The sequence below is a fragment of the Zophobas morio genome, unplaced genomic scaffold (genome assembly GCF_036711695.1).
Source record: "Zophobas morio isolate AGI-343-1 ecotype UQ-CSIRO unplaced genomic scaffold, CSIRO_AGI_Zmor_V1 ptg000002l, whole genome shotgun sequence".
Classification (NCBI taxonomy): Eukaryota; Metazoa; Arthropoda; class Insecta; order Coleoptera; family Tenebrionidae; genus Zophobas; species Zophobas morio.
In genome coordinates this window covers 3,091,425-3,150,933 of record NW_026972107.1, presented here as the reverse complement: position 1 = coordinate 3,150,933, position 59,509 = coordinate 3,091,425, and the positions used below count along the sequence as shown (strand labels likewise).

At 37.6% G+C, this 59,509-nt stretch overlaps 10 protein-coding genes and 1 long non-coding RNA gene across 12 annotated transcripts; 5 read left to right on the top strand and 6 right to left on the bottom strand.

Moving 5' to 3' along the window:
- Positions 1-4,690: 4,690 nt before the first annotated feature.
- LOC135124565 (uncharacterized) lies at positions 4,691-14,370 on the bottom strand. The gene is made up of 2 exons (XM_064049738.1): positions 13,389-14,370; positions 4,691-5,050 (listed from the first exon to the last, which is right to left on the bottom strand). The coding sequence occupies exon 1, from the start codon at positions 14,273-14,275 to the stop codon at positions 13,397-13,399; it is 879 nt and encodes a 292-aa protein (XP_063905808.1). The 5' UTR covers positions 14,276-14,370; the 3' UTR covers positions 4,691-5,050; positions 13,389-13,396.
- Positions 14,371-15,175: 805 nt separating this feature from the next.
- On the top strand, positions 15,176-16,012 carry LOC135124573 (uncharacterized). The gene is made up of 3 exons (XR_010279808.1): positions 15,176-15,403; positions 15,464-15,597; positions 15,658-16,012. It is a non-coding gene; the product is annotated as an uncharacterized LOC135124573 (long non-coding RNA).
- A 24,765-nt stretch (positions 16,013-40,777) lies between these two features.
- On the top strand, positions 40,778-46,543 carry LOC135124491 (uncharacterized). Its single transcript, XM_064049583.1, has 2 exons — positions 40,778-40,888; positions 45,920-46,543. The coding sequence occupies exon 2, from the start codon at positions 46,022-46,024 to the stop codon at positions 46,541-46,543; it is 522 nt and encodes a 173-aa protein (XP_063905653.1). The 5' UTR covers positions 40,778-40,888; positions 45,920-46,021.
- LOC135124460 (uncharacterized) lies at positions 42,749-43,555 on the top strand. The gene is made up of 2 exons (XM_064049532.1): positions 42,749-42,856; positions 42,909-43,555. Exons 1-2 carry the CDS (start codon positions 42,803-42,805, stop codon positions 43,524-43,526), a joined length of 672 nt encoding a protein of 223 aa, XP_063905602.1. The 5' UTR covers positions 42,749-42,802; the 3' UTR covers positions 43,527-43,555.
- LOC135124489 (uncharacterized) lies at positions 43,543-44,396 on the bottom strand. The gene is made up of 2 exons (XM_064049566.1): positions 44,313-44,396; positions 43,543-44,271 (listed from the first exon to the last, which is right to left on the bottom strand). Exons 1-2 carry the CDS (start codon positions 44,349-44,351, stop codon positions 43,711-43,713), a joined length of 600 nt encoding a protein of 199 aa, XP_063905636.1. The 5' UTR covers positions 44,352-44,396; the 3' UTR covers positions 43,543-43,710.
- Positions 44,427-44,905, bottom strand: LOC135124492 (uncharacterized). Of its 2 annotated transcripts, none has more exons than XM_064049598.1 (2): positions 44,823-44,905; positions 44,427-44,777 (listed from the first exon to the last, which is right to left on the bottom strand). In XM_064049598.1, the coding sequence occupies exons 1-2, from the start codon at positions 44,856-44,858 to the stop codon at positions 44,427-44,429; spliced, it is 387 nt and encodes a 128-aa protein (XP_063905668.1). In that variant the 5' UTR covers positions 44,859-44,905. The 2 variants fall into 2 exon arrangements, with proteins under 2 accessions (XP_063905668.1, XP_063905677.1); XM_064049607.1 differs by having other exon boundaries at positions 44,826-44,876.
- LOC135124454 (uncharacterized) lies at positions 44,922-45,752 on the bottom strand. Its single transcript, XM_064049522.1, has 2 exons — positions 45,657-45,752; positions 44,922-45,611 (listed from the first exon to the last, which is right to left on the bottom strand). Exons 1-2 carry the CDS (start codon positions 45,699-45,701, stop codon positions 44,985-44,987), a joined length of 672 nt encoding a protein of 223 aa, XP_063905592.1. The 5' UTR covers positions 45,702-45,752; the 3' UTR covers positions 44,922-44,984.
- Positions 46,544-46,593: 50 nt separating the features above from the next.
- Positions 46,594-47,413, top strand: LOC135124480 (uncharacterized). The gene is made up of 2 exons (XM_064049554.1): positions 46,594-46,719; positions 46,765-47,413. The coding sequence occupies exons 1-2, from the start codon at positions 46,675-46,677 to the stop codon at positions 47,374-47,376; spliced, it is 657 nt and encodes a 218-aa protein (XP_063905624.1). The 5' UTR covers positions 46,594-46,674; the 3' UTR covers positions 47,377-47,413.
- A 56-nt stretch (positions 47,414-47,469) lies between these two features.
- Positions 47,470-48,287, bottom strand: LOC135124472 (uncharacterized). The gene is made up of 2 exons (XM_064049544.1): positions 48,177-48,287; positions 47,470-48,130 (listed from the first exon to the last, which is right to left on the bottom strand). The coding sequence occupies exons 1-2, from the start codon at positions 48,222-48,224 to the stop codon at positions 47,510-47,512; spliced, it is 669 nt and encodes a 222-aa protein (XP_063905614.1). The 5' UTR covers positions 48,225-48,287; the 3' UTR covers positions 47,470-47,509.
- A 1,604-nt stretch (positions 48,288-49,891) lies between these two features.
- LOC135135787 (uncharacterized) lies at positions 49,892-50,701 on the bottom strand. Its single transcript, XM_064064922.1, has 2 exons — positions 50,605-50,701; positions 49,892-50,560 (listed from the first exon to the last, which is right to left on the bottom strand). The coding sequence occupies exons 1-2, from the start codon at positions 50,650-50,652 to the stop codon at positions 49,946-49,948; spliced, it is 663 nt and encodes a 220-aa protein (XP_063920992.1). The 5' UTR covers positions 50,653-50,701; the 3' UTR covers positions 49,892-49,945.
- Positions 50,702-50,951: 250 nt separating this feature from the next.
- On the top strand, positions 50,952-51,664 carry LOC135138277 (uncharacterized). The gene is made up of 2 exons (XM_064071926.1): positions 50,952-51,001; positions 51,047-51,664. The coding sequence occupies exons 1-2, from the start codon at positions 50,957-50,959 to the stop codon at positions 51,662-51,664; spliced, it is 663 nt and encodes a 220-aa protein (XP_063927996.1). The 5' UTR covers positions 50,952-50,956.
- The last annotated feature ends 7,845 nt before the right edge of the window (positions 51,665-59,509 follow it).

Genomic DNA, 59,509 nt, shown 5'->3' with positions numbered 1-59,509 from the left:
AAGTGGCCAAATTGCCTTCGTCGTCGTCAATTTTGACGACATCACAAAAATAGCGTCCGCGATGTCCACAGTGTCCACCACTTTTCAGGTAACTAGTAAGTAATTCTTGTTTAAAAAAAAAAAATAAAGAAAAACGTTGTTTGCAGGCCATCACCAAAATGTCAGTTTTGTATTTCTACAGCCACAAATTAAAAAACGTCTTGCGTCTAATCTGGCACGAATTTTGGCCCGCCGAAGTCGGGGGTGCCAAAATCGCCTCTCAGTTGCAACTGTACAACAAAATCATCATCAGCGCCGCTATCACCATGTTCATCAGTGGCGTTTTGTTTGCTTTCGGGTTTTTGAGTTCGCCTCTGCGTTCCGGTAGTAGAGTTTTGCCGTTCGAAGCGATTTACCCCTTCGAGTGGAACCGGAGCCCTTTGTACGAGATTATCTACGTGGTGGAATGGATGACGAATATTGCTTTCATCGTGGTGGGGATTTGTGGCCACGATTATTTGTTCGTGGGGATTTGTAGCAATATTGTTGGTCAATACATTTTGTTGAAGAGCGTTGTTGGAAATTTGGGGACAAAACAAGTGGCCGAAGTCAACCGGAGAATTGAGTTGACGAAAACAACGCATGTTGATGACGAAAACTCGAAATTGCTGAGGTTGTGTATCCGGCATCACGTGGTTTTAACTCACGTGTGCGAAGAAGTGGCCACTATTTTCAGTTTTAGTTGTTTTATACAGCTTTTTTCGAGTGTGATGGCGCTGTGTATGGCGGCTTTAATTATGACTTTTGTAGGACGAGTCAGCTTTATTTGTGTTATTAACTGTAAGATGCTTCGTTTTAGGCGGAGGTCGACGTCGCTCTTTTTACGGCAGTTTCTTCGTACTTGTTTGGACACTTACTACAGTTGTTTTTGTTTTGTACTTTGGGTAATGAAGTAATCGATCACGTAAATGTAACAGTTTTCGTGTTATTTTTGCCACTAGACTTAATTTTCAGGCTAATAAATTCCCGAGCGAGATTTTTGCTAGCGAATGGTACAACATAGACGACGTTAGAATTAAAAAAGACATGCTATTCGTGATGCAGAGGGCCCAAATTGACGTAAAAATTTCAGCCATGGGAGTGAGGACTTTAGACTTTCAAACTTTCATTGGGGTAACGTGATCTTCGCAATTATTCATGATTCAGTTGTAATTTTTAGGTGCTGCGACTATCATTTTCGTTTTACACCATGTTATCAAAACTTACCGATGTCTAAGAATTTATATTTCAATAATTGAACACTCCGTGGTATGGATCATTTATTATAAAACAGAAGGGTTGTAGTGGTGATTAAATTTTAAAGCAGCAATTATTTCTAACACGTCGCTGTAAAACCAGCACAACTTGGTCCATCGACCCCCAATTTAATCCATTACCGAAACAAAAAACAATTAAAACCTCCACTTTTCATTAAACTACCGAATTTCTTGGCAGATTCACGCAAAGGAAGCCGTAATAAGCGACCACGCTTGTAATTATTTTAATGACGCTGCGTTTACTCCACGTTTTTTCCCTACACGTATCCCCAACAACCCACTTTAGTAAACTCCATAAATAAACAACAAGTTAAGAACGCGTTTCCATCGTTAGAAATAGTTTTTACAAAAATTTACGTTTGGTTGACATCTGGGCTACAAGTTTGACGCAAGCGGCACAGATGTCGCCACACGTCTCGCCGGATAAGTGGCGCCCCCACAAACTCCCGATAATCGTAATTGCTCGTCGATTGTTTTTGAACAAAGCCACTAGACCCGCTCGAGTGTAAATAAATCACGTTTGAGTAATCCTTTTATATTTTTTCTGGGTTCGCTCAATCGAATTTCAATGTCTGAGTTTGTGGAAGCGTGACAAAAAACGTCTGAAGAGGACGAGAGGTTGTTTAATTAAAGTACAAACATGCCGACTTTGTTTGAGTTTTTTTCGGTGGATTTCGATGGTGTACTGTAGCGATTCGCCCCCATAATAGAAAACCGTTAGGTCGGAGGGCTTAGGGCCCCTGCGATCAAATCGCACGACCTGGGATGAGTGTCAAGGGCACAATAGCGAAATACGAACTAGGAAATCCGTATTGTGTGGGCAGTGCAGGGGTCGGAGCGATTCAGGGGGTTTACTATAAATTAATTTAGGAAAATCTCAAATGAAAATAAAAACGGTATGTCATCGTCCTCACCTGGCCTCTTTGATGCAAGTCGAGTACTAAATTAAATTTCAATGAGCTCTGTAAATAATGATAAAACGTGATTGTATCTTCCTTCGCAGAATATAAGTATGTAATTCCATTTTCAGTTTAATTTAAAATTGAAAGATGCGTTCCTTGAATTTGAGCGAACAGTTTTCCTTGTTTAATTTTCCGTGGTCTACGCCACTGGCGGGTTGTATCGGGGGATAAACCCGTCTAAAAAATTGGGTTTTTAATTGGGCCGCACCCAGATATTTTTACAGTTAAGTAATTGATTTAAGTCTTTATTTATAGCGCAGTATGTTAAGACTTTGACAGATAATCGGTCGCACCAATTAGCCGATATTAGCAAGAGTAAATTAAGAAGGAATTCCATTTTTACAACCACATCCAGAGTACTTAAAATCCCAACTTTACGACTCGACAACACGAAAACAAATTTTTCGTTTACCCCGACTCGTCTAACTCGTTCTACTTTTTTTCACCCCGCACACGTGTTTTGTGCGTAAGGGTGTTTCTCCACCGTAAAGTTTTGACGGATAGACCGGAAACACTTAATTTGCCTATTAGATCGGCGACACACTTCTGATATCATTCAAATTCCCTTTGGACCGGAACCGACCGGAAGCGGGAATTATTCCGGGAACTTATGGGAATTAGCCTGTGGAAAATTTTTCCAAAACGGGTGAAAGAAATGGAATTGACGAATTAATGGGCCGGAAGTTTTGCCATTATCGGACACGTGGCGGTGGCTGTGCAGCACTGTGGAACGTCACGTGTGTGACTTTACAGGTGGCCATTATCACGGGAAAGCTTAGTCATAAACCGTTAGGGGCGGCGGAGGTGGCGGAATTCGTCAAGTGTAACGCAATAGTCGATTTTGCACTTCAAACTATACAAGTCAAATTTTTTGGTCTTAGGGTTTTCACCCAGATTTTGGCGGGAGATCGCGCCGCTTTCAAACCTAACCTTGACATTGCCGATCGAACCTGAAGGGCCAGCTAAATCAAAAAAAGGTGGAGAGGGCAGGGGAGCCGACCAGATGTTCAGCTGTTGGGGTTCGGCGTCCTTCTCGGCGCGCTACCTGGTGTAGGGATGTGGGGCCCTTCAAGGGCGAGGGGCGAGGGGGGTGCGTGCAGACACGCTTCGTGCCACGCGACTGTTGAATTCAGATTTGCACAACAATTGACTGGATTTCTATTCTGTTCGAGTAACTGCCATGGGGACTGTGCGCGCTTGCACATAAATAATGCCGCGATTTCGTGCCCGAAAACTGCAATTTCTGCACGTGTTTTCGGACCTGGATGGCGCTCGTTGGGGGTGTAGTTGATGAAATGAATGCGAGTTTGAGTCGTTTTTGGTTTTTCGGGTTCGGGGGACGTTTAGTTTGAGGAAGTGCGTACAATGCGTAATAAATCAGGGTGCAACTGCATCCAGGGTGCAGTTACGCAACTTCATGAAGCTCGTGTCTAATTGATTCTAGTCCTGTCAATAAGCTCGGTGCTTAGACCTTTTACGATTAATGTTGTTATGGTTCGGGAGATATTTAAATGGACACCTGTTCTTTAAAAAGTTTAAATGTCCGACTACTCAGGCGTGTCGGGTTTGGTGGAGCGGCGCGACGCGTGGAGCGGAAAATGACAAGCGGGGACGGTTTTCCAGTTTTTTTTTTCAATTTGCGATGTAAACAACGGAGGAGCACAAAAACGTAAGAATTTTCTAGAACTAATTTTTCGTTATTGCGTACTGTGCCTCAACCACTCAGAATTAGGGTTTGAATTTCCCGCCACGCATGACCGCTAATTTGAATCTCCCGCCAAAAAGCGAGTCCAATTCCTTACGTAGAATGTAGCGACAACGATGTGTAAGTGAAGAAAATTTCTTATTTTTTTTTTGCAATTGTGCTTGTTATTTAATTGTTTTCTTTAGCGTCTAGCGGCCGTCATTTCTAATTAGCCCCACTTCTGGTACAAATTTGATTTTTTGGTGCGGCTCGAGGGCCACCCTGATCGATTTGCCCCACACTGTGTCCAAGCATGCGGGCATGAGGGACGATAATTACCGAATTGACAAAAACTCGGTTGGTGGTTAGTGATTTATTTTCAACTCTTTCCGATATGTCGATGCATTGAAGGGGCAGATGCGAATTTATTTATGAAGAGCACGGTTGGGGTTTTCTGAATTTAGCGCTTTAATTCGTGACGTTTTCGAAGAAATTCGGCTTTTATGTGGACGTAATTAGAGTCGTCTCGGTGCCTTTTTTCGGGGAAATTGGATGACTTTTTCATTTTTTTGAATGAGAGGGAGACATGCAGAGTCCTTCAACGATTTAATGAATTTGTACGGTACATTTAGGGTGGACCTAGGATGAAAGGGTGGAAATTGAGAGGGAACGATCTAAATTGAGTCGTCGGAAACGGTGGCACGGGCGTCCCAGGGGGGCTTTGTACGCAGATAGATAAATTTCAGAGCTTTATTTACAAAAATGTCTAGTAACAAGTCGGATGAGATCATTAAACTAAGTTCTTAACCTTAATTCTAGTTACAAAGGCCGGCAAGACCGCGGCCTCATCTCGAGACGAGTTTCTCGAAATCGAAATGTCGCCGAGGACTTGTCGATAAGGCAAGTAAGGCACCTTATTACGAATCACAATATTATCCTAACCTTTTTACAGTCTTAAACGGGTATAAAAATAAATTAACTATCGTACATAAAAATTCTCTAAAAAACAAGGTTAAAATTCGTTCATAATATAACAGTCGGAGTTCTTTTTCGAATTTCACTAAAATCACAATCGGAGTCGTTCTGGCACGGGAGGGCGGTTAGCGAATCTGGAACAAAAAAAGTTATTTTAAGTGCGCTTAACGATAAACATATGTTGGCTTATCATCAAGGGCGGCGCGCTTGTGGGCCGAGCCGCCTTGATGGTTTTAGCAGGTTTGAGCAAACACACAGAGTGCCAGGCAAAAGCAGCAACTTTAGTAAATAAACAGCAGAACCCCCAAAAACTTATCAATTATGAACTCGACTAACAAATTAAAAGTCACGCACGTCCAGATTACGTTTTTTTCAATTAGAAACTCTCTCAGGCCACGAAAATCGTCCTTCTAGCTCCTGCATGTCCCCGCATACGTAATTAAGCCCATCCTGCAACTGGCCAAACAGACGTCACTTTCCGTAACGAATTACGTTATTCTCGCCGTAACAGTACACATAACATCGATCATTGTCTTTAAGTAGGACTGGGAATCCGCGCCGCCCTCGCCCCACCGCCCCTCCGATAATTAATTACCCTGCAAGGACATAAGTTAAACGCGAAGCCACGGACAAAATGATAAGTGTTCTAAAATGCATGCGACTTTATTAATTATTCCGCACGCAACAAATCAGATCGTTATTAAATATATTCAGGACGTATCTGGATGCATTCATTATCCGCCTGATTTATGGACCGTCAGAGCTCGCGAAATGTTTAAATAGTTTACGTTTTTATCGGAGGCGGGAGACGGGCTTCTCGGAAGGTCGAAGAAACGCGTAACCTAAATTTTTCGTTTTAAAGTTCGTGCTCGTGAGAAAACACCGAAATCCTCTCCACGTACGTTACAGTCTTACGTTTTTTGCGACTTCCAATTCCGCCTAACGTCCCCATTAGCATAACGAGATTTTTTTCCAGTTTCCTGAAAACTCTGCTCGGTGGAGCGTACCTTGACGGTTTTGTCCGTTAAAAATCGTCGTTTTCGTTAGGGCGCAAACTGGCTTTGTCCTCGCGATGCCACTTTATTTATTCACCGTCCCATACGGGAATCTGTTCCCACAGAACTTGTTTTTCGTCGAACAGGTAAAATCTGAAGGGCCTCCAGTTGCACGCTCCATTTTCCCGCATAACGGCCGACCTATTCTGGTTTTATATAATCATCATCAAGAACCGGAGCCCGATGATGGATTGCGGGCTGAATTACGACTAGTTGGTACGAAAATTTCGAGATTAGTCGAGATTTGGCTATTGTGGAGTTAACCCACGCTGGAGTAGTAATATAGAGCGCGATGTACAGCTACCAACCTACAGCGCACCAAATGGAAAAACTGCCTCCGAGTGGCTCAATAAATCTCGAGTAATGAAAATTTATTTCGCAAACTTGATTTGAAGAAATGTGGCGCTATAATAAATTCACCTTTGCTTAAATCATACTTGTCGTTGGCATTCAATTTGTGATTTATAAGAGCCGATGGGAAATAAGGCTGCCGGGAGACAATGGACGGTAAGCAAATAAATCTTACTTAGACGCAGCCAGGAAGTAAATATTGGATCTGAGGGTTGACAAGCTGAACTTTATTGCTTTTTTTAAATATTTGTTTGATTAGGTTCTGCGGTAGCCGATTCGGGGCCCCTAATGGGACGCTGGATAAACACGTGCAACGTTGCTTTTCTTGGGAGCTAATCCTATTAAATTGGCCGGGAGGAGATGCCGAGCTTTGTGAGAGAATTGAAGATATTAAAAGTAGCGTCTAGCAAAACAAAGGCATGAATGGGATGAAAGTTTGAAAAAATACAGACTTTCTTTGTGGATTGGACGTGTTGGAAATTTTTCGATGTGGATCAATGACGACCATGGGAATCGCCCAGGAGCTTGGCTGAATAGATGGGTCTTTACCTGTTGATTTGAAAGACGTGCAAGGAATTCATGTGGAATAAAACACGTAGCGTATTTAGCGACGCATATGTCTGAAATTCAAAACTGATTTTTATCACTTAGAGTTTCACATAAATTGGCCTGAGATGCATAGTTTTAGCAATAATGAAAACTAAATTTTTACATGCATGAAAACGGACATCAGTCAAACTTTTTGCTCGGACTAAACCTGTTTTTATTTAGAATATATTCTGTGACAACATATTCAAATATCTGGTTTTTATTATCTCTAAAACTATGCATATTTAATGAAATAATTAATTTTTTTCATTAATGAATTGGTAAATTTTGTCTTACGTATTGGTCGTTCGACAATAAAATAAAAAAAAGTTTCGCTTTCTGTAGCGTTAATTGAATCATCAGCACGTAAAGACGCCTCGGCGCATTAGGATCCATTCAGAAAATCCTGATCTCCACCTCAACCAGATCTTTTGATTTACAATCAACTGCCGTCCGCATTCCACTCTCGGCCGCCAAATTCATAATTAAGTCCCATTGGAGCCGAAAAATAATTTTTTATTGACCATTAAACCCGCCACAATACCCTCCAGACTTAAGAACCCAGAATTAACAAAAGAAATTTCACAGATACAAGCTCCGTCCTCTCCACCCTTTCAAAGGCCCGTATTAGCATAATTTCCACATTACGTAATCTGTTCCCCGTTAAGACCCTCCGTGGGTACATGTGTCTGGTAATATTTCACTCACTACCATCTCGCCATAAATAAGGCCCATCTCCGTCGTCGACGATTCAATCCCGACAAAAAGTAAAATTTCGAGATCGACCGGCCGCGACTAATCCCATTAATCTCCCATTCATCGAATCGTAGGAGTGCCGATACATCAGGATTTAAAAATTAACCAGTCACAATATTTTGAGTCAAAGGTGGCCGCGAAGTGTCGCAGACGAACAAGTGGTAAGAGGGAAGAAGTGTGCCAGATGGTGGTTTTATGGTGGCACATGTGGCCGCCTTCCTCCGCGGAAGTACCAGCTAATGGGTACCCACCTATTTAACGCCGAGTGGCTTCCACCTCGAGCAGGCCCGGACTGCCGAAACATCGCCCCCTACGTCGAATCAAGCATCCGACGTCGATGCCCCACTTGAAGTCGTTTTATTTTTTCCTTCGCCAGAACCGCTCGAGCTCCCGTCCCTCTCTCCGTCCCGTGCGACCGTTTCCCCGCGCAAAAAATTACCTGCCGTCATTATTCTCAAAATCTCGCTCCGGTTCTGCACCCGAAGACATCGCGCCTATACAATCCGGCGACATTGAGCCCGAGTCTGCGACCTTTGAGTCGTAGCCAACGAGTCCTTTCATAACCCAGACGGACTTGAGATGTTTGAAGACGCGGGCATGAATGGTAAGCCAAGTCCGGAAGAAGAATGGGAACGTGTTTTTTCGAGACACGCGCCCTTTTCCGTTGGCCGACCGTTGCTCGACGGTTTTTTGCGCGTTTTGCATTTTTACCAGAAGGTTCGACTTCCCACACAGGACCGCGAACGTTCCCATGAGGGGGTCTTGTAGGTAATAAATCCGGCGCCCTTCGATGCGATCGCTGATTTATTGGGGGCCGGGCACGCTCGGGGGGAGGGAAGGGGGCTAGTTAGAGCGATGGGATTCGGTTTACACGAAAATCATCGCGCTGATACACGGAGCAAAAGAGGTACGAATGTTGCGCCTTGCGGGAAGGTCTCTTTCGGAGGACGTGCAGGCCGGAAGAATAGCTACTTCGTAATAGGCACTTGTGCTAGTCCGCTTTGTACTACTCAGTTTTGGTTTCCTCGGACTACAATATATACAAAAGCGGTAGCTACGTAGATCCTTGAAGGAAACATATGTTTAGACTACGTTGCGTAAAATGGTATGCGAAAGTGACGTAAGCACAATTGTCGTTGTTATATGTAGATCACAGTGCAAGAGAGGTCCCAAAGTAGGACTCTGAGGGAAACATTTATTTAGTTCAAACTAGATATTGTCCAAGTGGTGGTTATATTAGTCCCACGACGCTTTTGGAAAGTAACCAGTTTGTCTCAGATGCCATTTTGTCACAACAATGTCTTCTAAAATGATGGATCGCGTCATGAATCTGTCGCATACAATAAGGGCTCCGGAATTTGGGTTTTGAAAACATATTTATTAATCGATTATGTACTTTGGAACACTATGGTCTCTGTTCTCTTGAATAAAAAATAAACTTGTTGCGGTATTGTGTACATATATAATAGCTTCTGCATTTATTTGAAAGTTGAGGATGTATTGTATCGAGTCCATCGGGCTACTGACGACTTCAATGTTTTCTCGGTTTTTAATGACTCCTGAGTACGAAAAAATAGATCTTCTGTTTGTTTGGATCTGTCAGATAATATTCGAAACTACTGGTGCGATTGTAGTCAAATTTTGTAAAATTTCAATAAATTTACTATTTATGGTCTATGAATCCGTGTTGAATTTTTACTTTAGGCATCGGAATCAAAATTTTATAACAACTTTTTGTAATTTAACTTTGAAATTACAAAATTGAAGGGTTTAAAATCTTGTAAATATTCTAAGGTTGTCGGAAACACGGTAAATCGTTAATGAAAATGTATCCATTCATGCTCCCTCCACCGAGAATTGATGATGTCATCTTTGTCATTTAAATGTTAAATAGTAATATAGTCCTGAACTTGTGGTTTATGATTCCGTGTTGAATTTTGATCCCAGACGTCGAGATTTTCTGGAAAAAGTCAAAATTGTAGACGTATAACAATTTTTCAATTTCACAATTTTCCGAGTTTTCAACGTCTCGAGTTTCAAGATTTCAGTTCCTCGGTTTTCAAGTTTTCAATTTCTTGATTTTCAATTTTTCGATGCCTATTTCAATGTTGGGATTTTTCATTATTTCGATCCTTCAATGTTTCCATCTTCCCACTTTTCGATTTTTCGATTTCTCAATTTCTCGATTCATTGGTTTTTTGTTTTTCGACTTTTCGATTTCTAGACTTCCCAATTTCTCAGTTTTTCAATTTTTTAGTTCAATTTTTCTGAGTTTTCGGTTTTTCAGTTTTTCGATTTCTCAATTTCTCGATTAATCGGTTTTTTGATTTTTCGACTTTTCGATTTTCGACTCCTCGATTTCTTGATTTTTCGATATTTCCGTTTTTCAATTCGTCAATATTTCGATTTTTCAATCTATCGGTTTTCAGGTTTTTGATTTTTCAATTTTTCAATTTTTAAAGTTTCGATTTTTCCACATTTCGATTTTTCGATTTCTCATTTTTTCGATTAATTGGTTTTTTGTTTTTCGACTTTTCGACTTCTCGATTTTTCATATTTTCAATTTGTTAATTTTTGATTTGTCCACTTCTCCAGTTTAAGTTTTTCAACTTCTCGATTTTCAATTTTTCAGTTTGTCAATTTTCAGTTTATGGATTATTCGGTTTTTCGATATTTCAGTGTTGGAATTTTTCAATATTTCGATTCTTCAATTTTCCGATTTTTGGATTTTTCAATTTTTCGATTTCTCAATTTCTCGATTAATCGATTTTTTGGATTTTCGACTACTCAATTTCTCCATTTTCCGATATTTCCGTTTTTCAATTCGTCAACATTTCGATTTTTCAGTCTATCGGTTTTCAGGTTTTTGATTTTTCAGTTTTTCCATTATGAAAGTTTCGATTTTTCAACTTTTTCAATTTTTCAATTTTTCAATTCCTCAATTCTTTGACATTTTAAATTTTCAGTTACTACAATTTTCGATGTTTAGAGTTCTTGATTTTTCAGTTCTTTGATGTCATTTTTCTGAATTTTTATATTTTAAATTTTTCTGTTTTTCGCTTCGATTGCTGGATCTTAGTTTTTGAATTTCCCGATTTTAGATTTCGATTTCGATTTTTCGATTTTTCAATTTTTTTGGTTTTTATCTTCTCGATTTTTCGATTTCGGGCCATTTCGAGTTCTCAGTTTTTTTATTTTTCGACTTTCCGATCTTTTGATGTTCCGTTTCTTCCTGTTTTAGTTTTTCAATTTTTCGATATGTCAATTTTTCGATTTCAGTTTTGGACTTTTTCAATTTTTCGATTTTTCAGTTTTTAGATTCTTAAATTTTTCGATTTTTCAATTTTTTAAATGTTGGATTTTTGGATTGCTCGATTTTCAATTTTTGGACTTTTCGGCATTTTGTTTTTCAATATTTCGATTTTTTGATGTTTCGGTTTTTCGATTTTTCGATATTTCGATATTTTAAATTATTATTTTGTTAAATTTTAATTTTTCGGTTTTCTCAATTTTTCGATTTTTCGATTTTTCAGATCTTCGACGTTTCTATTTTTCAATTTTTCGTGTTTTCAAATTTTTAATTTTTCAGTTTATTCATTTTTCAGTTTTCCGATTTTTAGCTTTCTTAATTTTTCAGGTCTTCCAGATTTCTGTTTCATTTTTTCGAATTTTTAAATTTTATATTTTTCTGTTTTGTCAATGGATTTCTAGATCTTTCGTTTTTCGACTTCTAGCTTTTAGATTTCGATTTCGATTTTTCCATTTCTCATTGGTGTTTTAACTTCTCGATTTTTTGATCTTTCGATGTTTCGTTTCTCGCTGTTTCAGATTTTCAATTTTTCGATTTCAATTTTGGACTTTTTCAATTTCTCGATTTTTCAGTTTTTTGATTCTTAAATTTTTCAATTTTTTGATGTTTCCATTTCTGGATTTTTCAATTCTTCGATTCTTCAATGCTTCGATATTTTAAATTTTCAATTCAAATTTTTGATTTTTAGATTTCTTGATTTTTCAATTCTTCGATATTTCTGTTTTATTGTTTCGAGTTTTTAAATTTTATATTTTATATTTTTCTGTTTTGTGATTGTATTTCTCGATATTTCGTTTTCGGACTTCTCCGTCTTAGATTTCGATTTTTCAATTTTTCAATTTTTTTGGTTTTTATCTTCTCGATTTTTCGATTTCGGGCCATTTCGAGTTCTCAATTTTTTGATTTTTCGACTTTCCGATCTTTGATGTTTCGTTTCTCCCTGTTTTAGTTTTAACAATTTTTCGATCTGTCAATTTTTCGATTTCAGTTTTGGACTTTTTGCGTTTCTCGATTTTTCAGTTTTTAGATTCTTAAATTTTTTGATTTTTCAAGTTTCTAAATGTTGGATTTTTTGGATTACTCGATTTTCGATTTTTGGACTTTTCTGTTTTTTGACTTTTCAATATTTCGATTTTTTGATGTTTCGGTTTTTCGATTCTTCAATTTTTCGATATTTTAAATTCTCATTTTGTTAAATTTTAATTTTTCGGTTTTCTCAATTTGTCGATTTTTCGATTTTTCAGATCTTCGACACTTATATTCTTCAATTTTTGGTATTTTTAGATTTTTAATTTTTCAGTTTATTCATTTTTCAATTTTTCGATTTTTAGCTTTTTTGATTTTTCAGTTCTTTCTGTTTTGTGATTGGATTTCCCGATCTTTCATTTTTCGACTTCTAGCTTTTAGATTTCGATTTTTCCATTTTTCATTGGTATTTAATTTCTCAATTTTTTGATCTTTCGATGTTTCGTTTCTTGCTATTTCAGTTTTTCAATTTTTCGATTTCAATTTTGGACTTCTTCAATTTCTCGATTTTTCAGTTTTTTGATTCTTCAGGTTTTCGATATTTTAATTTCTCAAATTGTTAAATTTTAATTTTCTCGTTTTCTCAATTTCTGGATTTTTCGATTTTTCAGATTTTCGACATTTCTATTTTTCATTTTTTCGTATTTTTAAATTTTTAATATAAACTCCTAATATCTTCTTGGTTCGATTTCGGTTTTTTCATTTTTAAAACTTTTCAATTTTTTGGTTTTATGATTTCTCGATTTTTCAACATTTCAATTTTCAATTGAGTGGTTAAAAAGTAATGGGGGTGAAGGTGGATTTACGTTATAAGTAAGTGAAAACTGACTTAAGGTCGTTTACAATGATTTTAAGGTTGCATTAGTTTGATATTTTCAAAATTTTAAAGTCAGCATTTTGAAAATTTCTTTTAATTCTTTTAATTTCACTACGAGATTTGAACGAGAAAGTTTTTAATAGTTTGTAGATTTGTAATTTGACATGATTTTAGTTTATTTTAGGATAATAATAACATAAAGTTGAAAATCTTGGGATATTATAAACAGTAACATTTATAAGCAGTTGTTTACAATTACAAAAGCTGTTTATTTTACGAGTGGAAACGTTTCCGAGAACCCCTACGATCAAAATAAAACAATTGTGTTTATTACAGAGCGGTCATTTAGACGTCACATCTCCCTGATTTCATGTAATCGTTTGTACAACAATTCTTAAGCCGTCTCTGTTAGAATTAAACGCACCACCCCATACATGCCCGCATACTTAACCCAACCGTAACAGTAAACGCCTGCTCTATTACGTTATCAACTTCATAAACCTGCCATGTCATTATCCCATCAATGAACTCTCTTCACTTTTTCCTTTTTTCCCCAACCAATTTCTTACCTAATCCACTAGCTAATCGTGGTATGCGGCGACTGCTGCTGTTCCCACCACTGCATAACATCCATAACATCACTCTTGTGCTCCTGCGGCAACTCGTTCTCGTTCTTCAACGAAATCACCGGAACATCCTCACTCTTAATACTGTCACCCCCAAAAACCGCGCCGTAACCCCTCTGATCACTACCCCCAGGTGACAAACTCTGCTCACTGTACATCCCCGGGGACAACGAGTCACTAGCGTGCATACTATTCAACAGCGACAAGTCCTGCACACCCTTGAACTCCAACCCCGCGTCCATCAAACTCGGATCCGACAAAATGTGATCGTCTACATTCAGCGGCTCCAGGTTCTCGCTGTCGTCGTAGAGGTGGCCGGGGATGATCTGGTACGTGTAGTGCGGGGGCGGCGTCGGGTCGGTCGAAAGGTCGTCGTCGTGGTACGTCACCGTGGACGGCGACGGCGACGAGAACGAAGACACCGACGAGTTGGAGACGTTCCCGCCGCTCTCGCTGGTCTCGTCCAGCGCCAGGATGTCCTCCAGACTCCTGATGTACTCCACCGCCATGCGCAGCGTCTCCACTTTACTCAGCTTCTTGTTGCCGCCCCTGCTGTTCGACTCGAAGGCGGCGGCGATGAAGTTCGGTATGTGCTGTCGCAGATTCGCGAAGCCGTTGTTCACTTGCTTCACCCTGTTCCGCTCCCTCGCGTTCCTCCTCGCCACCGCGATCGGCTGCGGCGCCGTCTTGGTGTCCTTCTTCTGCTTCTTCCTGCCGGCGTCGTCCTTGGGCAGGATCGGCTTCCGCAGGATGATGATTTCGCGCCTTTCGTTCTGGTTGGTTTGCTGCAGGACGCCGATCTTGTGAGGAGAGACCACGACGCCCGCCATTTTGCTGCGACCGACTGTGTCAGAGTTCACTTCTTAAGTGGATGACGGCGCGATGGACCGGATGTGGAGTAATTGGCGTGTCGCGTGCGCGTATTTCTAAAGATCGAACGCAACTACGAAAAATTCCCAACGTTGTTTCGCACATGGCACGAGACCAGTAACATAAATCGACCCCTCCCTTCGAGGGGTGGGTTTTTAGATCACAGCTGTTGGGCATAGGGGACGACGGTAAATAAGGACAGTGCGGGGGACGGGCGATGGATTACAGGAACTGGGGCTTTCGCGCATTTTGGGAATTTCTTCGGAGCGACATATGGTGGAAGGGGCGGCGGGGGGATCAAGGGCGGATGGGAATCGTACGGCGATTTGCGGCCTTTTTAACGGAGTCGAGTGAATGTAAATAAATAACAATTTTTATGTGGTTGTTATGCACGATAATAATATTCAGTGACGTCACATGTCATGTGTTGTACAACCTATATATTATAATATGACAGTGTCGGATTGTGCCGACGGGACACCGGGAAATTTCCCGATTGGCCCCGAAACAGTCTACTTTTTTTTGATACAATTATTTACATTTTTTTCATATGCATGATGTTACAATTACAAATGCAATAAATATTCCTAAAAATATAACAGACACATAAAAAACGATATATGTAAATATTAAATAAGAGCATCTTTTTACTTTCAAAGGGTAAACTCAGTACACAGAAAAAAGTCGTGTAAATTTACAATTATTTTACTGTTGCTTTTTATGTATTTTTTTACTTAAATTTAGTAAATTTACGTAAGTTAGCAGCATTGTGCATAAAATAAGTAAACTTGTGTCACTATTTGTATTTTCACAAGTCAAATTGAAAAAACACAATACAGAATCGCAGTTGTAAATGTATATTCACTTTATAAATGAATTATACTTTATAATACCGTAAATATACTAACATTTTTTACAATTACTTCCAACTTTGTAAAATAATCCAGTCTACCGGTGAAATCACATGCATACTGTGAATTGTTGATGCGCACGCAATCATTACTATAACGCTTGCAGGTTATAACAAGTTGGAGTGCATTAGTTGTGGTAATATATTTTGTACAAAATAGTGTATTTTGTTGTTAAAGGTAAGTACTTTACTATTCTGGTTTACTATTTTCCTCCAGTTACAAACGTATACTTTCCAGGCGGATAATTACTTACTATAATTTGCCCATGTCATCTTTAATTGTTATGTTAATGCAATTTTTATCACAGGGTGATGATATGAATAATTTAAATGAAATTATCAAGGTGGCTGCGCCATGTGCAATTGAAATAGGCAAGTATTTAAAACGTCTTTGTACCTATAACATTTTAATGTATTTTTGTATTTTTCTAGAGAGCGATCCACAAACAATTTATTACGTAGTAGAACGACAAGTAGTGATTCCAAGTGTTGTCACTTTAAAAGATGCAGTATCTTGGGCGTTTGGATTATATTTTATAATGAATTTAGAATATCCAGACGAAGTATCAGCAGTTTTGGAAATGATGCAAAGATTTTTTTTGAAAATACATCCAGATCAAGGATCCAAATCAAAAAGAATAACACCAACAAAACGCAAAGTAATTGGCCTTATGAACAAATTAAATGAATGTAAAGTATATACAACATCAATGACTTTGTTTTGTGTTTATGATTTTATTACATGTTTATTATGTTTTTCACCATAAAATAAAAGGTTCACTTTGTCCGACATGGTTTCTTTGATTAAAACTAGTACTAAAAATAACAATAATTTGTGTAAATTTACATATCAATTCACGGAAATTTACATACCAATTCACGGAAATTTACATACCCATTCACGGAAATTTACATATTTTATTGTAAATTTACAATCGTCAAAATTACATTTTACTTGTAATTTTACATGTTCTTTTCTAATTTCGATTTACATTCAAAAAGTAAATATCACATTCAAACTTAAAAATACATTTCGTTGGAATATTACCCTTATTATCTCGGGTTACAAATTACCTGTGATTTTCACAGTAAATTTACAAGTAAACTTTTTTCTGTGTACTAAACAATAGGTCGCCCGTTTCCGTCTGTCTGTCTGTCTGTCTGTCGTATGTCCGAATTTTTATTAGACAGATAATCTCCGAAACTACTGAACCAGTTGTCAAATTTTATATGTGTATTACGAATATCTTGTAGATGATTAAAATTTGGTTAATCATCCCTACCAACCAATCTGTTGACGTCATCTCCAAAATTTACAGCAGTGAATATGATTTAAATGTTATAAAATAAGATACTCCTGCACAATTTTATTTATATTTACCTATTATAATGTTTGGTGGTTCCAAAAGCATTGTTTATTATTTCAAATCCAATTCTCATCTGAATGACTCGGGTTTAAGGATTGGATTATCGGACGTTTTATCTAGATGAAATTTCTAAACTAAAATCAATAGAAAGTAAAATGGTACGTTTCACCCTACATTTTTTTTCATCTATTTAAGCCCTTTATGTGTTTTTTCATCTATTTTAAAGTACTTTATCATGTTTTTAAGCAAACAGAGCAGTTTTGACGTTGGCGTTTTTTATTGCTGTTTTATAACACAAAAAAGTCAATTTTTGTCGTGAAGTTTTTTTAATATTTCACCCAATTTTTAAGATTATTTTTTAAAAAGTTGTGGATTTCTAAAGATTTTGATCATCCATGCACAAACGGTTGACTTTGAGATTTTTATGAAAAAAAAAAAACACTTCAACGTCAAAATTGGCTTGTTAAAAATGATAAAACACCTTAAAATAAATTAAAGAAACAAAATGTGGGGTGAAACGTATCATCTTACTGACTACTAGACATCCAGATTCTTGAGGAAAAAATCAAAACTGTGTAACATTTTACAATTTAACTTTAACATTGTAAACCCGATTGCTTTAAAAACTTACAGGTTTTTTTAAGATTGTCCTAAGCATGGTAAATCGTTAATCAAATTTTTTCGTTCATGGCCTCCTAAAAAATGATGACGTCATTTTTAATCTTGTAGAACAAATGTTTCTTAAATTTTGTAGAAGTACGTACTCCATGTACGTGTAATTTAGAATCCGTGTTGAGTTTTTATCCTAGACATCGAGATTTTATATTTTTGGGAAATAATTCAAAATTGTATTTTACAATTTAACTTGAAAATTGCCGAACAAATATTCTTTAAATTATATAAAATAATATATTCCTGCATGTGTGATTTGTGAATCTGTGTTGAGTTTTTACCCTTAGCATCCAGATTTTTGGAAAAAATACATATTTTACAACAATATTTTACAATGTAACTTTGAAATGAGTGTTTTTGGGAAAAAACTGAGTATCAGTCATTTCCTCTGTGTTGAGAACACAAAATCAACCAAATTTAATTTTCTTTTAATAGCTGATGTTTGTCTAGTAATCGAATTCGGTCGAAGTATAAACAATAAACATAAACAGTCGAAGTTAAGCATACACTGAGAAATTGAAATTGTCTACATTTTTTCCCGTTAGGTTATATTTCATTTTTAAAGACGTAGGGGTTGCGGGGATGTCAATTACGCCACTTTATAGAGGTTAACAGTTATCACAAAACGAAAATCGCAGAATCTAATTTTATGATTTTTTAAAGAAGCGGAATTTATCGGACTGTAATTCAAAAGCGAGGCAAACTTTGTCAAAATAACCTTCCACAATTTTTTTACTAGGTTTGTTTTTCTTTGGTAGCGGCATCAAAATTCCGAAAACAACATAATTTTTCCAAAACGCCAATGTCGCTAGCAAAATTGAAAATAATAGTAGTAATAATAATACCCAAACAACATCTGTGTAGAATACGACAGGACCCCACTTTGTAAATTTCCTGATGGAAAAATAAATTTAGGTATCTACGTAAATTAAATTCTTAAACCGAATAAGGTCACTGTACCCTATATGGCCTACCTAAACTTTGAGAATTTTTTTAATTTTTGTAAGAACTTGAAATGGAAGAGTAATGGTGGGAGTTGAAAGAGGTTACATTTTTGTACATAATTTTCAAATTTCAGACATTTTTAAGAAATCGAAAAAAAAACAAAAGTAAGCACGGAAAAAAGTTTATGGACAAACAAACTGTTAATTTTCACAATAAGGAGAAATGCAAATATCTTTATCATTTTTAGTAAAATCCACACACTCCTCGTGCACATATTTCTTACATATGGAGCATATTCTCATATCTTTTACAATATTTTCTTGTAGATTTCGAGCTATAGAACTCACTTCCGGCATCGTTTCTTTGATAACTGCAACCATTTTTCCGGAATCGACCGTTGAAATATCGAAATTTTTAAAAATTTCGAAAAATTCGAATTTCACATCGAATTTTCCGAAAATATTGCTCGGTTACCATTAGCATGCTATATTGTTGGAATCAGCACATCGGGATATACATATATATCCCTTAAAATTTTGTCAGGATTTTTATGAAACTTTTTCAAAAATGAAATTTTTCTCATGCAAATTTCTACCAATTTTTGATGATTTTCGAAATTTAAAAATACTTTTTCTTCTAAATTTCGGACCTCATTTCTTCGATAACTTCAACTTTTTTTCCAGAATTAGTTAATTAATTCAGTGCATTGAAATATCACAATTTTTAAAAATTTCAAAATATTCCGTACAACATATGCAAAAAGATCTTGCCTCATTTTTGCAAGTAGGTGCGTGTTTCCAAGTTCAGTTCGGATTGCAAAGTTTTTATTCGGAGTAAAGAAGCATCGACTTCAAATAGCCTCTGTGAATTCGGATTATAGAGATTGTACTGTATTTACAAAATGAAATGCGATTTCAAAATTTTGAAATTGGTCATAATAAAGTACCCTCTCCCTGGATCCGCGCCTGTTACTGATTACTCCTAAATGGTATAAAAACGTTTCAGAATGTATCCCAGTGGCGATCTACCACATTTTGTTTGAAACGTACGAGAAAAAGCCAATAGGCAATATTGGGTACTAGACCATATTGAGTTCAGTTACCTTAGTACAAATTTAACCAAGTTTGATACCCATTTTTATTGTCTGCAACAAATTAAAATTTCGCAGTTAATATTATTTTTATGGAACAAAAAATGGTGTCGACACAATTGACAAATACAAAATTTTGACTGATTTCCATGTTACAGTCAAGAGATTTTGAATTATACAACAAATACTTTAAATAGTTTTTTGCAATTTTGATTTTGTCTCCATTAAAACTATTAAAAATTACTCCCAACTCGGCCATTTTTCTAACAAGTTCTTCAGGAGCTTTATAAGACCACCTTTTGATAATAACTAGTCTGTCCAAGTAAATGTACCTTGATCCTGCTCCATTCTGGTCTCTTTAAGTCTCATTTTATAGCATCTAACTCACGAAACTCGAAGTCGTCAGCAACATTTTTTTCCTTGGCATCACCAAACCTAGTCAAAAAAGCAAGATATTTACCGCTTAACAAAATCTCTCCTATGTTGTTTATTAAGCCATCTGGAGTATCATCTTCTTCAACGTTGGCTTTTTCTGACATAGAACCTTCATTTCTTCCCAAAATAAAATTTTCCAACCTGTATATCTATAGCGCTAGAAGGTTCATATAATTCTCGTTTCAACCGAATTTGTCCAAAAAATTGCTCTAAAACATCTTGGTTTAATCTATATGTTAAAATGTAATCAAGTCCAAACTTTCCTTCTTTAGTCTTTAAATAATAGTTCTTACCCATAACCATATTTAATTACCATTTCAGTTAGAATGTACAAAGATATGGTTGCGTTGTTTTTGTAATAATTTGATAAAATTCCATTTGACAACACAATGTTTGCCTTATATAAAACGAAGGTACAAATCAGCAAGAATCGAGTAAGCTGTTAAAAATGTTTAACGTATCAAAAATTGTCGAAGTTTTCAAAACCCTACGTTTAAAATGTTTGCAGTTATTTTTAGGTCCCCTGGGGAGCGATTTTGTTTCTCGATCGAAAAAAACTCGATAGTGATAAAATCTCGTTCCCTGATTGGTTGAGATGCTACATTTCTGTCACATTTCTCGATTCTGTCACGAAATCAAGTCTTCATGGAGTGATATTTTGTCGATAGCACTGAGTGAAGTGATGAATTTTGGAGACATAACCTCGAAATTTATGTCAAAATAGAAGTTCAAAATCGTAATTCTGAGTTATAAGTTCTTAAAATTAAGGTAATTGTAAATTTTTGAGCATTTAATAAGCTTATATGCAAAGAATAAATGCAAAGTTTTGCATTTAAAACCTACGCAACGACATTTGTCGCAGTGATAATTTATCACTTCGATCGCGAAACAAAATCGCACCCCTGGTGTTTTATTTTCCGATAAATTTAAAGGAATCTGGTGTTTTGTTGCTGGATGTACTTGAAAAAATCTTTTGAGCTTTTAGTGTTTTTTTTTTTTTAATTCGAGAGGCTGTTGGGTATATTATTTTGGGAGCCCAGAGATTTTTTTGTAAATTATTGAAAACAATTTTGGGGAACTTTGGTGTTCTATTTTTGGAAAATTCTGTAGTAGCCCCACCCACCCGCCCTCTCTTTTCTTAGAAGGTATGTCATTTGCCAAAATCAGTTTTATCTTAGCAGGTACTAGCCCCGCCCACCCGCCCTCTTTTTTCTTAGAGGGCATCTCACTTGCCAAAATCACTCTTATCGTAGCAGCTACTAGCCCCGCCCACCCACCCCCTCTTTTTTTAGAGGATATGTCACTTGCCAAAATCAGTTTTATCGTAGCAGGTATTGATGTGATCTCAGTGTTCTCTGATATCAAAAAACCGTAATTCAGCAATTAATTCCTAATTCATTTTAATAGAAGAGATGCATCTACAATTACAAAAATTTTATGAACGTGTAAACATAAAAGAAATTCTTAAAAAATCAGTTTCTCGGGGTAAATATTTTCAATATACCCAAAAAATTTACTGTTTTATCATCCAAAACAGCAACTGCGTCATGGGTTTTAGTGCTACACAATAAATTACAATATAAAAAAAATTACTTAATAACCCTAATGCTAAAGAAGAAAATATTATAACGATCTTCTTTGGGTATATATTTTTTTTATAGAATTTGATGATTTAGAATAGTTTTTAAGTAAAATAACCTACTTAATATAACCAGATTAGCTAATTATAGTAATCGAGTCCATTGGACGAAATCTTTTTGGGGGCGCCAAATGTCTATTTTTTTAGAATATGAAACCTTTTTGGGGGTCTTAACTATCTTTTTTAAAAATATAAAACCTTCTCGGGGGTTCCAGTTGTCTTTTTTAAAAATGTAAAACCTTCTCGGAGGCCCCAAATGGATTTTTTTTTTAAGAATGTAAAACCTTCTCGGAGGTTGCAAATGTATTTTTTTAAGAATGTGAAACCTTCTCGGATGCCCCAAATGTATTTTTTTTTAAGAATGTGAAAACTTCTCGCGGGTCCCAACTGCCTTTTTTTTAAATGTAAAACCTTCTCGGAGGCCCCAAATGTATTTTTTTTTTAAGAATGTAAAACCTTCTCGGATGCCCCAAATGTATTTTTTTTAAGAATGTGAAACCTTCTCGCGGGTCCTAACTGCCTTTTTTTTAATGTAAAACCTTCTCGGATGCCCCAAATGTATTTTTTTTAAGAATGTAAAACCTTCTCGCGAGTCCCAACTGCCTTTTTTTTAATGTAAAACCTTCTCGGGGGCCCCAAATATATTTTTTTTAAGAATGTGAAAGCTTCTCGGGGGACCCAATTGTGTTTTTTAAAAATGTAAAATCTTCTTGGGGGCCCCAAATGTCTATTTTTTTAGAAAGTGAAACCGTTTTGGGGTGTCTTAACTATCTTTTTTAAAAATATAAAACCTTCTCGGGGGTTCTAGTTGTCTCTTTTAAAAATGTAAAACCTTCTCATAGGCCCCAAATGGATATTTTTTAAGAATGTGAAACCTTCTCGGGGGACCCAATTGTGTTTTTTAAAAATGTAAAATCTTTTTGGGGGCGCCAAATGTCTATTTTTTTAGAATGTGAAACCTTTTTGGGGGTCTTAACTATCTTTTTTAAAAATATAAAACCTTCTCGGGGGTTTCAGTTGTCTTTTTTAAAAATGTAAAACCTTCTCGCGGGTCCCAACTGCCTTTTTCTTAATGTAAAACCTTCTCGGAGATTGCAAATGTATTTTTTTAAGAATGTGAAACCTTCTCGCATGCCCCAAATGTATTTTTTTTTTTAAGAATGTGAAACCTTCTCGCGGGTCCCAACTGCCTTTTTTTTAAATGTAAAACCTTCCCGGATGCCCCAAATGTATTTTTTTTTAAGAATGTGAAACCTTCTCGCGGGTCCTAACTGCCTTTTTTTTTTAAATGTAAAACCTTCTCGGATACCCCAAATGTATTTTGTTTTTTACGAATGTAAAACCTTCTCGCGGGTTCCGAACTGCCTTTTTTTTTAATGTAAAACCTTCTGGAGGGCCCCAAATGTATTTTTTTTAAGAATGTGAAAGCTTCTCGGGGGACCTAATTGTGTTTTTTAAAAATGTAAAATCTTCCTGGGGGCCCCAAATGTCTATTTTTTTAGAAAGTGAAACCTTTTTGGAGTGTCTTAACTATCTTTTTTAAAAATATAAAACCTTCTTGCTGGTTCTAGTTGTCTTTTTTAAAAATGTAAAACCTTCTCGTAGGCCCCAAATGGATTATTTTAAGAATGTGAAACCTTCTCGGGGGACCCAATTGTGTTTTTTAAAAATGTAAAATCTTTTTGGGGGCGTCAAATGTCTATTTTTTTAGAATGTGAAACCTTTTTGGGGGTCTTAACTATCTTTTTTAAAAATATAAAACCTTCTCGGGGGTTTCAGTTGTCTTTTTTAAAAATGTAAAACCTTCTCGGAGGCCCCAAATGGATTTTTTTTTAAGAATGTAAAACCTTCTCGGAGGTTGCAAATGTATTTTTTTAAGAATGTGAAACCTTCTCGGATGCCCCAAATGTATTTTTTTTAAGAATGTGAAACCTTCTCGCGGGTCTTAACTGCCTTTTTTTTTAATGTAAAACCTTCTCGGATGCCCCAAATGTATTTTGTTTTTTAAGAATGTGAAACCTTCTCGGGGGTCCCAACTGCCTTTTTTTTAATGTAAAACCTTCTCGAGGGCCCCAAATGTATTTTTTTAAGAATGTGAAAGCTTCTCGGGGGACCCAATTGTGCTTTTTAAAAATCTAAAATCTTCTTGGGGGCGCCAAATGTCTATTTTTTAGAAAGTGAAACCTTTTTGGGGTGTCGTAACTATCTTTTTTAAAAATATAAAATCTTCTCGGGCATTCCAGTTGCCTTTTTTAAAAATGTAAAACCTTCTCGTAGGCCCCAAATGGATTTTTTTTTAAGAATGTAATACCTTCTTGCGGGTATTCTGCCTTTTTTTTAATGTAAAACTTTTTCGGAGGCCCTAAACGTATTTTTTTTAAGAATGTGAAACCTTCCCGGGGGTTCTAGTTGTCCTTTTTAAAAATGTAAAAACTTTTTGGGGGCGCCAAATGTCTATTTTTTTAGAATGTGAAACCTTCTCGGGGTCCCAACTATCTTTTTTAAAAATGTAAAACCTTCTCGGGGGCGCCAAGTACCTTTTTTTAAGAATGTGAAACGTTATTTTTTTCTATTACACTGTGACTAATGTTTTCTATATTGTTTTTACTCTATAGAGATTACCACGAAAAAGTAAATTTGTTGGTCTGTACTTCAGAAGCTTTCGACACATGTTTTGTCTTATCTTATTAGGTTTGATTGTTTTTCTTTTAGGAAGAAATTGCGAGGTAGGCAGGAAATTAATTTCTTTCTTTTTTAGGAAGATATTTCAAAAGTTCATGTCGCAAATTTGCTATGCTGTGAACACACCCTTGTATTTTTTACTTTAAAAGAGTCCGAACGACAACAAGAAATAACTGTCTTCGAACACTGTCACTTGGAAACGAAAAAAATTTGTTTTTTCAAAAATATTTTAATTTATTATCACTACTACACCCAAAACATTGTAGCTTTATTAAGACTATTAAAAAAAAGTGCACTTAATAACCTTCTAAAAATATGTGAAAGATAGGGAATTCGCCCGTAATGCTTGTGTGACTCTCCCCCTTCGTACGTACGCAATATCATACCTGGTATTTATTGTATCATTCTTGATGTGTTGAGGGGTATTCCCGACCGAGCAACTTCCCTCCCATAGGTTGAGTAAGTTGATTGAACCAGTACGTTTTTTGTGTATTACGAGGTGTATGTTATAATTTTATGATGGGACAAAATTTTTCTTGTACGTCTTTATGGCTACTTTCACACCTTTCTGCACCTGAGGCAATCACTAATACTACGTTCTTCGGTACAGTTTCGCCGCGATGTGCATTATTATAAGTCTCGTTATTAAAAAGTCCATCTAGGCTCTAATTCCGGCGCGTATCTGGCGCCTAGCGAGCCTCGATCCCTCGATTAATGGAAATAAGTATGCACCGAGCGGAGGTCATTGCTTGATCCGACAATTAGTCGAATGGCCAGCTCGTACTAGTTTCATTACATAATGGCCGATTATATTTTCCATTAAACGACTCATTAATTTTTTTCGTGGCGGCTCTGCTGGATACGGCACAGATGAATAAATCACGGCTACCAGTCGGTCATCTAAAATTTAGCTTTGCTTAATTATTATTCAAATCAGTTGATTGTGGAAACTGATTAAATATTCGTTATTAACGCGAAATACGGGCGTCTAACAGGTGGTCCCGAGAGCCACAAATTATTTTTTCTAATTATTTGAGATGATCGCCCGGACCGTCCAGCAGCGACCATTACACCGGTCATTAGCGTGATTTACGTGGGAAACCGTTAGCGAGCACTTTCCACGAAAGGGGAAATTTCGCCCGATTCTGCGGCTTAATCCAATTTGGGAGGCAGCCGGGCTGCGCTCCGAATTCGGTCGCCGTCTTGCGACAGCCCGTCTGGCCGACCCATCAGGGACCATATGGGTCGGTGGTTTCGCCGAGGAAATGCAACGCCAACTTCGTTGATTGAAGCCGCTCTCATGGCTGCCAAATGTTAGATCAAAAGCAATGTCTCGCCGTAAAAATAGATATTCGAGTGAGTGCCACATGTGCCGTAATTGCACGTTCGATTCAGGCACCAACATGTGGTGCTCTACGTGAAAAGTGCAGTTAACATCGGCGTAAAGCTGACGTCAGGATGAGTCTCGATTTCGAACCGGGCGTGAGATGGGGCGGGCTGGGTCCGGCGCTATTCTGAGAAAAACCAACGGTATACTTGTATTGTTGCTGAAGCTCGACGAAAACTGTGACCAGGATTTCGCACTATCTTTTCTTTAGCACTCTATGCTCCAGCGTTGTTGTCGTTTTTTCCGAAAATCGCCGTGCCGTTAGCACACTCAAACCGCCCATAAAGCTGTCACTACACTCGTTCTAATAGCTCCATTACCGTTTGGTAATTCGCTGAAACAAAGCCACCGTCTATAAAACCACACGTCTCTGCCTTTTTAAAAACTCTTAACCGAAAATTTACAGCCCCGACATTACCATTCCGGAGAATTTTATTTTGCACACTTTAAAAACCCATTCCGACTTCCAACCGCAATAATTATGTTTATTCTTAACGGTTACGGCTCCGCTCCATTATCTCCCACAATTAGCTTTGACAATTACTTTTACATTCGTGACATAAGTTTGAAGGAATGCCTTGATGCACGACAATTCCGAATGATGGATTAATTAATTTTGTTTGTTTGTGGCGTTTTTAGTGATGACCTCTTGGCTAAGGAGACGAGCGATGAGCGCAGACGGTGGGACAGTTTCGGGGTAAAAAGGGCAACAAAGAGTTCTCGTGCTTTTCGAACTCATTGCACGCTTTGTTAATGAGAATGGCACGCCGGAGAAAATTAACGAAAGAGAATTCTCGCTAAAAATTTGCCAGTTTTAATAAGTTGATTATGAACTCTCTCTTGTGTAATGGCCAAGTTTCTTTGTTTATTTTCATTATTACCCTAACCGGTATTTCCTGGTTTCTTAATTGTTCTGGTGGTAGCTACATCGAAAACACAGAAAAACGATGTCGAAACACAAAAACTCTAAAATAACTTCCAATAATAAATCTCTTTTCCTCCCCTTATCGAAGACATCTCCAACCCCGTCGTTCCTCTTTTTATTACTCCACCGGACGATTATTTTAGGGTTAGGTGTCGGTGTCATCACCGAATTTGATCCAGCGACCTGTTGAATCCGCAGCGGTCCATTCCGCTTTTGGAGCTTTTCGTCGACTCGTGAATGTTCGATTTGTCTGGTCGAACGGCGTTATCGGTATCATTGAACGGATTGTAGTTCGAGGGTGTATCAGCCACTCTGGTAGCACCGTACGAAGTATTTATGGGTTGTTAAACATCCGGAAAGACGTGGAGTGGTTGTTGGATGGTGCAGATTCTGTTTTATCGACCTTGATATATGTTTCCTGTCGATCATCTAGTTTTTAATGGGATGGCTGCTGAGCTTGCGAGAGTTTAGTGGGCAAAAAATCCGGCGTAAGGTAAAAAAGCGAGACGAGATTTAAAGGCTTGTTAGAGTGATTGATTTTTTCGACGATGGAACGGTGGGAAAAAGTCGTTGAATCTTTATTAATATGGATTCTGGAAGATATTTCATGTTTTTACTTCGACGTGCTAAATTTAAGTTTTATCCCTTTGTATAAACTGGTGACGTAACGCATCGAAGTTAATTAATTGCGTCGTTGCCACAGAATTAAGTCAGTGGATAGATATGATCGAGGGGGATAATTAATAATAACGACAGAATTAATTTTACACCCACGCAGTACAGGCTAAGTGTTACTAAATTTCACCAATTACTCAGCAGTAGCCGTAGCTGCGCTTAATTAAAACTAATTACGCCTATCTGCCCGCACTTATCTTTCCTTAGCTCGAATTAATTAAGATATAAATCGATTAAAGTCGACCATAAATAATTTCTTCTAATTAGCAAACCGCGTCGTAATTCGGAAGAAACGTTGATCCCTAGGGTCCTGCAGCCAGACCCAGCGACCTTGATAATTAATTTCACTTTACTCGAATTAGAAAATCGCTTAATTAAAAAACCCAAAGGTCACACCAGTGCGTTCTATTTATATTTATTTCTTGTTTGTTTATAAACCGAATTGATCAACGTGCATATTTGCTCTTCAACGTGGAACACCTGCCTCCTGCGACGCATTGCCAAATATTACCGGTACTCAGCTGATTTATTACCGTTCTTTGCAATTATAATTAATCCGGACCTGATAAAGGGGCGCACATTAGTACGCGATTAGTCAATCCGTTTATTCGCGAGCGTGGGCCACGACATACCTGACAGCCACAGTTACCAACGTCACAATTTCCATACCACTAACCCAATTTTCGCGTAGCCAGCTCCCGCTTCCCGCTGAATTATGTCGGGTCAGTTTCAGAAGTCGTTTGGGAGGTGGCTAAGGAGCCGCCGGTCGGAGGTGATGAGCCGCTTCCCGCTGTGCGAGATGGTATCGTTTATACAGCATCCAGGCTCGCCAACCTCTCGGAATTTATGTTTTATTACCGCACTTTGTTAATAGGAGTACGACGGGACACGAGATGCTTTTGGGAAGATTCGTAATTAATTCGGGCAACTGGTGTTTTTTGGGTGATCGCCGACCGGTCTCTTACACCTGTCTTCCTACTCGGCCAATTTAATGACGCGCGGCCGCGTGGACGGCACAAGTGCGACAGATTATGCAAAGTGCCGATGAAAAAAGGGTACAAAGTTTAGGTCAGGACGGAGCCAGGGAATTTTGCAACCTCCAAGACATCAAACTAACAGAAATTCCAGTTATTAAATATTTTATTTTAATATGTGAAAAACGGGTTTCGCGTAAGTCTGCGTCGGTGCAGGAGAGGGTACTCGTCGCCAATTACCGGCCTCCCACGGAGGGCTCACTCGCTCTCGAGCCCTCCACCTCCGTTCTTAATCGAGGAACACATATTTTTCGGCGTTGTCCGTCGAGCACCTGCAAATATATCCGTTTATGTGAACTCATGAATATGCATGCAAGAAAGTTCTGCCATGCCCAAATAATACATCCTTATCGGCATCAGGTCTCTCGTGTGCATTTTCGACAGGTGCTGCTACACTTGATCGAGAAAAAAACCATGACTTCTTGTAGAATTTGTAGAATCTCGTCAATGCGACACCCCGACTTTAATAACGAGCCAGATCCGACGCAAGAATCCTCCGTAGTTGAAGTTAATTATTGTCAGGATGACCGAAACTGGCTACCGGACACGTTATCACTATTCGGTATCGGGCAGATCTTGCCTAATTTAGATCGGATTAGGACGAAGAAAGAGCAGAAATGCCGACGGGGCTCGGAACGGGGTGGCGATGCCGGGAGATAGACGGCGGTATGCGTTCGAGTAATGTGGGAACGGGAGGGAAATATTTTCGAAATGCGAGAGGTTCACATAGAGCGGACGAATTGTTGGTTGCATAACTTTCGCCAAGTTTTGTGGTACTATTTTACTATGTCACACAAAAACAACTAGAAGAATCGTCTTGTCTGGATTTAACTCTGGAATTTGTTGTATGGTCTATGACGGGATTAAGGTATTAAAATTCTGTGAACGCCATTGATTTAATTTAAAAGAGGAATGTTTTCGTTAATTCTATGAGTGATAATAATGAAACGTAACAAATTAAATCCGAGGAAGCGTTTCTTTGTTTTTGAAAAAACGATCAGACAATGCGATGAGAGGCACGTCGTGTTGACACGAGCCGCCTCTGACGCAATAATTTCGGTTAACAGAATTCACTTCTGCCGTTTCCTCGGTACACCTCGAAAGAATTCTCTTTCGGCGCTGTAAAAATTCTTCTCCTCTCCGAAAACCACAAATTTAAAAATGCCGATCTTGCTCGTCGTAAAGAAGACATTCTTCCTTGTACGTTTCGAGATTGCTAGATTTATAACGTCAATTCCGTTTGAATATTAATGATATGGTAACATGTTTGTGTGTACTTTACGAAGTTAAAAGGCGTGAGAAACCTGCCCATAATAAGTTTCATTATGAATACTAATAAGCGCGTTTTTCTTATTACGTTTCGCCTCTCTTCAAACTAGTTCCATCGTCAACACAATGTCGGTTTCCAAACCCGTCTTTTCACCTAATCCCTCGATTTATTCGTCTCGGAATAAAAGCGCGAACGTGATGTCGTTTAAAATATGGAGGCAAAAAGCGGAATATATGGATGTGACAAGTGACCAAAAGTTTGTTGATTAGTCGTATACATTTACATTTTATTCCAATTTGAAGCACGTGGACTACAACACTGATTTACATATCAAATCCGACCGCATGCATGCTGATAAACATACATACCGATCGGATTTTTATACATACTTAATTAATATTGTAATTATACGTGGCTGGACTCAATCCATACGAAATCGAAACGGGAGAAGCGGACACATCAAAATGCAAATTCGGGGAGATTTAAGCCTCATTAGGAGATTTCCCGTTCGCTCTATTTACCACTACAACAAAAAAAATCTCGTAGTCGGAGTAGTTTTCCACCCGGGTTACGTAAACCCTTTTATTAAAATATTAAACGAGTTCTCAAAAATAAAAAATAAAACGAGACAATTTTGAGTGCATATCAGTTGAAATCTCGCGATCTGAACTCGCCTGTTTAACGAGCTCCTAATTCGGAGTCAAAAATTAGAAAAAATTATCTCATATCTCGACACAATTAGCACCTAACAAATTGGACGTTGCTTAAAAGTACAATCTTGATTATTCATCATTGTTTCTCCGGCCTGGTATCATTCATCTAAATATGGTACAAACCCGCTAGTGTTTAACATAATTTTATCTCTCATCTAAATTTTTCATTCATTTTATTAGTGCTTCGGGCTTGTTTACATACTCCGCATAATGAGCGATATTTTTAGTTTTGTCTCTTGACTGACTGAATTTTGGTTTCGGATTTTTTTCTTTTTCGAAAACATCTGCTCAGGTATTTATGAAAAATATTCAGGCTCTGGATTATTAGAATAACGCTATTAAAATAGATAAAATGCCGATCTATAATAACCTCAGTGAAACCGATGGTTTATACGAGCTTAAAACAGATAAGATGGAAAACTATAAATTATTTTTTAATTATTATTATGCATAAAATTAAAATGATAAACAATTTTTTGTGGACGCGGATGGTGGAGAGGAAGGTAAAAGCAAAAGGACTGATTTCGAGATAAAATTGCCCCAAAAGTTATTTATTTGTTTGTGCTGTTTATTTCAGAGCTTTTTTGATTATTAATAATGTCGTCAGTAGCATTTTAAAATTCTAACGTAATTTGGTCTGCTATTTCTTCGAGCGCCATCTGCTAGGGGATTAGAGGGTACGTTAGACTGTGTTATATAATAGTAAGGCCCGTCAGTTCAAGAGGGCGCTACTAAAAATACAGTCAAAAAATTAATAAACTTAAAATAATTTTTCCACCAATTGTGTTTGTCGTTTTTAGTTTCCGTTAGTTTTTAGTCTTCGTCGTATATCTCCTTGTTTAATTTTTAACGAGTCAAAAAGACGACAGAAACGCGCCATAATTCGTGATCATCTCCATAAAGTGATTTAGTGAAGACGTTGGAAAAAGCTTCTAATAAGGAAGCATCTTCATTCGGAACGCACTCGTTAAGCCAACGAATTAATTAAATCGCCAACACTCCTCACAGCCCAACTATCGACAATAAATATAAAAATTAATTAGGGGTCACCTCCGACAAATTGCTTCGTCAGTCGTGGAATTTATGATTTTAATAATTCCATCATCCGTCCGACTGGAAATAATAACGTGTACAATTTTAACACTTTCCCTCGGTCCCGAATCCATAAATTCCTATAATGGTCGCGTCTGATTTTTAGAAACTAACTAATTAGTACAAAAAATAGAAACCGTACCTGTCGTCGAACCTTATCATCCCTCGAAAATCAAAAACAGCAGATGCATGGTGTATTTATAGAGCAATTTATATTTAAAATTGCCGTCTATATTGTTTCGGATTTTCGCCCGGACGCGAGTTTTTGCATAATTTCTTCCAGAAAGTCGTAAAGACGTCGACGGCTTCATTTCGGATATGATTTGTTTATGCATCGAAAACAAGCGAAAAAACCGAAAAAAATACTCGAGAGACATTAAGGCAATGTTAACAACAAATTAATATAACGACTTGGAAAAAAGTGGAAGAATCCACCAAATTTATGCCCGATTTTTTCGTAACCACATCATAATCATTTACATATCATTTAATATGCGGAATGACGAGTGTCAAACTCGAATTTTATTGAATTTTTTTTGGGGCCCGGCCTTCGGATTCTTGGAACCGAATTGTTCTCGCTCGGACTTTCGATTTCGGCCGTTTCGGCCGATCCACGCGAAAATAAACATTGGCAGATATTTCGGGGCATTATGAATAAATTTACCCGAAAAATTCGATAAAGGAATCGTGACAGGTGCCCCCGACCCGACTACGTATTTTATGTAAATCGCTTTCGGCGCGATTTCGACTTTTTTCCAATTTATTATGCACAGGCACGCAGTTTTACGAATTCTTTACATGACTTAATTCCGGCGACAATAACTTTCAGCGATGAAATTCCTGACAAAGAGGAATTAGCGCCCTGGCGAAGTCGAACCACGGAAACCGGTCTCCGGCTGAATTTTCGATCCGTTTTGACCAGAAATGAACAGATCCGAGTTTTCAAGAGTAAGATTACCATCAAAATTTATATAAATAAATTTCTTGCACTTCTCCATAATTTTTAGGACCATAATAGCAGCAACGTTTAATACACGCACGCAATAATTTAGCCAATATCCTTTCCAAATTGCGCGTTTGCGCTTGTAATTTTGGCGGTTTTCGACGCCTGCTCGCATCGCTCCCGATAAAATTCCCATTCCTCCTTTAATTAAAACCGTAATAACCGCTTCGAGGATCGTTTTTTTCGTTCGATAAAAGTCGATCGCTTCCCTCTACGTGAGATATGCGTTCGATTAAAAGCGTCCATCCTGTCGCAAAATGAAGCACGTCTTCGAAAAGTTAACGAGTTGGCGAATAAGTAACTGTTGGCCATAATAGTGGCAGCGCAATTCGTAATAAATAATGTCGCCTCGGACAGGCCGTAAGTCATTGCGTTTCCGAACCCGAAGATAACATCACAATTTTCTCCATACTCTCCGCCTAATGAAATTCACATTCGGAAGAAGAATAAATAATTAGATCTCGACTTTTGGATTTTTTATGGGCGATAAACGGGGCCGTAATCGCTCGATGGCCGTGTTTTCCTACATAATTAACTCGTGTATACATAATGTTTACCCGAAATTTCTATAAATTTTACTCGTTACGAAACTTTGTGGGTCAGAAGCGTTAGTTTTCGACGAAATTCGAAACGACGGAGTTTTACCGTTTTCTGTGCATTTTTACGGCTCGCGTGAGTACCGAAAACGGCAATTTTTGCATTAATCAGAATAATTCCGATGATTTAATGGACGGGCGAAGTCGACCGGGACGGGATTTTAAACTGAATTTGCATTTCAAAATTTGCAATAAATTTGTTTTTACAAGCTCGAATTGCGATTAATTTTCGATCGGATGCGGGTTGGGGGCCAAAAAAATTAATGGTTTTTGGGAGATATATATCAAGGTGAAATACGCGCAGAGAACGCTGTATTTTCCGGTTTCGAAAATTTACGACAGATACGGAATATCGCACACTGAAATACCGGTGAGATTTTTTCACGAGAAATTAAAAAAAAGATCCACCGACAGAAACAGAAATATCGTATAGTTTTTGTTGAAAGTAGTTATGTGGTGGGTCTTCTGGTTCACTTTTTTAGTGACTCACTGGGAGGGAATTTAGTGTAAAAATTACGTTCAAAAAATCAACACATTCGTTTAGTCATTAAGCTGGCAACAATAAACACATTAAGTGGCACCTTGTGGCAAAACTGTGTATCTGGAACGCAGCGTTTTTTCTCGTTTTTTTGCAGCTATATGGTAAGCTGTGCGCATTTTTTCATCCATTTTCCTCGAAGACAATTACAGAACAACGTTAAATTCCCCCGCAATGTCAAAAGCTGGTTAAGTCAGCGAATCAGCAACAGATTAGCATCCAATTTGGCGTTTCTGTTGGGCACAATTTGGCATTTTTTCAGGTGCGCCCGGAGCTTTCCTCGATTCGCAATTTCCAGGACCACCAACGGTCCGCCCGGAGTATTTTCCATCCACACGTGTCTCTCCTCGTCGGCCCAGAACCCGTGCTCGATCAAGCATACGAAAGGCCAATAATTAATCCCATTCCCGTTAATGAATCCATCAAAAATTCTAAATTGGTGAAATTCGGCCGGACCACAGGTGAAGCTCGTCACGTGTCCGCGTTGCGTCATACTTTCGATTTTGTCCGATAACGGCAGTCGCCCAGATTAATTACCGGCTCGAGCCACCGTTTAATTAACAAGCAAGAATTCGAAAACGAAGAAACTTATCTTTCGAAAAATCGAGGAATGCATAAATGTCCGCTTTTGGCCCGTTTACCATTCGAGATCTGATCCAAACATTGTAAAACAGAGAGTTTAAACACTCGGACAAGCCATCATTCAAGTTCGGACCACCTTCGAACGGACGCTTGTGCTCCCGCAAAAAGCCCGAATCGTAAATTTGCCATTTGGCTGCTTTTTCGACTGGTTCGATGTGAAATATGTGCCGGTAGCGAGCCAGGGACGGATCGCGCGCATTTCACGCGGGAACGCCCCCGACGGAAGCCGAGAAATCGGTTTTCCGCTGCCGAACTTTGAAAAGCTCCGCGCCGCCACAGGACGTGAAAGTTCGCCGGAGAAAAAACACAAGAGCGATATTTGCGATAAATCATTCGGCATATTTCGCCCGTTAAAAATCTGAAGTCACTCTCCGCCTGCCAACCCCTTTCAAATCGCCGAAAAGCCGTCATCCCCTGTCCTGAAACAATCCCATCATCACCTGAAATGCCACTCGTTCCTCAGTGGAAAAATTCGCCGACAACCCTTCGCTATCAATAGCCACCCCAGCGCTAATCCGGCGGCATTTTGGCGGCACGGCACGCGCACACGTGCGCCCTTGCATACCGCCGCATGAATAATGCGTCGCCGCCCCTACGCAGGGGTGTGGGCAGACATGTGTGACGCGAACTTGATTCCGAACAAGTAGGTCTGGATTTCGCTTATTTATTCAAAACAATGCACCCCGAACGGGTTGTTGACCCGGAGGGGGCGGGAGGGGGGTGGTTGCAGCAGCACCTGGACCCGGAGACACTTGATCGAGTGCGCACGCAGTAAAAACGAGTCAATTACGCGGGGAAAAAACAAATAGAACGTGTCAAAATTTTTATGAAATATTGCTGGTGTGATGGCTTCTTGGGAGGTATGGATGGGTAAAAAGTCGGGTTGGTAATTATGGAAGTATTGAAAGTGAAGTGCGAGGAGATGGGTATGGTGATTAGGGGAGGTTTCGGCTATACTTGAAGGATAGGTAGATGAGTAATAAGTGGGAGATACAAAAGAAAAAGAAGTTGGAGAATGCAAGAAAGGGAACCTTAATTTTAATTACAGATACTGATTAAAAATTGGTGACAATCCTGATCGAATCAAAGCAACGTCCACCAAGTAAAGAATTGAAATCCAAGAACCTGGGACTTGTCAAGCTAACGAAAATAAAAATTGGTAAAAATTATTTAGTCAAAAAATCGAAAAAATTAAAAAAAATTGAAAAATCAAAAAACTGAATAATTGATTTGAAAGTAAAAAATTGAAAAATCGAAAATCCAAAAAATTGAAAAGAAGAAACGTGGAATCGAAAACTCGAGAAATCAAAAAATATAACAGTAAAATATTTGAAAAATCGAAAAAGTTAAGAATGGAAAAATTGAAAAACAAGAAGTAAAAAATGGAAAATTCGATTATCGTAAAAATTTAAAAAAAAAATTGGAGATTCAAAAAATCAAAAATGGAAAATTCAAAAAATCGAGAATTTGTAAACTCCAAGAATTAAAAAATTAAAAAATCGAGAAATCGAAAAGGGAACAAATTGAAAATTCGAATATCAAAATGAACCAAATATTCGAAAGGTCGAGAATTCTAGAACATGGAAAACCGAATATTCGCAAATCTAAAAATCGGAAATCGAAAAACCGAAAATTCTAAAATCGAAAAGTAGAAAAGTGGAAAAAGTGAAAAATTGAGAAATCGAAATTTGAATATTGAAAAATCGAAAATTCGAAACTTCAAAAGATCAAGAAATCGAGAAACTGAAAAGTCGGCTAGTAGTAGAGAAATCGACAAAGTGAAAAATCTAAAATTAAAATAGCGAAAAACTGAAAAATCAAGAAAACTGGAAATCGAGAAATTGAAAATCTATATTTTAAAAAATTGAATAATCGGAAAATTGCAGAATTGAACAATTGAATCGAGAAAATGAGAAATCCCAAAACTGAAACGTAGAAAAATTGGGAAATCGAAAAATTGAAAAACGCAGAAATCGAAAATTCGAAAAATTTAAAAAGCGAAAAATTGAAAAATGAAAGACCTGTAAAATCGACTTATCGAATAATCGAACATTTAGAAATGCCTAAAATTGAAATGAAGAACTGAAAACTAGAAACATTGAATCGAAAACTCGAGAAATCAAAAAATCGAACAGTAAAATAACTTAAAAATCGAAAAACTGAAGAATTGAAAAATTGAAAAACAAGAAGTAAAAAAATAAAAATTCGGATATCGTAAAAGAAATTAAAAAAATTGGAAACCCTAAAAACTGTTGGATGTAAAAATGGTAAATTCAAAAAAATCAAAAATCAAAAATTCGAAAAGTCGAGAATTTGAAAAATTGAAGAATTGAAAAATCAAGAAGCCGAAAAGGGAACAAACTGAAAATTCGAAAATCAAAATGAACCAAATTTTCAAAAAAACGAAAATTCTAAAACTTGGAAAACCGAACGTTCGTAAAGAAAAAATTGAAAAACTGGAAAATCGAATATCGAAAAACCGAAAATTTTAAAATCGAAAAGTAGAACAATGGGAAAATTGAAAAATCGAGAAATCGATTTTAAAAAATTTGAATATTGAAAAATCTAAAATTCGAAATCTGAAAAATCGAAGTGCCAAAAAGTCGAATAATTGAAAAATTGAAAAGCCGAGAAATCGAAATTTCAAAAAATCAAGAAATCGAAAAATCGAAAAATTTGAAATGAAAATAGCTAAAAATTGATAAATCCAAAACTTATAGTGTGAAAGGTTGAGAAGTTAAAAACTTGAAAATCGAAAAACTAAAAAATCAAGAAAACGGGAAATCGTGAAATCGAAAAATCTAAATTTAAAAAAATTGAAAAATCGAAAAATTACAGAACCGAACAATTAAATCGAGGAAATGAAAAATCCCGAAACAAAAAAATTGAAAAATCAAAAATCCGTAAATCGATAATCGAAAAATCGAAAATTTAGAAACGCCAAAAATTGAAATGAAAAATTGAAAATTTTAAAATCGAAAAATTGAAAAATCCTCAAACTGAAATGTCGAAAAATTGAATTATCAAAAAAAAATCGAGAAATTGAAAAGTTGAAAAATTGAGAAACTGAAAAATCAAAAAAATGAAAAATCCCAAAATTGAAGCACAGAAAAATTGGGAAATCAAAAAATGGAAAATCGGAAAATAGAAAAATCAAGAAACCGAAAAATTGAAGTGTGAAAAGTTGAGAAGTCAAAAACTTGGAAACCGAGAAACTGGAAAATCAGGAAAACGGGAGTTCGAGATATCGAAAAATCTAAATTTTAAAAAATTGAAAAATCAGAAAATTGTAAACTCAAACATGTAAACTCAAACAATTGAATCGAGGAAATGAAAAATCCCAAAACTGAAACGTAGAAAAATTGGGAAATCGAAAAATTTCAAAATCAAAAAATTTCAAAATCCAGAAATCGAAAAGTCGAAAAACCATAAATCGAAAAATTGGAAACCAAATATCTGTAAAGTCGATTAATCGAAAAATCGAAAATTTAGAAACGCCAAAAATTGAAAATTTTAAAATCGAAAAATTGAAAAGTCGTAAAATCAGAAAATCAGAAAATAGAATAATAAAAAAAAATCGAGAAACTGAAGAACCGAGAAATTGGAATATGCCGAAAATGAAATATCGAAAGATTGAGGTATCAAAAGAGAAAAGGAGAAATTGAAAAACTGGAAAACTGAGGAATTGAAAAGTCAAAAAACTGAAAAATCGCAAAATTGAAATATTGAAAAATTGAGAAATCGAAACTTGTAAAATCGGGACATCGAAACATCGAAAAGGCGAGCAATCGAAAATTCAAAAAAGTGAATCGATGGCATCCAAAATCTCAAAATTGAAACGTAGAAAAATCGGGAAATCTAAAAGTGAAAATCAGAAAATTGAAAAATCAAAAATCTGTAAAATCGATCAATCGAAAAATCGTAAAATTAGCAACGCAAAAAATTATAATGAAAAATAAAAAAATTTAAAATCGAAAAATTGTAAAATCGTAATATTAGAAGATCAGAAAATAGGGGAATGAAAAAAATTGAGTTATTAAAAAAAATCGATAAATTGAAAAACTGGAAAACTGAGAAATTGAAAAATCAAAAAACTGAAAAATCTCAAAATTGAAATATTGATAAATTGAGAAATCGAAACTTGAAAAATCCTGAAATCGAAACATCGAAAAGGCTAGCAATTGAAAATGCAAAAACGTGAATCGAGGAAATGAAAAATCCCAAAACTGAAACGTAGAAAAATTGGGAAATCAAAAAATTGAAAAATCAGAAAATAGAAAAATCTAGAAATCGAAAAGTCGCAAAAACAAAAAATCGAAAAATTGAAAAATCAAAAACCTGTAAAATCGATTAACCGAAAAATCGAAATTTAGAAACACCAAAAATTGAATTAGGAAATCGAAGAGTTTTAAAATCGAAGAATTTAAATGACAAATCAAAAAATTTTAAAAACGAAAAATTGAGAAATCGTAAAATCAGAAAACCAAAAAATCAGAAAATAGAAAAATAAAAAAAATGGAGAAATTGAAGAATCGAAAAACTGAAAAATTCCTAGAATGAAATATCGAAAAACTGCGAAATCTAAACTTGAAAAATCGAGAAATCGAAACATCGAAAAGGAGAAAAATTGAATGGAGGAAATGAAAAATCCCAAAGCTGAAACATAGAAAAATTGGGAAATCGAAAAATGGTGAAATAGAAAAATCAAGAAATTTGAAAGTCGAAAAATCCAAAAATCGAAAAATTGAAAACCAAAAGCCTGTAAAATCGATTAATGTAAAAAATCGAAAATTTAGAAACGCCAAAAATTAAAATGAAACATTGAACAAGTATAACATTGAAAAACTGAAAAATCCCCAAAATAAAAGTTTAAAAAATAGTTATCGAAAGATCGAGAAATTGAAAAACTGGAAAATCGAGGAATTGAAAAATCAAAACACTGAATAATCTCCAAAATGAAATATCGAAAAATTCAGAAATCGAAAAGACCAAAAATAAAAAATTCGAAAAATTGAATGGAGTAAATGAGAAGTACCAAAACTGAAACTTAGAAAAATTGGGAAATCCAAAAATAAAAAAATCGGAAAATAGAAAAATCTAGAAATCGAAAAGTCGAAAAATCAAAAAATTGAAAAATCAGAAACCTGTAAAATCGATTAATCAAAAAACGAAACTTTTGAAACACCAAAAATTGAAACGAAAAATCGGAAAATTGAAAAATCGTAAAATCAGAAAATCAAAAAATAGAGAAATGAAAAAAAATCGAGAAATTGAAAAATTGAAAAATTGAAATATTCCCAAAATAAAATATCGAAAAATTCAGTTATAAAAAAATTGTGAAATTGAAAAACTGGAAAATCGGGAATTAAAAAATAAAATCACTGAAAAATTTCAAAATTTAAATATTGAAAAATTGAAAAATCCAAATTTGAAAAACAGAGAAATCGAATCATCGAAAGTTCGAAAACTTGAGAAACCGATATTGTTAGTGGGATTGATTAGCTAAATTTTAGTTGGCGTTCCACCGTCTACACGATAATCCTAACACACATTTAAAATTGGACAACGATGGCTCCAGTAGTTTCGGAAATTATCTTTCTAATAAAAATCGGGACAGACGGCAGACGGACGGACAGACAGACGGAAACGGGTGACCTATTTTTTTGTCCTCTAGCGGTCATGAAACGTCAACGAAACATAAAATAGCCAGTCGCCCGGTGGAATCGATTGCGACAGTAATAATAATCTCGAGACAACAGTGGTAAAAAAGTGTGCAATTTCTTGCCATTCGAAGCATATAAAAGCCACTCCATCACAGCGCGAGTAAAAACTCACGGTAATTCACCGTAACACATATTTATACCCAACATTAATTTTAATGTTCTTAAAAAGCAGAAATCGTAACGTACGAACAATGGGTGGTCGATCCCGGCCTTTGTGCCACGATCGTCGTCGTCTCCTTTACATAATTTAGGAAAAAATACGAAAGCTTCCTCCGTCTGGTCGTCGCATATAAATATGAATTTCCAAATCCGCGCCTCAAAATATAAATTTCGTTAAATTAACGCTGCCGTTCGTCCCCTGCTGCTACCGATTTTATCTCTTAATTAACCGCCTCCTCGCCTCAAATATTCGCTCGAATCGCTCTTAAGCCTCACCCTCCACTCAGGTAAGAATCATGTAATTTATAATTAAATAAAAATTCCACCGTCGTTTATGGCGTTTATTACAACAAACCATCGAAAATCGTCCGCGACCATTTGAAAACTATTAGGACGCGCGGCTGGAGGCGGCGACGTGTGTGGCATCCTAATATTGTTTTTATCGTGGATTTCGTGGCGACGAATGTCATCCACAGCCGATAAAAATTTTCAACGGTTTTATTGTGGCATTCGGATCGCAATTTTTTAATTAAGAACGGCGCTGTAAATCGAGGAATAAGTGACGGATCTGAGAGCGACGGCGAAGGAATTTTAATTCGAGGAAGATGGGAGAAATTGATAAATTCCTTAAATGTCGCGGATTGGATTTCACGAGATATCTTAATCGCGGCTTAAACCGCAGCTACTGTACGAAACGGGCTAGATCGGATTTCGGGAACGGCATTTCGACGGAAGCCTTAAAAAGTGGTAAAGCGATACCTTGTCGCCTGGAATTTGTCGCTTGCACCTCAGGTTTTCCAGAAAATTCGAATCAAAAATTATAAGAGAGGGGGAACTGAGGGTTTTCTTTTTTTTTCTAGATAAAGCTGAAAATGTCTGTGCACTGTGATCGATAAACCCACGTTATCACACCCGATGATCGATCATTTTCACACCTTTTGCAGCGGTAATAACGCTGTGGACCAGCTCGTTGTCGGCGGCGTCGCCTAGGCCCGGGCCCGCAGCCCACAGATGGACCGGCGTTCCTTTGGATTTCCATACCGGGATCCTCGCTTATTAGCCTATCGGCTGGATCGGTACGTAAGTAAGTAGATTAATGGTGAGTTTACTGTGTGTTTAAGTGGCCGCCCATCCCCGGTTTATAATTTGGGGGCTCCACAAAAAACACACGGGGGAGACTTCGAGAATTACCCGCTCTTTTAATTACGGGCTCTCGCGGTGGCTGGAATGAATGATATGACAGTCGCTGCCGGTCGTAAACATCCTCAAAATTTACGCATAATAAAATTTTTAGAGCTGTAGCTCGGTGTGACTGTGAAATTTTTCGAAAATTATCAAACCGTTCGTACAAGTCATAAATCAGACATTTATTTTGTAACGACGGTTTTTTCTAAGTAAACTTCCCAGATCCGCCGATAAACCCATCAATGAGACGAGTGGCACCGGTTTAATTGCTCTTAGAATTTTTTCGATATCAGATCGGTGCTTATTGCCCAATAAAATCCCTGCTTTCCAATAAAATTTTGTTTACGCACACTTATCTCTCCATCTCGGTACGTTTCCGATGTTTGTCGAACCGGAGTTTTTGCTCGGGGTGTGCCGGATTTCGCGTTTTAGGGGTGTCGCTGTGCTTTAAAGTGCATTAGTTGAGGGGGTTGAGCGAGGAACGTGCCGTCAGTCGTAAAGCGTTGCATGTGTGTTTCTAGTTATACTTGTTGGATTAGGGGTGGTTTAGACGCTTTGTCATTTCACGTGCACGGTGCCGGATCTATTGTACATTAAGTCCATTGTTATTCGCATTTATAATGATAGTATTCTTTGGTTGTGCAGGGGCCGGAGGTAAAAAAGCGTTAGATTAAAACAACCCCTACCAAAAAACTACTCTCGAAGTTCGGTTTTTGCCTCCACAGCGATAGGGTCGCTGTGACGAACGTCTAATTAAACAGACTGTTTCCTCCACGTACTGGTTACCTTATTGCGTCATATTAAAAAATTATTAAATTTTAGCTAAACCGTTCGTTCTAAATATCTCCGGTTATTTTTGTGGAGACAATGCGAATTATGCGACGCATTTTGGTCTTTTTAATTAACGGCTTTTAAATAAATTAAAACAAACATTTTATAGCCCGATCGGCTGCGCCAAAGGTGGGTCGGGCCACTTAAATTGATTAAATGGCTGTTTTATCTGGATTTTTTTCCGAAGCGAATCAAGGTCAGGCACGGACAAATTATCCGGACGTTACGAAATCGAGTGGAGTACAGTTATCTCCGACAGACGGAAGAATTATTGTTCGGTTCTATTTAGACGGAGAAAACCAGAAAATGCATAACAGGTGCTGCTAATGTTCGAATTTTCACGCGCGGTTATGCAACCAACAATACGCGAGACCGTTAGTTCCGCGTCACGAACGTCGATTTTTCGCGGAAAATGAGCAACAAGACAGCGAATTTTGTCTAGAAGAAGTGCCGAAAACCAACAGTCGCCGAAGACAATTTTAGGCAAGGCTGGTCAAGCATTGCGCCCGGAGACTAACGTTTTTCTCATCTGTTGCCCAACCAATTCCCTTAATTATTGCATAAGAAAGTACGGAAAAAGTCACTTCCTAATTAATTATTCGAATAACGAGATGTAAAAACATTCCGAATCCAGGTGTCTCACCTAATGGGATTCTAAAAGTCTTTTAATAACTTAATACGCAATATGTAAATGCTAAATACTGACAAAAGCGATAATTGCCTAAAGGTCTATAATTATACAAATGGGGGCTCACTTAATACGTCAATAGTCTAGATTTATACCCGGCGAATGGGGCTCTTAGGGTGGCCGGTCGTCACAACTTCACCATATTATTACCGACGCAATGTTTGTTTTGGGGTTGAGAAATCGGAAAATTTATTAGAAGACGGATTTCGGTATCTGTTTATCAGTTATTGTTCTTCGTGTAAACACTATATAAGAGTCCCGCGTCACGAGCTGACAGTTCAAAGACATGACAATGAACGTGAGAATCGTCGTCACACTCTTTATCGCCAGCGTGTTTCAGGTAAGTTAAACACACAAACTCTTTAAATTGTACTCCTAATTGCCAAATTTAGGGCACCCGAGCCGAAAGCATCAACGACGCTATCGCCACCCTAACCCCACAAATCGTAACCGTGAAGACCAACATAGACGCCATTGTCCAAAATGGCCGCAACCTAATCATACAAACACGTCGAACCATCGGCCAAAACATCGCCGAAGCTGAAACTACCATCCAAGAACAACTCGACCAGTTGGACGATATTATAGAACAAGCGGGACGTGAAGCCGAGGAGAAAGGACTTGACGTTTCCAAGTGCATTTCTGACGTGTCGGTGGCACTTTCAGATCTCGATGTTAAGAAATTTGAGACTTGTGGTGCCCACGAAAACTTACATTCGATTGGGAGCGAGTTTGGCAATTTGAGAAAAATCAAGGGCGATTTGTCGCGATCTGTGGGTCTGTGCAGATCGACAAACCCTCACGACGTAGACAATTTCAAAAATTGTCTACAAACTAATATAGACGAAGCTGAAACGAAGAGTGACGGAGTGAAACAAAAAATCACAAATGTGTGTACCGACGCTGTTAAAGCCGCCTCCAAGTGTGTCGTTAAAGTCGTAGGAGAGCTAGATACCACTATCAGTACCGCAGCTCACGATTTAAAACAATGTTTATTACAAATTTTGTAACTTAGTGGAATAAAACTTGTTTGATTGGAGTTTGGGCACGTTGTCACGTACCACCTTTCCTATTTATTTCCCTACACATCCACTATCACTCTACATGATGGCAAAAGTGTTGGTACTGTCTCTAGTGTTGCACTTAGTTTCACCCAGTTCGTGCGACTGCACCCCAGGGAAAATAACCGTAAGTCTATTCAAGCTTCCTGCACGTACCATAAACGATCTGCGCTATGTTGGCAAAAACACTACCCATCAAATCTCGAATGCAATGATCGTGGTCTTCGAACAACTTTTTCTTGGCTTGTTGGAATTCTTCGTTCACCAAAACACTCTGTCGTCGTAAATCCACGATCTTCGACAGCTCGCACTTCTCCAAATTTTCCCCTTGAGTTAGTAGAGGGTTCAATTCCCCACAAATCTCCAGAGTCGAGCACGCCACTTCTTTCAACTGCGCGAACTTCGCCCTGGTTTTTTCCAACAAGTCGAAATCTAGCTCCATTTGACAATCCTCGCGTGCCTTGTTTTTGAAAACTTGCAACAACTGGCGACATCGCGTGTCGTTTTCGTTGTCGATAAGTCTGACGATTTCTTCGTCGATGGCGTTCTCGACGAACTGCGCGTTGACGTTGATGTGTACTTTGAGGACGAGGATGTCGTAGTAAGTACCGCCGATTTTCCGATCGAAGTCTTCCGCTATGAAGTGGATATCCAATTCCGCGTAGTTGTTCGGATTGGGTCTATAACAATTGGTCTTCCGAAGAGATTATGGTTAAGTACTGCTGCGGTACTCACCTGACACAAGCAGAACAATAAAACTACAATGACCAACATAGTTTTTATTCAACTAAGTGACTTTAGCAGCGCACTATGTTAAGTACGTGTAAATATCGTCACAGCGATAAGCACTTAAGAACAAAATCTTTTTATTATTGCTATACATCGCGCGTTGTTTTGCTCGATTTCGGACCGGGTTTTCTCGAAATAGTCGTCTATTTGTTGAAAATTGTACCCAGAATAAGTGACTCCAGATAGCAATCGTCGGTACTCGAGTATAATTCCATACAGAGTACCTAGTTTGTCGTCCACGTAGCACTCATTCAGTGCACTCGGATGCACCTTGTTTACTATTTTCTTTATTTGTCTATGATTTGTTTTGGCTTGGGCTTGGAGGTCATAGTACTTGTACAAACTCTGGTCGATTTTCCTGCTTAGTTGGTTTTTTACTTTGGCCAGAACTGGGTCACACTCGTGACAGTTCTACAAAGAACAATTTTTACACATTCGGGGTACGTTTAGACTTACCACGACCAAAAATAGTACCATCAGCACGACAATCATTTCGCACAATGCGTGTTTGTGTATTTACGGAATGCATTTTTCCGCACATTCAATGATAATACATTTTAACGATTCATTTGTTTATTAAGCATACATTATCTACAATTACGAGCTATTTCTAATCCGTCACAGCGGTAACGGAGCGAAAAAGCAAACATTGATTTCGTAGCTGATAACACCGATCTGACCCAAAATACTACCACCGTTGTCAGTTAAACACTTTATGTTGTAATGGAGCGTGGAGTTGGTCAACTTCTGGTACTCGCTTCCAACTATGTTAATCTGGCGGTTCAAATCTGGTACTTTGTCGGCGAGGCATTTGGCGTACGACTCGAGTTGGGTTTCCAGGGGGTTCAAGTACTGGCAGTAGTTAGCGGTACTGCTAGCCACTCCAGACAAACTGTTGAATTTTTCTTTGCTAACCTTCAAACTGGACGTGTTGACGTTGGAAAGACAATTGTTCAAAGAGGTGGTACTCAAACGGTTAGCCGCGGCCTCTTGGGTTTTCAGACAAGTGAGTACCGGAGCTGTAACATTCGGAGATTTTTTGGCATCGTCAATGACCTGTTTGATGTTGTTGATTTGAGTTTGGGTGGAGTTTTTGCTTCGGGTTTGGTGTTTGTTCAATTGGGCGAGTAAGGTGTTGTATTCGCGATCAGCCTCCAGGTACTTCACGTTCGCTAAGTCCCGCAGACGTAAGAGAGTCGGTTGAAACTGGGTTCGGATTTCTAGTCGAGTGATACATTCGCTGTGCTAAAAAACCTGGATAAAATTGACTAGATTTTGGGCGGTACTTACTTGAAGAGCGAGAGCGATTAAGATGACTATTACTTTAGCAGACATTTTGCTGGTTTGAGAAACAACTGAGTGCGTACGTATTTATAACGAAAAGTACTGATAAATATTTATTTTGCAATGCAAATAAGGTAAATCCCTGTACATGGCGCAATTTTGGTGATTCAAATTGTTTCGGGGGTCATGTCTAATCTTGGCCTAATAAAAGTGCAGTTTTTTTTCCCAAGTACAGCAAATAGCTTGATGGCAACGTAAATATTTTACAGGGAATTTCCTGCCCTTCATCTAAGGACGTAGCTCGTGAATTTCAACCTTCCATCGATAATCTCGGAGGAAAAATTTCAACTGTGTACAAAACAACAGGGGACATGGTTGGATCGACGCGAAACCTAATTCGCGACAATATAGCAAGTGCCAAAAACCTCACTAATCAAAAATTTTGGCAGACGAGAAATCTCCTCAGTGGGGCTAAACTAGAGGCAGCTAAAGCATCCCACTTGATAAAAGCGTGCATCATGGACCAAAATCTACAATTCGCTAAAATACAGCGCGCCAATTTCGTCCCTTGTCGAGGCAATTTTTCTTCACTGGTCGAACTAAGAAAACAAATTCTTCAACTTAAACAAGTCACTGTAAACCTAGTACCTGGTTGCATCCATTTAAACCCTCTGGAAAGTGAAATGGAAAACCTCCGCTTGTGTCTCAGTACAAAAATAATAGATCTACAAACGCAGCTACTCTTACTAGAACAAAAATTCGCAGACAATGTGAAGAACGTGGTAAATTTATCCACCAATTGTGTCACGAGGGAAACAGGAGATGTCCACACTAAACTCGGTGCGGTCGAAGGCGCCGTGAAAAATTGCAAAAACACCCAACGACTCCACTGACATCACAGATTTTATCTCTCTTCCTGTTTATCTCCTAAAATCTATTTTTACATTTCCAATTGTCTTCAAGTACCCACTCGATGTGATAATATAAGCAATCATTTTGCCACTAGTCCAAAATTTTTTCCAAGATGCTGAAACACGTCACATGCTACGTCCTCCTTAGCCTCTTCCAGGTAACTCGTCGCCCTTTTTTCCCACGTGTAGTCACCCTTTTCTAGGGCTACCTCTTCACCAGTCGTGAAGACATCATCGCCGAGTTTCAACCCCTCTTGACCGAACGAGCCAACAACTTCACCATCGAATTCAACACAGCTAGCACCGACTACCCTGAAGTCGTCGACAAAATCAAAAACGAAACTTGGACGGCTGTGGCTGCCCTCAACAACCAGATCGCTACCTTGAAGACGACCATCTCTACGGACATCGCCGCCGCCACCGAATCCGACGTTATTAATTGTCTTAGTGGACAGCAAACCGCCGCCAACGAGCTGTCTTCGGATGCTATCAACTCGACGTGCTGGGTTGGGGTGACGTACCCAGATCTGGAGAGCGCGCGGGACGCTTTAGGGATTTTGGCCCAAATACCGAATAACACCATAGACGCTTGCGCTAGTTTGAATCCCCTTCCGAGTCAAGATCAACAATTCGTGAACTGCATAAGCCACAAGATTTTGGACTTGGACTTGATGAATGACGTTCTAGTGGGGAATTTTACGGAGGTGAAGGAGCAGACTTTGAATAGTAGTACGGCGTGCTTGGCAGAACAAACTGGGGTGCTTTCGCAGCAAATTAATGACATTAACTTTCAGGTGACGCTTTGTATGTCGTAGACAACACCTCTTTTTAATAAAATAGTGTGATAAAGCGTGTTTGTAGTTTTTTTTACTTAACTTTGGGTTCGTGGTTGTCAAAGTACCAAACAATTTAGGAAACATTTTTTATTTTTACACCTATAGCTACATGCTAGTTCAGAGACAAGCACAGAGTGACTTGGAAGTTAATTTCCACGATCTTCGACGTGATCAAAGCGCTTTGGTCCGATATGCACTCCACACTCGTGTTGATGGTGTCCGTCCTAACCTCGGTAAAATTGCTCTCCAGTTGCTCGAACTGCTCATCCAGATCTAAAATCTTGTCGGTGATACAATTCAAAAACAGCTCGTCTTGGTTGGGTAGCGGGTTCAAGGTGGTACAGGCGCTTATAGTGATAGCCGGTATTCCCGCCAGAGTCCCTATCGCGTCCCTAGCGGCAGCGAAATCCGGGTAAGTAACCCCCACCCAACACGTGGAATTGATAGGAACGGGGGTGAGATCATTGGCGGCGGTTTGTTGCCTGGTGAGACAATTCAAGGCCGCTGTATTATTTTCAGAGATGTTCTGGGCCTGGACGATGGTTGCTTTGATGGTTGCGATTTGGGAGGTCATGGTGGCGACGGCCGTCCATGTGTTGTTTTTGATTTGGGCTATGATGAGGCTGTATTCTTTGGCGGAGAGGTTATAAGCATCGGTGAAGTCGATGGTTTTGTTGTCTAAGAAGGGTTGGTACTCGGCGACGATTTCATTACGATCGAGGAGGAGGTAGCCCTGAAAAAGGGGTGTTTAGAGTGGGAAATTGGGGTTGAAGAGTTACCTGGAAGAGGCAAGCGAGGAGTGCGTATGCTAGAAGCGATTTCAACATTTTGGAACGCGATGAGTAGGTGAAGTGAGGTATTTATGAGGAGTGTGAGTGGGTACTCAGCGATTAAGAGTGATAGGATTTTAAAGATGGTAAATTTAGCCATGGCGCACTTGACAATGTTTTGGCAATTCATTAAAACAATCAACAATGAATCAAACACAGATGTGCGGATTTAATCTCGATTTTGTATTTTGACACATTTTTTAGATTCTTGATTTATTTTGTTACTAAACCAACAAACACGCGACTGATAACAAATTTTTCTAGGCTTTCTGAAGTGCCTCGAAAGTTATATTTTTTAAGTACGTTAGTTAAGCAGTTATTATTTTTTTTGGAAATATCTTAACGACTATCAGATAAAGCTTTAGAACTCGCAGCAACTGCCGACACCACGTACTATCGTTCGTTTACAGATTACACGGATCAGCTACCTAGAACCGATAATAATCTCAACTATTCCCCGAATAATGGAAAAATTCCCTTCGCTTCCCGGACCGAGGCGCAACAATGGTCCCAAAGTCGCACAAAAGCAGTGACCATTTCAGCTTTTGATATATTGCGCGATCCCTTTGTCCAGTCCCGGGCCTGTCATCAATTTTTTCTTCCTCGTCGAAATTTGAATAAAATTTGAAACTATTAAGCTATGCAAATTTCTACTATTAAAACTAGATTATACGTACCACACACACGGATTAGAAATTTATTCTTAGATAACCAATAATTAGTGGATCGTCTTGAGCGGTAGCACATTAGTAAGTGAAATAATGATCGACACGGCGTCGCCTCGGGACATTATGAAGATCTCTATCGTCTGACACAATCTCGGGAAAATTCGCCAGAAAAAAAGGCCACTTGGAACTGTGCCCCCTACGAAAATTAATAAACCCCATAGAGTATAATCAATTTCGAATTAAAGCGGTGGTCCGGACACAAAAGGAAGAATACATTAACGAATCGGCTGCAATTAAAAAATTATTGCCCCTTCTGTTAAAAAAATCTATTAAAGCGGATACATAAATCATCGCTGCAGTAGTTAAATGATCACTTTCAGTTAAGAACTGTCAATCGAGAGGTTCGGGATCATCATTCAAAAGTGGCTATTGTTTCGTTTTTGAGGAGCGAAATTTTATATTTAGGGAGTCGGGGATTACGTCAAGCTTGATTTTCCAAGAAATGTGTATTTTTCACGCACTAGAAAGATTGAAGATCAGTAAACAAAATTCTTGAACAAATAATCAGAATGATACAACCAGTTGGGAATGCTTTGTTTATTGTTGAGACAAATTACGTGACAATGTGTTCGTTCCAAACGTATTTTTGGCAGTTATTTGGACTTTTCCTGATTGTCAGATAAGTTATATCAAAATAAATATGTGGTCATTGAGTGTGGATATTTTAGAAGAAACCAGATGAAGTACGTGCGTACCATTTATCAAACTATATTGTTTAGTTTCGGAGTGATAAGAACATAGTTGTGAAATTCGTCATAACCCTTCACACACAACTGGCTTGAGTGGGTGTCAATGTTTAATTTATATTTAGATATTTTTAGATTCTTCGTGTATCAAAGTGTGATTCTCGAAAATCTACAAAGTCCTGGAAGAATTCTCGTCTTTGGTTACTTTTGATTGTTATTTACCAAGTTTTAAAAGCGATTGACTAAAACATTTTTTTTTTTTGTTATAGTTTTTATTTACCAAAAATCATCACACAGTAACTAATCATGACATACACAGTGTCACCTCAAAATCAATCTCATTAATCTGCTCCGAAACCAGAGTACTCTGATCCGCCAAGCATCCCACACTCGTGTCCAACGTCTCCGTCTTCACCGTCGTGAAGTTCGCCGTCAGAACGTCATTCAACTCATCCAAATCCAGGATCTTGTGGGTAATGCAATCCAGGAACAACTCATCCTGACTAGGAAGAGGATTGAGACTGGTGCACGCCTCTATGGTACCGTTGGGTATCGTGGCCAGCAGATGCAGAGCGTCCCTGGCTGTGGCTAGATCCGGGTACGACACTCCCACCCAGCACGTTGAGTTGATAGCTACCGAAGACAAGGCATTAGCGGCTGTTTGCTGGGCGGTCAAACAAGCCACGACGGCGTCGTCGTCGCTAGACACATTTAGAGCGGTCACGATGGTCTGTTTTAAGGTAGCAATCTGGGTGTTCATGGAAGCGACCGTGGCCCAGGTTTGATTCTTAATTTCCTCTAGCGTCAAGGTGTATTCTGCTGCCGCTTCGGCGTACTCGGCGGAGTAGTTGTTGACTCGTTCTGTTAGAAGGGGCTTGTACTCGGCGATGATGTCGTTGCGGTTGAGGAAGAGGAAGCCCTGAAAGGGTTAAGTAGAGACGGGGAGAACAGAGGGTGAATTACCTGGAAGAGGCACGCGAAGAGCGCGTAGAAGGTGAGTTGTTTGAGCATCGTGGCGGAATTTTGGAGGAGAGATGGAGAGGTTACTTATATTGGAGAATATCAGTGGAGTGGATACTCGAGATAGTTGTAGATGCCATCAGGAAGAACGATAAGGCTTTGAATCGTTATTTGTCGTTTAACTACTTAATTAAAATGTTCACCACTATTTACACTTTGTATTTATTCGCACTTGTGAATTTTGGGTCAAGTACATATTAATTCTCCTAAATTATATTTACTCACACGAGTAAATAAATATTTAATCTCTTTTCACGTAATAAATGATTTCATTCTTTGTTGTTCGAACCATAAGATGTGTTCTCGGGTTGCAGTTCTTTTCTTCGTTCTTTGTCTTGAGGTAAGAGAAAACTTCGTTGTGTCCAATCTAAGTAAGAATTTTCAGAACATCGACTGTGTAACCCAACTGGATATTCGATCACAGTTTCAGCCAACGTTGCTACGTTTACAAGATTTAGCAAATGTTAAGTATGTGCAGACCGACAACGAATGCAAATTTTTGGTGACCCACTTGAAGAAGTATCAAACCAGGGTTAAATTGTCTTCGCGCATCCAAATTAGGAACATCAGAAAAGCCGTAGCAGCTGCTAGAAAATTATCACCAAAGGGCGATACTTGTTTGAAAGAGCAAGAAGTCGCTGTTAGTCGTTTAAACACTGATTCTTTCGACAACTGTTTTTCCAAAAGGAATATTTCTGATTTGTATGCCAGTACAGCAAAATTTAAGATTTTAAAACGCACAGCAGCATCAAGTACTCTTCATCATTGTCGGTACTTAAGTAATCTTCCAGACACTCAGTTGAAACCGTATACAAAATGTTTATCTAACCAGGTGTCAAAATTGAGTCTGGAAGTCAGTTTAGCCGAAAGTGGGTATCGAAAATTGAAAAACGCTACGTTGCACGATGGCATTCAGTGTTTGGTTGATAGTAGTGGTGATATTTTGGGACAAATTTGGGCTATTAGTTACCAAATCGGCAAATGCGGATGTCGCAGATTGTAACAAGTCAATTCAACAAAATGAGCATTGTATTACAATTTTTTAATAAATTTGTTCTGGTAAATGATCTTAATCCGGCATCGATAATCCAGCAATAATCCGACCTCTCGTCGCTCTCTTCGTCCTCAGCTGCAGCAGCCTTGAACCATCTGCATAAGATTTATGTCAAGGCCTATCTTCGTCTATCCCACCTAAAAGGACGTCGGTTTCACACGCATTGGAACACATAATCGCGACACTGTATACATCCTTTCTCGATTTATTCAAATTAACGGATAATTGCCGCCATAAAACATAACTCGATTATAGATGAGGCGTGAAACCTTGTGTACCCATCCCAGTGGTAATACCTGAGCAATAATTCATAAAATCGCATTACTCACCCCGCGCAATTTGTCGCCCCTCCGCGTCTCCCGAATCCATCATTTTTTAATTGGACTTTGAAATAATTATCCCCGTCCAGCTTAAAGTGGCCAGGATAATTTCACGCTCGATCGAAACGCAATAAACGAAATGTTTGCAATAAACGCATTTACGGCTTTACGGTAAACGCCCTAATAAAAATCCCCGCCGAAGTCCGGCGAGCGAATTGGGTTAAGAAGGATTCCTCCGGTTATTGTTTATCGTCGCAATTATTCGCTTTATGGCCGTCGTACATTGTATTGATAATAACAATAAAGTAAATTAAGTCGAATCAAGACGTTATTAAATTTTTTACGGGGCTCCGTTATCGTATGATTGAGATAGCGCCGTTTTTTCGCGAGATTTTTACGACTCGAGCTTTTGACAGCTTTTATTAAACAAACGTAATAAAAGCGAATTTTCGACAAATAACCTTGCACTTTGTTAAGGTAATGGTCGGATGGCGACTTTTTGCTCCGGACGGCGGAGAGCTGTTGCAGTACATACATAATGGCTGATAAAATCAGCTGATTAGTAAATGCGGCAAATGTTGAACAAGTTTCTTGCCAGAACCGACAATGATAGCATCGACGGGAAAACAACGTCATAATTCTTGGATTAAGTACCACCAATATCGCATAAATTTTGGGCGCGCGCGGTACCGTTGTTTCGATGGGGCATTGTTTGAAAAGGCGACAGAAAAAGACAATTTTTACTTCCTGAGCGTAAGCTTTCAATGTTTCATGACCTCTAGAGTACGAAAAAAGTGGTGTTCCGTTTCCGTCGTCTGTCGTCTGTTGTCAAATTTTGTATGTATATTATCCCACCACGAATGGGATGACGTCATCTCAAAAATTTACAAGAGTAAAATTGTTTTTAATTCTACAAAATAAGATACTTCTGCACTTGTGATGTATGAATACATAATGAGTTTTCAGCCTAGACAGTCAGATTTTTGGAAAAAAGATCAAAATTGTATAAAAACATTTTACAATTAACTTTGAAACTGCAAAATCGAAGGCTTTTAAGGTTTTCGTTACTATAGTAAATCGTTAAACAAAATTTAAACGTTTATCTCTTTCTAAAAAATGGATGACGCCACCTCAAAATTTTGTCGAATAAATTCTGTCTGAAATATGCATATTGTTACGATGATCGGTGATTAAAATCAGCATGGGTAAAACTCAACAATTTTTTTCACAATAATCCAAATTTACATGACTGATTACACAGCGATTATGTACAAAATAATTCCGACACAACTTGACTGGACTGACTTCGCTCATCTCGATTTGTTGACTGAATTCGCTGAATAATAATCGTTCCGGAAAATGGCCTCTATTTAAAGCCTTACTTACTTTCTAGAAGTTCCGTAGTCGAGGTCTTTCTGGATTGCCCATCGCGACTTCCGCTTCTCGGCTTTTCTCCGGCTGCCGTCACCGACAATGAGTCATCATTGCCATACGTACTGGGGCCGCGTATGGTGTTCTTTCGTACCAATGTCAATGCACTCATAGTTTTTAGAATGACATACTTCTACAGGGTTACTCTAAAAAATGATGAATGAGGTAGTTTTAAGATGGCTCGATTTTCAATTTTTCGTTGTTACGATTTTTCGAGATATCATTTTTTGAAACAGTTTTCGGAGTTCTCAATTTTTGGATTTTTTGGTTTTTCCATGTTGAGATTTTTCAATTTATCCATTTTTTTGATGTTTATAACTCTCGATTTTTTGTTTTTTCAATTGTTTGCCGTTTTGATTTTTCGATATCTCGATTTTTTGGATTTTCAATTTTTTGGTTTGTTAATTTTTCGAGTTCTCAAATTCTCGATTTCCAGATTTTCGATTTTTAGGTTTTTCGAATTTTTGTTTCCTTGATTTTGTAATTTTAGATTTTTCAAATTTTCAGTTTTTCGTTTCTTTGAAAGTTTGATTTTTCCTTTTTTCGATGTTTCAATTTTTCAAGTAGTCGAATTCTAGTTTTCTCAATTTCTCGATTTTGCAATTTCACAATTTCTCCAATTTTTGGTTTTGCATTTACCGATTTCTCAATTTTTAATTTCTGGATTTCCCGATTTCTCGAATTTCATTTTGATTTTTCGATTTTTTGAATTCTCAATTTTTTGTTTCTCCGATTGTCCGATTTTTCGATTTGTTGAGTTCTCAATTCTGAATTTTTCGAATTTTTCTCTTTTTCGAATTCTCTCAATTGTTTGATTTTTCGATTTTTCCGTTTGTCGATTACTCGAAGTTGCAATTTTTTGATTTTTCAATTTTCTAAGTTCTCAATTTCCAGTTTTTCCAGATTTCTTGATTTTAGATTTTTCAAAATTTTGCTTTCCTAATTTTACGAATTCTAGTTTCTCGATTTTTAGTTTTCTCGATTTTTCGATTTTCCACTTCCTCAATTTCTGAAATTTCTGGTTCTATATTTTTCGGTTTTTGCATGTTTGGATTTTTCGATTTTTCAAATTTTTTGGGTTTTCGAATTCTCAATGTTTTTCAATTGTTCGAATTTTCGATTTGACGATTTTTCGAATTTTCAATATTTTGATTTTCCAATTTTCTATGTTCCCAATTTCTTCATTATTATGCTATTTTATTATTTCAAATTTTCTATTTTTCTAGAAATTGTGCATTAGAAAAATCGAAAAAAAAATTGGGAATTAGAAAAATTGAGAAATTGAGAAACTGGTTCCTCAATTTTTTAATTTTTGGGGTTTTCGAATTCACAATTTCTTGATTTCTGGGGATGTCGATGATTCAGTTCACAATTTCTCCATTTTTTTGATTTTTAGAATTCTCAATTTTTTGTTTTTTAGATTGTTTAATTTTTCGATTTTTAAGTATCTCGATTTTTTGGAATTGCAACTTTTTGGTTTATCAATTTTACGAGTTTCCAATTTTTCGATGTCTAGATTTTCGATTTTCAGGTTTTTCGAATTTTTGCTTTCTTGATTTTGGAATTTTTGATTTTTCAAATTTTCAGTTTTTCATTTTTTCGAACATTTGATTTTTCGTTTTTCGCTGTTTAAATTTTCAAGTACTGGAATTCTGGTTTATTCGATTTTTCGATTTACTAGTTTCCATCTTTTTGGGACTGTATTATTTTATCGATTTTCCCATTTTTAATTTTTCGATTTCCTGATTTTTTGAATTTCATTTTGATTTTTCGATTTTCTGAATCCTCAGTTTTTCCTTTCTCAGTTGTTTGATTTTTCGATTTTTCCATTTGTCGATTCCCCGATTTCTCGGTTTTTGTGTGTTTAGATTTTTTGATTTTTCAAATTTTTCGAATTTTTGAATTCTCAATGTTTTCAATAGCTTGATTTTTCGATTTGACGATTTTTCGAATTTTCAATTTTTTGATTTTTCAGTTTTCAATTTTAGATTTTTAGATTATTAAAATTTTTGTTATTTTGATATTTCAAATTTTCGATTTTTCTACAAATTATGAATTGGAAAAATCGAAAAATAAAAAAATTATTTCACGATTTTTTAATTTTTCGATTTTTAGAATTTACAATTTTTTTTCGGTTTTGGCATGTTTAGATTTTTCGATTTTTCAAATTTGTGCGATTTTCATATTTCAAATTTTCGATTTTTCTAGAAATTGTGAATTAGAAAAATAGAGAAATCGAGAAATTGGTTTGCGAACTCTCTATTACTCAATTCACAATTTCTCCATTTTTTGATTCTACATTTTTCGATTTTTCGAATTCTCAATTTTTCTTTTTTTCGTTCGTTCGAATTTTTGATTTTCGATATTTTTCTTTTCGATTTTTCGAATTTTCGTTTTGATTTTTCAATTTCACAATTTATGGATTTTTAGTTTCTCGATTCGACTTCTCGATTTCCTAATTTCTCAATTTCTCCATTTTTTTATTCTCAACTGTTCGATTTTTCTTTTTTACTTCCCGAGCGTCAACTAAGTATGTATAATAATGGAGTCCATCGGGCGACTTGCCAGCTTTATGTTTTCTCGACGTTTCATGACATCCCACCCCAAGTGATCTCTCGTTTCCGTGTGTTTGTCATCTGTCTGACTGTTTGTCTCTGTCGATTTTTATTAAACAAATAATCTCAGAAACTACTTGTTAACTACCAATTGTTGTCAAATTTGGTGTGTATATTAGGAATATTAGATAGTAAAACGCCAACTAAAATTTATCTAGTCATCCCCACCAACAACGTGATAATCTCCTATCAAAATTTTCAACGATAAACATTTTTTAAATTCTCCACTTTAATTTACGAATCCGCACTGAGTTTTCATCACAAACTTTTGCGTGAGTGAGTTCGAATCTCATTCTAGTTGACTTTTTTTTTAATCAAGTCAATAACGGTTTATCCCATTTTCTCAAAAATTAGTCGTCACGTCCGCTTATTTTTAATAATAATAAAATTATTATTATTGTTACAACAACAGCTCCTCGCCCAAAAGTATATATATTCGGACCGTTTTGGTCTTTGTAGTTTAATTAATTAATCAGTCCTTTCCTTTGTTTTAAGGAGACAAAATCAATCAAGTGAGGTGGCTGATGCTTGAAATGGAAACGTGCTTATAGTCGAATTCTTTCGAAGTATAAACATAAACACTCGAAGTTAAGCATGTTATTACTAAGACTACATTTTTCCAAATATTCCAAAATCAATTTTTATCATTTCTTTGTAGGAAAAAATATAAGATCTTGTATGAAAATCATGTATTTAACCGGGTGTCGTACCTTTAATTGCGTTGCGAAGGAGCGTGATATCAATCAGTATGCACTGTGTAAAAACAATAAGCGACAAAGCCATCAAGCTCATTTGAAAAATGCGTGATTAATGTGCTCTATTGTCCTATTATATTGTGTTCTTTTACGCGTTTGTTCTCTAGTGTGGTGTTTAACTTATGAACAAGTAAAGGTATTATTATTACTATTAAGATTCTGTTTAGCGCCTTGAACTCAGTGAAGGTTAAAAATATCTAAAAATGTGAAGATGAATTGTGATGGATAACGCAAAAAATCATATTCTACCTATGAACTTCGATCTTGAGAATCTTGTCTTATCCAGCAAGTGAAACGCGTAAAAAGTAAGAATTTCCAAAAAACCGTCACGTCTCCGTTAACTGAGCCTCAACAGCGCTCGACACGAGTAATTATCCCCGACCTGCGCTTTTTGCTCGCTCTCGAACCTCAATAATTTAGCGCAGCGCGCCCGCAAAAACTTTACAGATTAATCGACATCGTCCCGTTGGAAAAAATCGAATTTCTGAATGGTACGAACGTGATTAACGCCACCGGCAGAAGCGCGCAGTCCGCAAAAACTGGACGATTTACGATCCCGTTCCTGTGCAGTCGCGGATCGTGTCGACGTACAAATCGCCTCATTTCACCGGAACGAGCATGAATGGGAGGAAAAATTCGGGAAGGGATGCCGGACTCGCCGAGTATTTCTAATCCTTGGTAATGTTGGTTTAATAACGGCTATAAATGGAGGACTGCGAGCCGGTTAATTACTTATGGTAATTATAACACTATGCGGCGGAACCCAGCGCGAATCTAGAACATGCCCATGATGGAGGCACCCAGCGCAATAACAGCGAGTTTAATTGCGGGGCTTTCTGGGCGAGGTCGTACGCATCAAGATTTTTGTTGGTTTGTTTGCGGGGAAATTTATAAAATGCGGAGGTCGTTTTGAGAATCCATTTGCTGGGAATATGCAATTTGGCTCTTCGGCGCGTTGAGGAATTGAGGTTGCAATCCATCATCCGACTCTCGAGGAGCTAACGAACCGGAGTCGCATTACTTTGTTTTAATCAACAGTAGTTTCCGGATCTCCACCCGGACAACCTCTAAATCCAAAAACCGCAATTGCCCAGAATTCCTCCAGCGCACGCGATTCCTCTCCTTCGCGCTCAAAACTTGCTTCCCGGCGGCTTGCACCGTCTGCATCATCGGTAACGTGTAATTACCGATGTCTATCGGAAGCCACCGCCGAAGAAGCCGACTCGCGTCCAATTTTCAACCACGATTTCAATTACAATAACCAGCCATCGCTAATCAGTGTTTCGCCCGGTCGGACCGTCTCGTTAAACGCAAATAAATCGAGTAATCGCAGTCCGAGCAAAGTTTGTCACGTCGCCGGTACGCGCACAGAGACGGATCGGGTTGCGGTGCGCCGCTTTCGGTACCGATCTGGGTCGACATGCCCTTTAAATTTAATTAGCGGAGGTGTACGTTATGCATGGTCAGTACCCAAACGTGTAGTACGCCGGTACGCCACCGAGGATTGATCGTTGAGACCGATTCTCGCGGACGGCGGAAGGCACGTACGCGATTTTCTGGCGCCGAATCGACGGCGGGGGCGATTTGCGTCGGGGAGGGGGCGGCGTCATGACAATAATAAAACGTAAGAATTATAACAGTAGAAAATACACTATGGTCTATTTACTGAACAAATAAAGTATAACCTCGATGTCGTCCGGTCAAAATCATCATGAATCTGAGGCTTAACAAAGCGTCATTCGTAACATTAAAAATTTAAACAACAAGGATGATTATAAAGACATCATTAAAACTTGATTACTACAAGCAGATTGAAGTGCAACTTCAACAAAGAAAAGAAAAAGGAGAAACAAATCTGAAAATCAAACATAAGGATTAATGGAGTTCCGCGTATTGTGCGAGATTTAAACTAGGTACTGCACCCAATTACAATCGTTATGGTTAATTTTACTTACTGTGAGATGAAAATTTATTCTTATTTTAGCAAGTGGTAAAATCCTCTGCTTTTCAATAATTAAAAAATCAAAAGATTGAAATTAAAAACTACAAAATTGTCAAACAAATTATCAAATGAAATATTCAAAAGTTGAAAAATGTAAAATCTAAAAAAATGAAAACGGGAATTTCCAATTCGATTTATAAAATTTGTTTTTTTCAATTTTTCCATATTTCAATTTTTGATTTTCCTACTACACAGTTGCACAATTGTATTGTGCAGTTTTCGGATTTCTCATTTATCCGATTTTTTATTTGTCGATTTTTGATCTTTCATTTTTTTAATTTTTAGCAAGTACTAGCCCCGCCTACCCAGGCTTTATTTTCTTAGAAGAATAAGTCATCTGTCAAAATCAATCATATTTTGGCAAGTACTAGCCCCGCCCACCCACCTTTTATTTTCTTAGAAGAGTAGATCATTTGCTAAAATCAGTCTTATCGTAGCAAGTATGTACTACTAGATTTATCAGTTTTTCGATCTTTCAACTTTCGAATTTTTCAATTTCTCGGTTTTTAAATGTTGGCAATTATTCGATTTCTCCAGTTTTTGATTTTTTATATTCTCAATTTTTGATTTTTTTTTATCTTTAGCAAGTAGAAAAATAAGTTATCTGCCAAAATCAATCTTATCTTGACAAGTGCTGACCCCGCCCACCCACCCTTTATTTTCTTAGCAGA

What these genes read in the sequence shown, in the direction of transcription:
- LOC135124489 (XM_064049566.1), bottom strand. Translation starts at nt 44,351, where the DNA reads ATGTTGGTCATTGTAGTTTTATTGTTCTGCTTGTGTCAG. An exon ending in TATTGTTCTGCTTGTGTCAG is followed by an intron (nt 44,272 to 44,312) that starts GTGAGTACCGCA and finishes TCTCTTCGGAAG; the next exon opens with ACCAATTGTTATAGACCCAA.
- LOC135124491 (XM_064049583.1), top strand. Translation starts at nt 46,022, where the DNA reads ATGGTTGGATCGACGCGAAACCTAATTCGCGACAATATAGCAAGTGCC.
- LOC135124480 (XM_064049554.1), top strand. Translation starts at nt 46,675, where the DNA reads ATGCTGAAACACGTCACATGCTACGTCCTCCTTAGCCTCTTCCAG. An exon ending in TCCTCCTTAGCCTCTTCCAG is followed by an intron (nt 46,720 to 46,764) that starts GTAACTCGTCGC and finishes ACCCTTTTCTAG; the next exon opens with GGCTACCTCTTCACCAGTCG.
- LOC135124565 (XM_064049738.1), bottom strand. Translation starts at nt 14,275, where the DNA reads ATGGCGGGCGTCGTGGTCTCTCCTCACAAGATCGGCGTCCTGCAGCAA.
- LOC135138277 (XM_064071926.1), top strand. Translation starts at nt 50,957, where the DNA reads ATGTGTTCTCGGGTTGCAGTTCTTTTCTTCGTTCTTTGTCTTGAG. An exon ending in TCTTCGTTCTTTGTCTTGAG is followed by an intron (nt 51,002 to 51,046) that starts GTAAGAGAAAAC and finishes AAGAATTTTCAG; the next exon opens with AACATCGACTGTGTAACCCA.
- LOC135124454 (XM_064049522.1), bottom strand. Translation starts at nt 45,701, where the DNA reads ATGTCTGCTAAAGTAATAGTCATCTTAATCGCTCTCGCTCTTCAA. An exon ending in TAATCGCTCTCGCTCTTCAA is followed by an intron (nt 45,612 to 45,656) that starts GTAAGTACCGCC and finishes CAGGTTTTTTAG; the next exon opens with CACAGCGAATGTATCACTCG.
- LOC135124460 (XM_064049532.1), top strand. Translation starts at nt 42,803, where the DNA reads ATGACAATGAACGTGAGAATCGTCGTCACACTCTTTATCGCCAGCGTG. An exon ending in TTATCGCCAGCGTGTTTCAG is followed by an intron (nt 42,857 to 42,908) that starts GTAAGTTAAACA and finishes TGCCAAATTTAG; the next exon opens with GGCACCCGAGCCGAAAGCAT.
- LOC135135787 (XM_064064922.1), bottom strand. Translation starts at nt 50,652, where the DNA reads ATGCTCAAACAACTCACCTTCTACGCGCTCTTCGCGTGCCTCTTCCAG. An exon ending in TCTTCGCGTGCCTCTTCCAG is followed by an intron (nt 50,561 to 50,604) that starts GTAATTCACCCT and finishes TAACCCTTTCAG; the next exon opens with GGCTTCCTCTTCCTCAACCG.
- LOC135124472 (XM_064049544.1), bottom strand. Translation starts at nt 48,224, where the DNA reads ATGTTGAAATCGCTTCTAGCATACGCACTCCTCGCTTGCCTCTTCCAG. An exon ending in TCCTCGCTTGCCTCTTCCAG is followed by an intron (nt 48,131 to 48,176) that starts GTAACTCTTCAA and finishes CCCCTTTTTCAG; the next exon opens with GGCTACCTCCTCCTCGATCG.
- LOC135124492 (XM_064049598.1), bottom strand. Translation starts at nt 44,858, where the DNA reads ATGATTGTCGTGCTGATGGTACTATTTTTGGTCGTG. An exon ending in TGGTACTATTTTTGGTCGTG is followed by an intron (nt 44,778 to 44,822) that starts GTAAGTCTAAAC and finishes TGTTCTTTGTAG; the next exon opens with AACTGTCACGAGTGTGACCC.